Source organism: Medicago sativa, chromosome 5 (genome assembly GCF_051527215.1).
Source record: "Medicago sativa cultivar Bolivia chromosome 5, Bolivia_mono, whole genome shotgun sequence".
NCBI lineage: Eukaryota > Viridiplantae > Streptophyta > Magnoliopsida > Fabales > Fabaceae > Medicago > Medicago sativa.
This window is the reverse complement of record NC_140753.1, coordinates 68,301,769-68,373,857: the sequence shown is the minus strand read 5'-3', so window position 1 is coordinate 68,373,857 and position 72,089 is coordinate 68,301,769. Positions and strand designations below refer to the sequence as shown.

The 72,089-nt window shown below is 33.3% G+C and overlaps 3 protein-coding genes, 1 long non-coding RNA gene and 1 pseudogene across 5 annotated transcripts; 2 read left to right on the top strand and 3 right to left on the bottom strand.

Moving 5' to 3' along the window:
* Nucleotides 1-15,143: 15,143 nt before the first annotated feature.
* On the bottom strand, nucleotides 15,144-18,592 carry LOC146924351 (small ribosomal subunit protein uS19m pseudogene; annotated as a pseudogene). The gene is made up of 2 exons (XR_015010103.1): nucleotides 18,454-18,592; nucleotides 15,144-15,753 (listed from the first exon to the last, which is right to left on the bottom strand). The product of XR_015010103.1 is annotated as a small ribosomal subunit protein uS19m pseudogene (transcript).
* Nucleotides 18,593-29,940: 11,348 nt separating this feature from the next.
* On the top strand, nucleotides 29,941-33,139 carry LOC146924350 (uncharacterized). Its single transcript, XR_015010102.1, has 2 exons — nucleotides 29,941-32,588; nucleotides 32,824-33,139. It is a non-coding gene; the product is annotated as an uncharacterized LOC146924350 (long non-coding RNA).
* Nucleotides 33,140-36,007: 2,868 nt separating this feature from the next.
* On the bottom strand, nucleotides 36,008-47,632 carry COP1 (Transducin/WD40 repeat-like superfamily protein). Its single transcript, XM_085709385.1, has 13 exons — nucleotides 47,291-47,632; nucleotides 46,298-46,375; nucleotides 43,757-43,912; nucleotides 43,058-43,414; nucleotides 41,881-42,038; nucleotides 40,838-40,903; nucleotides 40,046-40,124; nucleotides 38,673-38,828; nucleotides 38,435-38,533; nucleotides 38,086-38,190; nucleotides 37,439-37,618; nucleotides 36,899-37,009; nucleotides 36,008-36,818 (listed from the first exon to the last, which is right to left on the bottom strand). Exons 1-13 carry the CDS (start codon nucleotides 47,606-47,608, stop codon nucleotides 36,648-36,650), a joined length of 2,034 nt encoding a protein of 677 aa, XP_085565511.1. The 5' UTR covers nucleotides 47,609-47,632; the 3' UTR covers nucleotides 36,008-36,647.
* Nucleotides 47,633-64,395: 16,763 nt separating this feature from the next.
* Nucleotides 64,396-68,948, top strand: LOC146924348 (Zinc finger C-x8-C-x5-C-x3-H type family protein). The gene is made up of 8 exons (XM_085709383.1): nucleotides 64,396-64,609; nucleotides 64,720-64,783; nucleotides 65,396-65,565; nucleotides 65,749-65,802; nucleotides 66,798-66,914; nucleotides 67,027-67,317; nucleotides 67,751-68,008; nucleotides 68,297-68,948. Exons 2-8 carry the CDS (start codon nucleotides 64,720-64,722, stop codon nucleotides 68,609-68,611), a joined length of 1,269 nt encoding a protein of 422 aa, XP_085565509.1. The 5' UTR covers nucleotides 64,396-64,609; the 3' UTR covers nucleotides 68,612-68,948.
* A 237-nt stretch (nucleotides 68,949-69,185) lies between these two features.
* LOC146924347 (uncharacterized) lies at nucleotides 69,186-70,052 on the bottom strand. The gene has a single exon (XM_085709384.1). The coding sequence runs from the start codon at nucleotides 69,944-69,946 to the stop codon at nucleotides 69,326-69,328; it is 621 nt and encodes a 206-aa protein (XP_085565510.1). The 5' UTR covers nucleotides 69,947-70,052; the 3' UTR covers nucleotides 69,186-69,325.
* Between the last annotated feature and the right edge of the window lie 2,037 nt (nucleotides 70,053-72,089).

Genomic DNA, 72,089 nt, shown 5'->3' with positions numbered 1-72,089 from the left:
TTCGAATTGAAATTGAATTGAAATTGGAAATTGATTTGAAATTGAAATTGAGATTGAGTTGAAACTGAAATTGAGATTGGATTGAATTGAAATTGAGGTTTGAGAGTTGAGATTGCATCGAATTTGAGATTTGAAATGATTTGAAATTGAGATTGGAGAGTTGAGATTGCATCGAATTTGACGGTTGAAATTGAATTGAATTTGAAATTGAATTAAGTTGGAAATGGAAATTGGGTTGAATTGAAAGGGGAGATTGGAAATGCAGCATGTATGTATAGTATAACAAGATTATTGAATGTATGGGCACATAAAATGCATGATTATGCATGTATGAATGCTTGAAATGCATGATTGGTTTGTAATTTGATAAGAAAGTTTCACAAAGGCAGACAAAACATTGGAAGATTGGGCACGTAGTGGCTCGTGCTGCAACATATTCACAGGAGAAAACCTCTTTTGGAGAGACCGTCGTTGAGAGACGTATCGAAACCATGGCTGAGGGCAATAAAACTTGTAGAGGAGGGAACCTTGGAAAGTTCTTGGGTACAGGTCGCCGTTGCTAGGCGTGTCAGTGCTGGGTAAACATTGGATGTTCGCATCTGTGGTCAATGCTTTTCAATTTTTCATTCTTTCATTTTTCATTTTCAAACCCCATTTTTGCCTGAACCGCCCTTTCGGGTTTTCGATTCACCGGGGAATAGATTCTTTTCATTGCCCCATTTTTGCCTGAATTGCCTCCATAGGTTGTCAATCAGCGGGGTGCTCATTTTTGCCTAAGCCGCCCTTTCGGGTTTTCAACTTAGCGAGCTTTTCATTTGTATTTTTCATTTTTCATTTTCATTCTGTTTTTTCATTCTTGCCATTGACCACAGATCACCCTGGGGAGTAACCTGCTTGTAACATGTATTGAAATAGACATTGACACTCATTCATTCATGCATGTTTCATTGAAATGTACCCTATTGCTCAGGTTTGTTTTCAAAATAGACAGGAAAAGATGTTTCAATTTTCAAAAATGTTTGTTTCAGACATTGACTTTATCAAGTAGAAAGAAAATGTTTTGTATATGGCATTGAAAATGGAAAGAAAAAGAAAATAGAGTTTCAAACAATAGCACAGGCTCAAATTGATGTAGAAGAGTGAGAGTCAGCCAAAGGCATGACTTCACGGATTTACAAAGCTTGGAAAATGGTAATTTTATTGGTTGGTGATACATTGAACACGATGACCGCTACATTTCATAGAAATTTTGAATTCACAAGCACAGAAGCCTCTGATGAAGACGATCATTGACAGTTGTAGGTGCCCCAAGGGGTGATGGTGATTTGCCAGATATAGTTACTTGTCTTTTATCAACCTCATTTTTGCATGAACCGCCCTTTCGGGTTTTTGGCTCATCGAGGCGCTCATTCTTGCCTGAGCTGCGTACAATCTCAGCGAGCTTTTTCATATTCATCATTTTTTTTTTGTCCCTAACTTTTGCCTGGATCGCCCTTTCGGGTTTTCGATCCACCGGGAAGCGCATTTTTGCCTAGGCCGCCCTTTCGGGTTTTCGACCTACCACGCTGTTCTTTTCTTTTTAGACAAAGTATTTCTTGACTATATCGGCATTAACAGGATTTGGAAGCTCAACACCATCCATGTGTGTAAGAATCAAAGCACCACCAGAGAAAGCCTTCTTGACAACATAAGGACCTTCATAGTTAGGTGTCCACTTGCCCCTTGGGACGGGTTGCTGACTTATCCTTCTTTTCAATACAAATTCGCCTTCCTTGAATTCTCGAGGTCGGACTTTCCTGTCAAAAGCATTCTTCATTCGCACTTGGCACAACTGTCCATGAGCCATAGCATCCATACGTTTCTCTTCAATCAGATTCAATTGATCGTACCGACTTTGACACCATTCAGCCTAAGTTAATTTTGCTTCCATGATTACTCGAAGAGATGGAATCTCCACTTCCAGAGGGAGAACCGCTTCCATACCATATACCAGAGAGAAGGGAGTTGTCCCGGTTGAACTGCGCACTGTAGTACGGTAACCATGCATGGCAAACGGTAGCATTTCATGCCAGTCTTTGTAAGTAGTGACCATCTTCTGAACAATCTTCTTGATGTTCTTGTTAGCGGCCTCAACTGCACCATTCATCTGAGGTCTATAAGGGGAAGAGTTGTGATGTTCAATTTTGAATTCTTCACATAAAGTTTGCATCATACTATTGTTCAGATTGGAACCATTGTCAGTGATGATTTTGTTGGGAACACCATATCGACAGATGATGTTATTCTTGATAAACTTGACAACCACTTGCTTGGTCACATTTGCATAGGAAGCAGCCTCAACCCACTTGGTGAAATAATCAATTGCCACTAGAATGAAACGATGTCCATTGGAAGCCTTCGGTTCAATTCTTCCGATCATGTCAATGCCCCACATAGAGAAAGGCCATGGGGAAGAGATAACATTGAGGGCATGTGGAGGCACATGAATCTTGTCAGCATAAATTTGACACTTGTGGCATCTTTTAGCATGTTTGTGGCAGTCACGCTCCATAGTTATCCCGTAATAGCCGGCTCTTAACAGTTTTCTTGACATGGTGTGACCCGAAGCATGGGTCCCAAAGGTACCGTCATGTACATCATGCATCAATTTCTCAGCTTCTTGTTTGTCAACACATCTCAACAAGACCATGTCATAGTTCCTCTTGTATAGGATTTCTCCGTCCAGGAGGAATTTGCTAGCCCATCGTCTCAAGGTCTTTTTATCCCTGTTGGAAGCACCAGGTGGATATTCATGATTCCGCAAGAATTGTTTGATGTTGTAATACCAAGGCTTTTTATCATTCACATCTTCATTAGCTTGATCTGGCATATTTTCAATGGTAAACACATGAGCGGGTCTATCAAGACGCTGCACTTTGATTACGGGCACATCATTCCAGTGATTGACACGAAACACGGAAGACAAAGTAGCGAGAGCATCAGCCATCTGATTTTCATCCCGAGGGATATGGTGCAGCTCGACCTTGGTAAAGTATGTCAACAGACGTCTTGCATAGTCACGGTATGGGATCAGCTTCTCATGATGAGTCTCCCATTCACCCTTTATCTGATTAATAACAAGTGCAGAATCTCCATAGATGTCAAGGTGCTTAATTCTCAGATCAAGGGCTTCTTCAATGCCCAAGATGCATGCCTCATATTCAGCTATGTTGTTTGTGCATTCAAAGGTTATTCGAGCAGTGAAGGGAATGTGGTGCCCCTGCGGAGTTACAATGATGGCTCCAATTCCTTTACCATAAGCGTTGACAGCACCATCGAACACTAGTCCCCATCTGCTATTGGGATCAGGTCCTTCATTGATCAGTGGTTCTTCACAGTCATTCGCTTTCAAATACATGATCTCTTCATCAGGGAAATCAAACTTAATTGGCTGGTAATCATCAAGAGGTTGACAAGCAAGATGCTCAGCAAGGACACTTCCTTTGATTGCTTTCTGAGCTTTGTACACAATATCATATTCAGACAACAACATTTGCCAACGTGCAATCTTTCCAGTAACAGCAGGTTTCTCGAAGATGTACTTGATTGGATCCATTCGGGATATCAACCAAATTGTATGATTCACCATATAATGACGCAGGCGTTTGGCAGCCCAAGCTAAAGCACAACAAGTCTTTTCAAGCATCGTATACCGAGTCTCACAGTCGGTGAACTTCTTGCTCAGATAGTAGATAGCATGCTCTTTCTTACCAGTCTCGTCTTGTTGACCGAGAACACAACCAACAGAATCATCTAACACTGACAGATACATAATCAAAGGCCTTCCTTCCACTGGTGGGACAAGGATAGATGGTTCTAACAGGTATTCTTTAATGCTATCAAAAGCTTCCTGACATTCATCATTCCATACAACAGGCTGGTTCTTTCTGAGCAATTTGAAAATTGGACCACAAGTAGTAGTCATATGAGATATGAATCTTGAAATATAATTCAGCCGTCCGAGGAAATCTCTGACTTGTTTCTCAGTTTGCGGGGCTGACATCTCTCTGATGGCTCGGACTTTGTCAGGGTCAACTTCAATGCCTCTCTGGCTGACAATGAAACCTAGCAACTTTCCAGATCGTACACCGAATGTGCACTTGTTAGGATTCAAACGCAGCTTGTACTTTCTCAGTCTTTCAAACATCTTTTTCAAATACACCACATGCTGCTCTTCATCACTTGACTTCACAATCATATCATCAACATATACTTCAATCTCTTTGTGAATCATATCATGAAACAGAGTGGTCATACCCCTTTGATAGGTAGCACCAGCATTTATCAAGCCAAACGGCATCACCTTATAACAGAAAGTTCCCCACGGAGTGATGAATGACGTCTTTTCCCTATCTTCAGGAGACATTCGTATCTGGTTATAGCCAGAGAAACCATCCATGAAAGAGAACACTTTAGATTGAGCAGTACTGTCAACAAGCACATCAATATGAGGCAATGGGAAGTTATCTTTTGGACTGGCTTTGTTCAGATATCTGTAATCAACACACATTCGAACTTTCCCATCTTTCTTCGGTACTGGTACGATGTTGGCAATCCACTAGGATATTCAGCTGTCATGAGGAAACCCGCATCAATTTGCTTCTGCACCTCAGCCTTGATCTTAAGAGCCATGTCTGGACGAGACCTTCTCAATTTCTGTTTGACAGGAGGACATTCAGGTCTTGTCGGTATTCGATGTTCCATAATTTTGGGATCTAGACCCGGCATATCTTCATAGGACCATGCAAAGACATCTGGATAATCATGGAGAAGCTGAGTGATCTTCTTTTTCACTTCTGGCTCAAGTGCAGCACCGATCTTGATCTCTCGCTTGTTCTCTTCAGTACCCAGGTTGATGAGTTCAATCTCTTCCTGGTGAGGCTGAATGGCTCTTCTTTCTTGTTCAAGCAGTCGAGTGATCTCATACGGTATCTCTTCATCATCTTCCTCATCTTCAGCTTCATATACAGGGAATTCAAAATTTGGAGGAACCATAGGGTCACTGTGTTCAACGGGTTTATTATGGTTCAATCTGCATAATATGATTGGGATGATTTTAGAAAAATGTTTTCTATGCAGACTTTTGAAATTAATAAGAAAATACAGATGTTTTGGTTTTTTCTGGCATTACCATTATTTCCAAGAAAAAGGCACTAAAAAGTAAAAAAACAAAGAGTAGCGAGAAAGACGACAACTTTCATTGATAACGGCAATGCCGAAACAAACACGCCCTTACAATGATATCACTTTCGCCTTGGGCAGAGCGAGAGGATTGTTATTTTGAAAACAAAAAAACATGAGCAACAAGACACATTACATGGAAGCGTGCATGACTAAAGGAACATCAATGGCCTCCCAATTTCTCACAGTGCCTCCTGGTATAACAAATGTAGGCACATAACTACTCTCAGCAGCTTCTTCAGCAATAGCATTGATGAACCCAGCACTGTAGAAAGTTCCTGTTGAAACACCAGAGGTTGGGGAGAATCCAAGGCCCTCCTTACGCTTGTTTTCCAAAATCTGAATTACTCTGCCCCAGCCGGCAGCCTGCCCTTCTTGAACAGCCTTCTGGGCGTCTTTCAGTGAAGCCATAGCAGTACCAGCTCTTCGAGGCTCCGCACCTTCAACAGTCAAGCCTTGAAATGACGTCCCTTCAGCGGACCCTGCTTCAACACAAGAGAAAGATGACATTTGGCTAACTAGATATGCTTCTTCACCATGTACAGTGACAATCTTACCGTTCCTCATGAACTTGAGCTTTTGATGCAAAGTAGAAGTGACTGCCCCAGCGTCATGAATCCATGGTCTTCCGAGGAGACAACTATAAGAAGCATTGATGTCCATGACTTGGAAAGTGATCCGGAATGTCTCAGGACCAATGGTGATTGGCAAGTCTACTTCCCCAAGAACATCTTTGCGGGATCCATCGAAAGCCTTAACCAGATAGCTACTTCCCCTTAAGGAGATTCCATGATGACTCAACTGCCTTAGTGTAGATTCAGGCATTACATTCAAGGATGATCCAGTGTCCACCAGCACATTGGATATCATGTCAGACTTGCAATGTACCGAGATATGTAGAGCCAAGTTGTGGTGTTTCCCTGCTTCGGGGGAGCTCATCATCACCAAACCCCAAGTTATTGCAAGCAGTAATGTTACCCACTATTCCATCAAACTGATCCACAGAGACTTCATGGTCAACATAGGCCTGTTCCAGTACTTTTATCAACACTTTTCTATGGGCTTATGAGCTCATGAGCAGAGACAAGATGGATATCTTCGACGGAGTTTGCAGCAGCTGGTCAACAATCTTATAGTCACTCTTTTTGATAAGCCTCAGAATTTCGTCCAGATTAGAATCTTCAATGGGCTGGCCCGAGGGGCTGGCATTCTCTTCCTCAAGGTTAGCCATGTTTCTTCTCTTGTACAATCTTGTTTGATGAATTCTAGCCGGTTGGTAAACCTTACGAGCACGAGCCACCTTTCAGACTACGGCGGAAAAACCAGGAGACAATGAGCATGGGAAGCCATTTGTGACCGATGAATGATGCATATGATGCATGATATGCAAATGCGAAAAGACTCTTTTTTGTCAGAGGATTTTGTCAAAGTGGTTGTGAACATCACGGAGAAACACGGTTTTATTTGAAAATCTTGAGCAAAACTAAAAGTTTAGTTGAGATGGTATCACTTGGTGTTCACATCCGTGATGTTCAAAAGATGACTTGTCTAAGTCCTCCGATAAATGCATGGAAAAAAGTTTATGCATGTATGCATGAATGCATGATTATGTTCAAGTTCGGAGAAAACATGGTGGGTTTGAAGTTCAAAGTCGAGGAGTCATGGGTGGACACGGTGTCCGGTGAATCTAGGGCTTTAAGAAATAGTAACCGGGTTCTAAAAAGGTTCCCAAGTTGCAACCTCTCCGACGTATATCACGGTGTCACGAGACAACACTCGCTCCATGATTATCCGTAAGAAGGTCTAACTTGAGTGTAGTATCGCGTGACGACTAAAACTCGAGACAACACTCGGTTTAGCCTCCGCACTACGTCCTAGAAAATGGCCATGGATGGGTTTGGTTATCTACGGTTCATAGCGTCATAGAACAATTAGAAGTAAAGTGCCTAAACAAGACAACACGCGCCGACAACATCACTCCCAAAATGTCTCGGCTATGTGGGATTGATCGCATAATCCAAAACACGAGGCAACCCCCGGAATGAATTGTCGACTATATCCCTCCTAAATCCTAAGTTCACTCAGCCCGGGTGCAGGACTTTTGATATTCTCACCCCACACGTTTGCAAGAATTTAAACATTTATTCACATAGGAAAGCAAGTAAAAGAAGCAAGTAAAAACAAAGCCCAAGCGTGGAAGTAAAGACTAGGCGTAACTCTCGAATCTCCCCAGTGAAGTCGCCAGCTATTTTATCTTGGTTTTCGGGTGTCAAACATTGATTACATTTGAACCTTTTAAACCGGTGATATCTTATTTTTTCCTGGGAAGGGAAAAAGTAAGCAAAACCCTTGAGAATCGAGGTCCGGGAGTTGTTTTCGCTACGGGAAGGTGTTAGGCACCCATAACGACTATAGTATCCTATAGGAACCGTCTTTAATTTCTACGCGCGCGCTTTATTTTTAAATGCTATTTGAAAGTATTTATTTAAACCTAAAGGTATTCTAAGTGAAGAATTGGAGGGAGAAGAATGTTTGAATTTTTATTTTATTTGAATTGAAGGAATTTTGTTCCTTGCCTACGTACCCGTTTAAGGGATCAAATCCACCGTAGTTCTCTTCCAAAAATGTTTTTGTTTTTGTTGGTTGATTTTAAATTTGAAAATGGGATTTTGAAGAATAGAAAGAGGCCTCAAGGGCATGAGATTTAGAAAAGGTGAGGTGGAATTAGTTATTTGCAAAATATGGTCCAAGTATGATTAAAGTTCATTGAAATTTGATTAAGAAAATAAAAGGGAAAATTACAATGGGATTTTGATCCCAAGGTTTATTAGAAAATGGCTTGAGTGATATTGTTCATATTTTTTTTGGAAATTGATTTTTCTAAGTATGAAGCCTAAACATTCATCTAAACATACAATCCTAGACATACATCTAAACATGCATATTCTAGCTATATACCTAAAGTGGTGTGTGTGCATGTGTCGGTGCTTGTGTCGGTGTACATCATTAGAGTCCATTGTCCTTTACATCATTGGCCTAGATACATTCTATGGTCTTGCAAGAATTTAAATTGCATGAAAGTAAAGTACAAAAATTCCTAAGCTTTACATACTAATTTTTGGTGAAACTTAAAGTGCAAGAAAAGAGGTGAGAAAGGGGGATAGAATATGATATAGAATGCTATGGAGGTAAGACATGAAATGAAAATGGGTTAGTAATACCAATGATATAGAAACAAAATGATAAATGCATAGTGAAACAAATATAATTTGCAAGTAAAGTAAACTAACAATTTTAGTAAAACAAGTGACAAAGGGACTTGAAATTCAACATACTTCTAAAGCAAGCTTGAGACCTAAATCCTCACAACATTGGAAATTTTAGGTGACTTATTTCAAGGAAGGAAATATGAGAATCAAGGAAAATTGACATGCCAAAGATTATATGATTTTCAAGTCCTTTATGCACTTTATTTCACAAGAGCATTTCACATTATCTACAACACAAAGTCCACGAAAATCTAACTCAAAACAGCGAGCACATACCACATTTAATAGGCAAATTCACTCCAAGAAATTACATGTTCAAAGCCACGATTATGTAACAAAATTTCAAGTTCAAAACCACATTAAAACTTCACAAAAATGTTAACAAAAAGTGGCAAAAATGGCAAAAACAAGCACACATTATTTTGAAGTAGGTTTTAACATGTAATTACATTTCAAGGAACTAGTGTCAAGTGCTAAAAATTGATCACCTCAACATTCACAAAACACTTAGAAATTTTTATTAAGATTCGAGTAAAAATGAATACAAAGTATTAATCAAGAATCAATATAATTTTCATATGTTGTGATCAAGATTTAGCATGCAAGATACACCAAAATTCATCAAAAGATACAAGAAAATTATTAGAATTTTTGTGGAATTTTCAAGAGACTTTGAACATGAGCAGAGGTGTGAAAATCATTTTGCAGTGTACGAATAGCAGGAAAATTCACCAAAACTGAAATCAGTAACATACAAGGGCCCAAGCCCATATCCAAGGGACAAAACCGGGTTAGGAATATGGGTATGGATCAGTCCAAAGAAGCTGGAGCGGGTCAATGGTTTATGGACACATATATAAAGGATTTTTATTGGTTTTTTTTTCATTTTTCTACACATCCACACCGAAAACTCCCTTTCCTCTACACTTTCTGGGAACTCAACAAAGATGAAGACCTTCATCTTCTTCAAATATCCGACGCGGTGGCCAGCCACCCTAGAGTGGCGGCGCCGCCGTCGGAAATCCACATAACCAAAACAAAAACGGATTCCTAACCTCTTTCGTTCAACAGCATGCTTTCAAGACCAAATTTTACAAAACAACAAGCAGATCCGATAACGAAGTTCGGAAGAAAAGGATTACCTGATCTCGTCCTCCTTCTTGATTCTGGATTCGAATTCGCTGCTGCTATAACTGAAAAGAATTGTGGTTTGAATCAGACCTGTTGCTGGATTCTGATTTGAAAGTGTTGTTACGGTTTCAAGCTTCTCGTCGGATCCGTCTTTCTTCTTTGGATTGAGTTAGCTTCGATTTGTTCCTGTTCTTGCTACAGCTTGCGTTTCAATCGGAGAACGGACATTTGTTCATTGGAGAGGATGAAGATGATTGTGCCGCCATGTCCATGGTGATGAGCTTGTCGAAGAAGATGAACCAAGGGAATTTGTATACGGTTGTTGTTGTTAGAAAACGAAATGAAGATGAGAAGAGGGTGGTGGTTATGGAGGTGACGGTGGTTATGGAGGTATGAAGTGGATTGTGGTGGTGAATTGAAGGTTGAAGATGATGAGTGTTGGTGGAGTTGTGGTGGTTAGAGTTGGAGGAAAAGTTGTTATGGTGGTGGAGATGGTTTGTTATGGTGGTGGAAGTGGTGGAGGGAAGTGGTTAAAAGTTGGTTATGGTGGAGAAAGAAATGGACACGTGAGAGAAGAAAAGAGGGAGAAGTGAAATTGATTTTTTATGATTTTTGTGTAAATGATTAGTTATGACCCTTTGACCTTGACTTGGACCCATTTATAGGTGATGTGGTAAGCCTTGGACCAATTGGAATGGGACATGTGGCACTGGACTCTAACAAACTTTTGTGGACTAATAGCATTTAGACACGTGGCACTTGGACTTAACACACCTAAAAAGGATTAAAATGCAAATAACAAAACCAAAATGAAAATTAAACTAAAATTGAACTGAAAAAGTAAATTGAAAATTAACGTAAAGCGAGACGATTAAAAAGCAACAAAGCAGATTAAAATGAATCAGAGATTTTATGTGAACTGACCAAAATGCCCCTAGGGACTAAAACGACTCGAAACGACTTAAATGCAATTTTGAAATGATTTTTTAACAAGGGATTAAAGCAAGAACTTATACAAACAACATTAAAAGACTCAGAGACAATTTTAAGAGTTTACACAGAGTTTTGACACATGAAAAGACTAAAATGCCCCTAGGGGCAAAATGGACTCAAAATGACTTCCAATGCAATTTTTAAAAGGGATTTTGACATAGAATTGAAATGAGGACTTATTCAAACCAATTGAAGAGACTCAAACAATTTTTCAAAGATTGAAAGAAATTTTAACATAGGAAATGACTAAAATGCCCCTAGGGGCTAAACTGACTAGAAAATGACTCAACCGATATTTTTTGAAATGAATCTTGACATGAGATTGAAACAAGGACTTATACAAACCAATTTAAAAGACTCAAACAATTTTCAAGGATTAAAATGAGTTGAATGCAGGAAATGACTAAAATACCCTTTTTCATGAATTTTGCAAATAACATTGAAATAAAATGCAGAGAAAGATGCAATTGATCCGAGACAGTTCAAATGACTTATAATGCAAGAAAAGAAGAATTGAATAAGTATTTTTAGGTCCAAAATTAGGGTATAACAAGTTAAAAGTAACAGTTTATGTTTCCAAGACAATTTTTCTATTTTTGGATTCCTTAACCAGTGCCCCGGAGGCACTGGTTAACAAGACCCTAAAACTTAATATATGGGAGAAACGGTGCAGGAAAGGCCGGTTAGTTTGACTTGAATTGTGAAGAGCGCATGCTTTCTAAATTATTCTGCATAAAACGTACCATTCAAGGCATCACAATGATTTGAGGATATGGATAGGTTTCTGATTAATATTTGTACTTTATGAGTTGGAATGCCCTTTTTTGTCAAAGCTCCAACTCACCAACAATAATGGTGGTGAAATTTATAGGATTATGATTTGAGGAAGTAGAACAGTGATAGCAATTGGTAGAGAAGGAAAGATGTAAAATATTTTAAAAATTGATGATGGTGATCATTAGACATTATACATCCAAATCATCGAGATGTCAATTCAATTTAAAAAATATAGAGAATCTCTTCTTGTTAGCAACACTCATTTTATTATGTTCTTTGGTGGCGTTTCACATGGGAAAGGGCAATCCTTTCCTACCATGGGAAAGCCAATTTGATCCATTAGATCAACTAAGGAACACAGTCTTATCATACATTGTCAACACTATAATTTATTGTCACTATCTTTCACCATCACTCTTCTTCATTCCCACCAACCCACCACCGGCAACACCATCATAACCAGTCCCAGCAACATCAGACTTTGGTGGCAAGAAGCTTTCACTGTACCTGGTAACTTTAGAACTTGGACGATTGATGTCTTGCCACACTCAAACTCTTTCCTTCAAAACATACTTGCAATCAACTAAAAAGCTTCTGAAAACCACCCACCGTCCTTCAACCTGTCGTCGACCTTCAACCATCTTCAAAGAACCACCGACCTTCAACCTGTCGTCGACCGCCACACACCCACCGTCCTGTACGCCGAGCGCCACCCCTTTCACCATCTTCATCTTTTTTTGATATGATTCTTGTCACTTTAATCACACAATAAAAGAAGGTAAATCTGCAAAACAAAATCATTAGCTGCAACATCGATGGAAATGTGTTGTAGTTTCATGGAGGTTGAAGATAGTAAGTTGAAGACAATGAGGTTAAAGTAATAGGTGGTGGTAGGTGAATTGCAGATTGGGAGGTTTGCTAGTTGGCCATGTTTCTAGACCAGATTCCAATATTCATTAATTCATTCATTTAAAAGAAAGAACAACACCTTGTGTGTTTGATGTTGTTGTTGTGTGTTCCATGATTTTATTTTAATTAATTAATTAATCTGATTTCATTATTGGGATGAATCCTCTTGCGTTTTGATGTTGCTGGTGGTGGGGGAAGAGAGAAGAGTGGTGGAAGATGTAAAAGAAGACCAGATGGAGAGATGAAGGAATATGGTGGTGGTGGTGGTGAGTGTAGGAGAGAGAATGGTGGTGGATGATATAGTGTGAGCAGACCATCATAAAATCTATGCTCCTCTTTAATCTAACCACAAAAATAAACTTTCCCATGGTGGGAAGGGATTGTCCCTTCCCATGTGATCCTTCACCATGTTCTTTTTATCATTCTATCTCGTATTGGATAAAAATCGTGTGGATCATGTTACTTTGTGTGAAATCAATTTTAGAGTGATAGAATGAATATAATTTTTATTACTTAATAAAAGAATGAGTGTTAGAAACAAATTGATGTCGGCACTTTTACATAACATGGTTTTGATGAAAAAATTGCTTATTGTGTGTTTACTTTCACCGGGCCAAAAACACACTCGAATCCTCTTCTAAAGAAATAATTTGGCATTTTAGTAAAAAAAAATAAAAAAAAAAGGTGATAGTGATCACAAGTAGAAATCCTACATGTGGTCACATGATCACCATTATTTTGGTAACTTTAGTAAAAAAAAAATATGGTGATTGTGACACGTAGAAGTTGATCATTTTGGTCATATAAAAAAGAGATGATTTGCCTTAAAAATCGAGATGATTTAGCAAAATAACATATTTTATTAAATATCAATTTAAAACTAAAAAAAATAATTAAATATCTATTTAAATCTACGAAAATGAGAAGGATGAAATTTGTATTAATTAAAATAATATTAATAGTTTTACAAAGGCCTTCAAGAAGATTTAAATTACGTACCTTAAACTTGTCAAAAAATAATAATTACGTACCTTTAAATTATAAGGTTGCACTTTAGCCACTGAATTGGCATCTTAAGTGTGATGTCAGTTTAAAATAGATTATTCTCAATATCTATCTATATATCTCTTAAATCTTGAAAAGAAACTAAAAACATCTTAATTTTTCAAAAGGAATAAATATTTATTTTGTAAAAAGTCTAATGACAAGAATCATAGAATATCCTTCCAAAAAAAAAGAATCATAGAATATATACTTCAAAAATATTTTAACTCATTTTTTTGAAAGAACGATATTTTAACTCTTGATATGTCCATGTTCACTTTCGAATAATCTTTTAATGTCTAGGTTGTCAATTTATTTATTAATAAATTAATTGTTTTTAATGAAAACTATGTGATAGGAGAAGAAATTTAGAATCGTCTTTTCCAAAAAGAGAAGTAGAATCGTTCTTTTTGTAGTCAAAGTGTAGAATCGTTATAGGGTCAAAAAGTTTGAAGACTTAGAAAAAAGTTTAATGACCCGTACAAAATCTCTGTATGATTTTTGAGCTTGTAGACTTGGGATATTGTTGATTTCACGTGGTTGTTCAATAGACGTCTTAAATTGCTCACATTTTTTGAAAAATTTGATTGGAAGCTATGTTCTAATCGGTTAAGGGGCATGTGAACAATCCAAATGGTTTATTGAGTAATCGTCTTAATTTTCAAGTTCAATTGAGTTAGAAACCAGTGAATTTTTTTGTCGTCCACTTGAGCTATGTTTGGATACGATTTTTTTTTTTTTTGGTTGTAGAGATAGATGTGATAAGCTTAGGATAATTAGGGTTTTCTTAGTACTTAGTACAGCTTGATGTCATCATTCAAGCCATAATTTAAACTTTAATTGTAAAATTTTATCTAGAGCTAGTAATGTTGAAATATAGGTAATCATACCGATTTTAGCTAGCTAGTATATAAGGTAGAAGGTGGATTTATTTATAACCAACTTGTTCACTTCATACGAGTTTCTATCCTATGGTGGCTAAACATGTTTGCTCGATGGTTAAAGCTTTGTGCCTTAATTGGCTATGTTGATGTTAGATTTTGCCCTATGGCGGTTAAGCATTGGATTGTTGTTTCCTTCAAGTGGTAAAACCTTGAGTTGTGATTTCTTCTTGATGGTTCAACTTTTGTTGCTTATTTGACCATTTGGTTGGTTACTCCTGGGATTGGAGTATCTTAATTCTTTTGGAGTGAATATTGTGGAGATGCTCGAAGAAGCTTTAAGGGGTTCAAAAGTTGGTCAAAGACTTCTAGTTGCTATGCACCTCAATTGCTACCAATTTAAAGATTGTTTTCTTTTTTTACCTTGATTATTTTTTTGTATTGTTCGTCCCAAGCTAGAAGTGTTGTGAACACCTTCAAGCTTGTGAGAGACTACTGAAATATAGGTAGTTATACGGATTTATTTATAACTAACTTGTTCACTTGTATCATTCTCATTGTTTTCAATATAACATTTCTTAAGCTTTTATAGTCTCTATTTGAGAAAGAAAGACGACTGAAATATCCACAATGTTATATGGTGCATATGTCAATTATTCAAAAAGTGAGTTTTTTTTTTTTTGTGTCCGGGGTCCGAACCCTGAACCTTGCATATGTTAATTATGCATTGTCCTTATCAACTGAGCTAAGCTCACGCGGACATTCAAAAAGTGAGCTAGTGCACCATAAAGTTTTTTATTGAAATATCCAATTAACTATAATTTTCATTTTGATCAAAAAATTTGTTCCAGTCAAAATTCACATCCTCATAACCATAAATCGATAAATCAGTCCATGAGTTAAACTAGAACAACAAAAATGAAGAGATCAAATAGTTAATAAACCCAACTGATTCATCCACATTGATGTAAATACACAAAAAAGAAATCAACATCAAGAAGAGATCAACAATCCTTGTTGTCAATACTCAAAGTTAAATAAATCAGATGGAAAGAAGTCATACTCTTAATCCACATTGATGTAAATAAGTAAACTTCTTTTTCAGAATATAAACTATTCAGAAAATCAACTTCCTAAAAAAAATCACTTCTTTTTCTTGAGTTGTTTGACTTTGGCATTAGGTTGGTCTTTGGATTTGCGTTTCCTGGTGAGAGCGAACTCACCAAACTTATGACCCACTTTTCCCTCGGTGATCTTACAACGAATGAAGGTTTTCCCGTTGTAAATCTTGACATGGGAATCAACAAATTCCGGCAAGATAGTAGATCTCCGTGACCAAATGGATTTGTTCTTCAGAAGTTCTGGATTCGTTTTCATCTTGTACAGGAATGCATCTATAAAAGCCGGTTTGCGCGACACAAGAGGAGGTGATGATGTCAGCTTCTTAGCAACAGCATTTACAGTGTCACCGGCGATTCCAATAAACTGCTTGTTCAGAACCCTAAGCATATCTGTAGGCCTCATTCTTCCTATTCAAACACAATTCAATCAAATTAAAAGTTGTAAAACTAAACTTCGGAAAATCAAACCAAAATGAGGTTACTATATGGAGCATATGGGACAAGGAGATTGCAGCATTTCATTTATGAATTACTACTTAGTGGCATAACTAAAACACACACACACAGAAACACTTCACTCATACCAAAACAACAGTACAAAATTATAATCCTTGCATCTTGAAAGAGTCAAACACAAATTGGCAGCTACAGGTATGAACACCATCTCTGAAACCATATGAACATTCATGCTAATTTTGATTCAAAATATAGACTAAAACATCCCTTACAACAGGCAAAACTATGATGTGAATCGCGGCGATTTAGCGCGCAGTTGCCGAATCATGGTGTTGAGTGGAGCTGTGCTCTGCTGCGGCGTTGCCTTTTGCAGGGACGGCTATCGTGGCCGCAAATTGTGCTGGAATCGCATTATGCAGCAAATCGTGCTGAAACTATACAACTTGAAGTAATGTCGGAAAAGAAAACTATGCAACTTGAAGTATATTTTAAAAGCAAAATACTTTAACAATCTAACTATAATTCATAACTAAATGCTAAAGGCAGGCTATTGATTACGAGACAATCAGCTAATAACTCAAGTACATATATTCCCCTTTCGTTCAACCCACCCTGATAGCCTTCCAATTCACAAATACCTAGCACGCACATAAATGTAAATCACTAAAAACAATTGCACTACGTCAAGTTGAAATTATTCAATTGGGTGGTGAGTACATACTTAATTTAAATACAACAATCTTTCTAAACTGGGTATTAACCGATATTTGAAATGCAATAGAAATACAAATTGAAATGATAATTTCTTAAATATATAAAATAATACACATATGCATCCAATAAATATACTTTTTACATGTTGAAGTATGATACATTAACATGTTGAAGTATGATACATTAACACCAAATCAAGTAAATACATATTCAATTATGTATACACGAGAATATATTTTTAAATTTGATACAAAACATGATTTAAAGATAGCTATTTAGATTAATTGATAAGCCAGCAAAAAGGAATATGATATTGGCAGGCAATAATATCTTATATATGTAACAGTTCTACTCTTCTCACCAACCACAATGCAAAAAATAGTAACATGAAATGAAATTGTTTAAACCCAGTCTCTTTTCTTAGATTAATAAAGAGCAAATGAATCCAGCAAGGTTAAAATCTGGAAGGAACAAGTGATACCAACCATTCAAAGATCCGAATAACCTAATTGATTTACAAGATAGAATGCCACCCCATGCTTCGACCATAACAGTGTAACACTGCAAGCCCTTTTCCTCCAACACAACCTCTACTTATAAGCAAAAGCATTCACCAATATACTTCACTAGCTGCGTAATGCAGCACCACCCCAACAGAAACAAAGGGAAAAAGGAAGTATGAGACAGAAAACAACCAACACTAATACTAACTAGCACCCCGAGGCTACAACCTTATGATAGAGCTTATGACGAATAGCATCCCTGCATCCTTTTGTGCTAAAGCAATTGCAGAATGTACACTTGCATTGTCAATTAAATATACTTCTTTCTTGATCTACATTACCGCAAAAAAAAAAACATGCCACTAAGACCGTCAATAAAGCACACAAAAACTAAAACTGTACCTCACCGAACCCACGGACCCACAGCCAACAACACAGAGGAAACCCAAATTCCACTCTCAGCAAGAACACCTATCACAAACGCTGCTATAATCGAAAAAGATTCTAAGTCACTCCATTTAGACCTACGTACACTTCTGCAGAATCACACTTCAAATGCAGCAAGCCCGAAACAAGCAAGAGGGTTTGCAAACCATTGCCCTAAAGAAGCTATTTTTTATTGAAAGAACAAGTGACATGAATGACACTGTTTAAACCGGTCCTCTCCTTTTGGTCAAGGAGATAAGGACTACTATAATGAAAGTTTTTGAAATTGTTTTGTCCATTGTTTAACATGCATGTTTCTTTCACCAAATACGCTAACATGTACGAAATATGTGCAGGGGACCTTCAAAAAATCCCATCATATCATAGTTCCGGACTGGACCAAGCCCAACCCACTTAGGCAATGGGTTTCCAACCAGAAAGCAACCCACTACAGATCATGTCATGGGGACACCCTATAGGTGCAACCAAGTAGGTCCGAGGACACAATCATAGCATGATATTTCAACTTCTGGCTCCAAGGACATCGTTCCAATTAGGATTTCTACCTTATAAAACCCAAATTCCTCTCTTTATAAGCTAACTCAAGACTCAAGTCCAAATACACATTCTCTACACCCTAAAGCCTCACACTCACACCCATCACTTGCTCAATCGTCGAAGTGTTTGCAGGTACATCACTCCTATGTCTCTAACAACTTAACAGTCTCTCAGGCAGGCAGCTGACCTAGGTCCACTCGGGATCAAATTATATATACTATCATTCCCAAAACCTACTAGTTAATTAATACAATGAAGCCAAACCCAATGTTAAAGCCTAACACTGATTTTAAAAAACCAAATCAAGTAAATACGTATATGCAGAACATAAACATAAGTGCACTAAAACAGAAACATATGGTAATAAAAACAATGGTAAAAAAAATCACAACAATAGAAAGGGCGTGAATCTATCTAATTGAGGAAGCAGTGATGTGAAGAAATCGCTTACCTTTGTGGGCCTGCGCGAGTGATAAGGAGAACGGCGAGACCAAGATTATGGAGAGGACCAAACCTTTATGAGTTTCATTGTTTTAAGAGGATCAAGTAATTTAATAATATATTCAACAATTAAATTCAATATCAATGATAGTACAAATTATAAAAGCTATTAATATTAAATAATTCGAATAGAAATATTGTTCCTCACATTGCAACAATTCCGGAAGAAAAAAAAAATCCTAAATTGGCAGAGATATTGCATAATACATGTAACAAGGGTTTTAACCTCGAACACTTCACTTATTCATCTTGAAAATGTAAATTTCTAGACACTAGACTACTTAAAAAAAAATCGATATGAGGACAAAAAATGACTAATAAAATAATTTTTTAAGGGTAATAAAAGAAATATTTCTTTGTAAAAAAAAAAAAGAAATATTTGTTTGATGTGTTTTTAATTTTAATATATTCAATGATCAATGTGACAAAGAGTTACCCTTGTGAGGATCAATATGGTGGTATGTCGGTTAAAAAAAATGGTGGCGTGTCAAAATATCATAAATAATTTCAAAAATATACGTATAAACTTTGAACATTCCTAATTAATTACACAACACATTTTATATTATTGCTAGCGGAAAGACGAACACATCGTTGTTTTGTTTTAGTGCTTAATTGTGTATATAGAGATATTATTTGTCCATATACTATGATAAAATATTTTTGAAAAATAAGATTAAAATAAGCTTCAATATTGTTTCTATTATAGTGGGGTTCGTATTGTAATAGAATTTGACTATTTTTTATTAATAATTTAATAATGTTATAAAAAAGATAAAGTAGTAAATAAAATAGTTCAAATGAAGGGTAAAAAGCAAACAAATAAAAGTCAATCCAAGTTGATGTATATTCTTTACGTATTATTCTAAATAATATAGAAAAAATGTCAGTATTGGTTTACTTTGTAAGTAATTAACCGACATTCTACGTAGACATAGGTTCATCTTTCACTGCCGTTGTGACTGCTTTCTTTGTAGAAGTACATTTGTCAATTTGTCTTGAAGTTTGTCCTAACACCTAATGAGTCTCATAATCCAACTCATCTAAATATTTTATATCGCTTAGCACACATTGTTTACATATATAAAGAGATATCAATTTTAACATATATTATGATAAAAAAAATTGACATATAAGATGAAAATAAGCTTTAATGGTGTTCATATTATAGTGGGGGTTCATGTTTTGATGGGATTTGACTATTTTTTTAATTAATAAGTTAAATAGTATTATAAAAAAGATAAAGTAGTAAATAAAATAGTTTAAATTGAGTGTAAAAACAAAACGAATAAACGCCAACCTAAATTGATATATATCATCTTTTTTTTTTTGGGTACAATATATCAATGTTGGTTTACTATTGTTATAAATAATATAGAAAAATATCAATGTTGGTTTACTATGTAAGGAATTAACGCATATTCTCCATATATGTGGGTTCATCTTCCGTTGTCCCGTGACTATCATTTTAGTGGATGATTTGTAAATATATATGTAAAGAATTAGCTCATATTCTACATATACATAGGTTCATCTTCCGTTGTCCCCGTGACCATCATTTTAGTGGATGATTTGTAAATATACATGTCAATGTTCCTTGAGTTTACCCTAATGCTTAATGAGTCCCATAATCCAATTCATCTAAACTTTTATATATTGAAAATATTATAATATATTTTTATTTTTTTGAATGGCAAAATATTATAATATATAAAATTAAGATAATTGTATATCTTCAAGCAAATCTAAGAAAGGGGTAGGAAATATTAAGCAGTCTAACAATTTCATTGCCCAAAAAGAAGTGATATTTTACCCTTTTGTCAAAAAAAAAAAAGTGTATTGCACCAAAAAAAACAGAAGAGTTGGTTTAAAAAAAAAATACAAAAGATTGCAAAAACAATTCCACAGCCGGGAATCGAACCCGGAATTCATAAACTTTGAATTTGCCTGATGTGCTACTGTGGAGGCTGTGATATGCTTTCGCCAATAACCAACATATACAATGTTTGGTCAGTTAATTTTTTTCTTCTAGCCATTATTGTTTACTTTTTTAATTTATAGATAGATATATAACCACTGTTTTTTATTTTTGCTTATTTAAAGTAGATTCTTGTTAACGATTGTCTTCGAGACACTCTTTAAACATTCCAAAAAGAGAAATTATTTCATAAAAAAGTCAAATGTTTCCATTTACAATGTATTGATTACATAAATTTTCAAAAAAATTTACATTTTAAAGGTCTTAAAGAGTGCCCCGGAAACACTCGTTAACATTTCCCTGTAGGGTAAACAACTTCCTCTTTTTTTATAAGAAACAAAGAAAAATCTACAAAGTAACTTACGATTCTAAGACCATCCATAATGGTGGGTGTTTCACCTATTTAGCACCACATTAAATAGGCACCCCCATTCTGGAGTATATAATACATGGGTGGCTATGAAGAAGGGTGGCTATGGAAGCAACCCTCTCTCTCTTTCTTCATTTTTCATGGGTGCCATTTAATAAATCTTAATGAAATAAATACATTTTTGTTGAAATGTAATGATATAAAATTATTTGTGGGACCTATTTAATAATTTTTTTAAGGTGCTAGGTTGGGAAAAATTGATGCTTATTAAGTATTACGGTAAAATGAGTGATGTGGTCATATGAATTCAATTTAAGCACCCAATTTAGGATGCTCTCTTGTGGATGATCTAAGTTTGCTGTTAGTTAGACTTACTAGTGGGATTCATTTATTAAAATAGATCCCGTTAATTAATCATTTGTCCCTCCTAAGTATATAATGAATTGAGGTAAAAAAATGAAGTAATTCATAACCTACACTTAAGTTAGAAGGAACAAAATCCAAAATAAACAATCAAAAGAAGGGGAAGTATGGCCCATATATGCTAAAAGACCAGCACATTAATAAATCAATGCATGTGTATCATTTGAAATTTTGAAGTTTTTTTCACAATTATATTTAGAATATTGTAATAATCTCTTCCAAAAAAATAAATTTTTTAACGAAACATAATTAAATATAAATTTTTAAGTTTTTAGCACGTAAAAATTAATATTTAATTTATGGTTTGTCAACAAAAAAATTAATTTTTTTATAATATTCTAAATATTCCTGCAAAAAATTGAAGGGAACACATGATTTGACTTTAAAGCAGAGAGCAAAAGTGGCGATTGAAAACTTTTAGTGATTAAAAATCAAAGAAAATTTTTAGAGGGATTAAAACCAATAGTTGAAATAGTTATGGAGACCAAAAACACATTTAACCCAAAATTAAATTGGAGAGATGGCTTCAAAAATAAATTCTAGTTGGCTTACATTTTTTTTTAGTGATCCACCGATTTGGTAGTATGAACTTTTTTAGTGAGGAGGGATACATCGAACCCATGAGTAACTTTGCATATAGTTACTCCGTTTAATAATTCATTATCAACATTATATTTCTCCAATCCGACAGTTGAATTAAAAGTTCTCATTGAGAAGATCAATTATACAAATGTTTATAGAATTTTAAAACTGTTTGATTCTTTATCTTATAACTTCAATTGAACGTACGACAAACTTTAAAAAAAAACTATTGAATTTCAATGGTCTGTCTAATTGCATAACTACAATTGTCGAATTTTTTTCTAAAAAAATTGTGGTGTTGATCTACTAAATGAGAACTTCTAATTTAACAATTGGATCGAGTATAATGTCGATAACAAATTATTAAAGGAACCCATTTGAGTTGGCCTAATGGTATTCGCTTCAGACATGAGAGTGTGCTCCTTTTCAAACTAATTTAGCTTTTTTTTTAAAAAAAAAACTATTAAGAGTTTTATTTTCTCTCTTAGAAAAAACAATATAAATTCTAAATAAATCTAATTCTTGTGATTTAGTCCATAGAATTTTATGTTTAGCGAAGGAGGTAGCAACGGTATGAATATTTCAATTTGGTCGTTCAATATTTTTAAATGTTTTCCATATTTATCCTTTAGTCAATATATGTCAAACACAAATCAAAATTGTCATTGACACTATATGGCCCTCTTCGTGACTCTATAAAATGTCTTTTAAAATCATCTTTCTGGAAGAAAAAAACACTTTTATTAAATATCATGGATGAAAAACTCTATATCATAGATGGCGAAGATGTGTTCATTATAAAGAGATGACAATTATGCGTCTTAGCCATACTAGTGCATTGTGCAAAAATGTTATTCTTCTTCTCACAAATACCTCTAAAAAAAAGAGATTTCGTTAGTAAACAACACTAGAGATCTCGTTATTGTCTTCACAAAAGTAGGAGACGTTTTGGTATACAGTGATCAAACTAGATTAAAGCACTAAACACCTTAATTTTTTTTTACAAAAATCTTCAACGAAAGAGTGACCACCATATCAATCAAACATGTTTTTTTTGGTAGTGACCGGGGTTTGAACCCCGGACCTTTGTATATTTCTTTATGCATTGTCTCAACCAACTGAGCTAAACTCACGAGGACAATCAAACATGTTTAAATACGAATGATGAGCATTGGTATTTAAAAATATATTTTCAGTAAAATATAATGGAAGATGAAAAACGAACATGTACATTTTCACCACTTCAAAGTGTGTCGCGGTGCACAACTTTGTTGAAGAGAAGATAAAGTGTCAACAGGAAATGGAAAGACACACAAAGAAGAAACATAAGATAAAGTCTCCTCTATATTTTATATTTTGAATAAACCATCAATTTGGTACCTAAATTATAATTTTCTTACCAATTTAGTTAATAAACTATTAAAATGTAGTAATAGTTTCTAAAATATTATTAATCCGTCAAGTTAGTTCGTCATTTCCTTTTAAAATAAAAGAGAGAATGATAATTCAAGGACTATCTTGATAGGATCAAAAATAGTCTAGGGACTACTAATATAGTTTATGGACTAAATTAGTGAGAGTGACCCATATGATGAGTCAATAATTGAGAGTTTTGTTTTTCATCTCAATACTTGAGGGTTAAGGGACCCTCATAAGGCCACCAGAAAAGCATCGTTATTGAAACTTTTAAGCATTTCACACGGCTTATGGCCATCAATAATGTCAATTTTCTCGTTGAATGCATATTTAAACCTAATTCTTATATATATATATATATATATATATATATATATATATATTTTTAAATTATAATATTGATGAATAAAATAGAGAGAGTGGAAACTAATTTTGTTTCGAGATACACACTTTCTTTGACCAAAAAGAGAGATACTAGATCAAAGTAAAAAAAATATAGTCTTAACATATAAAAAATGAGTACTGCTCTTCTTCCATCTATTTTTGCTCATTCCCATCAAAATAGCTGAGTGTGAGTTAACTCACGCAAGTGTATTCTCAGCGCGAGTTAACACACGCAAGTGTATTTCTCGACGGGAATGAACAAAAACAGATGGGATAAGAACAATTCTAAAAAAAAAAGATATAGGGCCAAAGCCCTTGCCTTATGGACTTGGGCCTTTTATACCAATCCTATTTTAATCATAAGAGAATTGCTTTTTCCACTCTATCGGCTTCTCGCACGCCCTCCGCTATGAATCAAAGGAAAACGTATATAAATCGAGTAAGGAATGTTTTATAGTCAAACATTATCTTTGTATTCAAATGGAAAATCTTGTGTATGAACTTCTTTGATGCTTGAATTGTGCTTTGAAATCACGTTTTCGCCAAAAATGTGGTGTTTTTGGAGGTGTATAGAATGGAAGGTGAGAAAGGTGGTGAGTTCCTATCAGGTTTTGAGAACACACACACACACACACACACACACACACACACACACACACACACACACACACACACACACAAGTTTTGGATTATATAATCCGAAGGCGGAAAAACACGATTTGTATTATATAATCTGAACTGCGATATTTGCAAAATAAATGGGCTGTCATTGCCTGATTAGATGTTCAAAATGGATAGCTACCCATTTCTGGATTCATAATCAAAAAATCTTTCAGATTTTAAAATCTAAACGAGGTATTTTAGTCAAAACAGAGGGCACGCAAGAAGTCTGAAGTGTGGAAAAATAAATTCGTTAAACATAATGATTTTTTTTTAGTTAGATGAAAATAATCATTGAAACTTACACACATAAATTGTAACGTCCCAGACTGCTTTTAGGATTGCCGACTAACCCCACAAACCAGCACGAGTCTTTTCAGCGTGTTTTGTCCTCACTCGCACGCTTACCGGGAAAATTCCCGGTAGGTCACCCATCCCAAAATTTCTCCAAGTCAAGCACGCTTAACTGTGGAGTTCTTATGGAATGAGCTACCGAAAAGAAGATGCATCTTGTTGATATGGGTAGTACCTAACAATTCTTATAAGCCTTTCTTCAACCATGTAGTCTCATACCTACACGGCCTCTGGATCCCTCTCATTCCGATGTGATTTGGTTCCTCTTATTAACGTGGGGTCATCCTTACGGATAGTGCCCGTTCCAACTGGCGGGAACCTTTCGTATCCAACTGGCGGGATATCGAAAGCCACGTCGTGGGTGTTACATGCCCACCAGCTTCCGCCTGGTTCGTCCCCGAACCACACCGTACTGGGAGAGGTCTACTCTGATACCATTTTGTAACGTCCCAGACTGCTTTTAGGATTGCCGACTAACCCCACAAACCAACACGAGTCTTTTCAGCGTGTTTTGTCCTCACTCGCACGCTTACCGGGAAAATTCCCGGTAGGTCACCCATCCCAAAATTTCTCCAAGTCAAGCACGCTTAACTGTGGAGTTCTTATGGAATGAGCTACCGAAAAGAAGATGCATCTTGTTGATATGGGTAGTACCTAACAATTCTTATAAGCCTTCCTTCAACCATGTAGTCCCATACCTACACGGCCTCTGGATCCCTCTCATTCCGATGTGATTTCGTTCTTCTTATTAACGTGGGGTCATCCTTACGGATAGTGCCCGTTCCAACTGGCGGGAACCTTTCGTATCCAACTGGCGGGATATCGAAACGTCGTGGGTGTTACATAAATGGAGAGATCAGAGTTCAAACTCTGGTCATGACGTCCGACTTGAACAACTAATCATAGTCATCATAATGATTCTAATAAAGAAAACTTAGACTAAAAATAAGTAATTTCTTATCCCACGCAAGATAGAAAAGATGAATCACGTCTTTTACAATATGATAGGTATCATTTTCCTATTTTCCTATTGAACACGCCACACATCTAGTGATCCAAATGTACCTTCTCATGCATTTCGCATTTGTTTTATCTTGGTGATATTGAGCAGATTTTTTTTGAAAGAAAACAAAGATTACTATGAATATATACTATATTATATTAATATAACATGCCTGTTTTAATGAATTATTTTTGTGTGTGTTGGAAACACGTAAGAAAGGTCTCATTAAGAGAAGAAGTCCACTCAGTCTCATTGTGCATGTCCAAGACAAGTCTAACAATGTTCACTACTATTTTTCGTACACAAATAAACACATCTAAAACGTGAACGAGTGTCGGTGACAAAATTTAAAGACGTATATGTGAGCTTAAAGATGTTTAGGATTCAAAATCCGACTCTTGTATATATATATTATGCAACGTCCTTATCAATTGAATTAAATTTATGAGGACAATTGGTCGTCCTTTAACTTAATTTAATATAATAGTTTCATCATTTTATTTTCTTATGTCATTTTTGTCCTTTTGGTCTATTTACATATCAATTTTCAAGCATCAAATATAAAATTCATACGAAAACATGAAAGAAATACCGTAGATTTGAACACTAAACGTTCACATCGAACACTAGTAGATTTTGAAAATTTATATCCAAAGTGATCAAAAGGAATACCAACTTTGTCACGACCCACCTTTGAGTCATGACCGGCGAACAGGCTAACACTAACTCATGATAACATACTTAAATGTTGGTAATGACTCACAAACTTCCAGGACATAATGGATGAGTGAAGTTTTCACCGGTCTTTATCCAAACAATTTCTAAACTAAAAATTTCATATTTTAAAAGCTCATTCATGCTAAAAAAAAATACTTGCAATATCCAAGTCAATACTATTTGACAAAAATCCTTAGCATGAACCAACGGTTAGTTATACATAAAGTTCTACAACCCCATGTTCAAATAAAAAATAAAAATAACCATTTCAACACAACTAATATCATTTATCTCTTTTCACTATTTGTACATAAACCACATTATCTCTTCGTTGTGGTGAACGGAGATATACCACATTATATCTCCAGGAAAAAAAGGTGAAATTGTATTTGAATATATTTTATACTTGAATATTGCACAATCAAATAAAGATTTGACTTATATTGTTTATATTGTAGTGGAATTGTTTCTATCATGATGATATTTAACTAATTTTTTTAATTAATTTTTTTAATAATATTATAAAAAAAATACAAAATTATTATTTCAATAGCTTAAATGTAACCAAAAAAAAAAAGGCTTAAATAAAAGGGTGTAATTGAAAGAAAATTATGACACCAACATCACGTATCCCTTTATATATAGGTATAATTGTTATTAAGGTGATTTGATAATTTTGGATACTAGTTTAGTGAATTTAATGTGATTATGCAAATGATTTGATAACGAAGTGCAAATTAGTTGGTAAGACGTTTCACCAGCACCTAAAGAGCTGTGAGTTTGAGCCATGAAGGAAGGAAGTGAAGAAACAATTGATCCCCTTTAAAATTGAGAAACCCTTAATTAAAACGAGACCGTCAACAATGATGATCCGGAAGTTTTCATAGTGGGGGTAAGAGCCCCATAGTAAATTGTAGGTAAACCCCCCATTATTGAATAATTCTTAGTTGGTCACGAGCACAAATTTAAATTACTTACACACACGAAAAATATAAGTCATTTACTTATTTTAATAAAAAGAACAAATTATTTTCCTTACCAACATAACCTCCCAGTACAGATTCCATTATGTAATTCTAATACAACATGATTCAAATTATTGGTTGAATTGTACACACAACAGGGCAAAATAAAGTGAACAGAATTGCAATACAAAACCTTGGAGAGATTGAACTCCACACACATAGACACTGAACATGATATTGACACGTCGACATCTATAATATTTTGAGAAAATAATATAATTAAATATAATCATAAGTATTTGTGTCGTGTTGATGTCGAACACGAGACAGATCAGACACATCTTTCATTAGAAGTGTTGATGCGACTTTCTAATATATGTACGAAAGTTTTTTTTTTCTTCTAAAGAACACACTAGAAAGTTATGTTCTAAAGTATGCTTCAGGTCATTTTTATAATTTGAAAATGAATAGTGAATCTATTTCACTCATTAATATTTTTTATAAACTAAACAAAATGAAAATACAAGGAAAACTGAAATGACAACATTAAATATAGCATAGCATTCAAAATCAATGAACACCAATTGCTTCTAGTATGCACAATTTGCAAAGGGAATTAAATGCAAAGACCAATGTATCTACGAGTCCACACACAACTCATGAAATTGTGAAAAGTAGGTCACAACTTAAAAAACAAAAGGGAAACAAAGTTTTTTTTTTTTTTGAATGGCAAAAATATATATATATATATATATTGCCATTACGGTATCCGTAAAAATTTCTTGGTAACAACAGCAAGTACTTCTGTTTTCAGTAAAAATATAGTGACAGAGGAAACTTTCAAAATCATTCTAATTGGAAAAAATGGAGAGTAAAATTTATATAAGAAAATGAGAGTAATTTTTGCATGCATATTGCAACTTTTTTTTAATGGTTTACAAGAAGCCTTAATAAGGACTAATTCTCTGGTTGCAAGTAAATAATGAAAAGTCTTAATAAGCATATATATTCTGTTCTACTGGTCCTGCATGTTCTGCCATATAATACGGGTCTGATATTTTAACCTATTGTTTTATGGCTTTTTTGCTTTTGGTTTGGACTATTGCAATGTGCCATTCTTATGCTCATGTTCATGTCATGTGTATACTAACTACTTTCTCCACTTTCTATTTTTTTTTTTTGTCTCAATTTAATAAGTTTTTCAATTTTAATCTTCTCTCTTTTTGTTCATCTTAAATAATGTAGCATATATTGCATATAATCAATCATGCATGTTATTGTACATTGCATACTATCATCTAAAAAAACACAATCTAGTGAAACATTGCATCTAAAAGAAATTTCTTTAAGCTACTCATTGAAATCTTTAGGTCGGCAAGTGATTGAACTCATTAATGTTCATCTTTTGGTAGTAGCAATGCATACCCACCAAAATAATTTGTTGTTTAGACAAAAAAAAATTATCAACAATAGAAAAAGCACCAATGTCCTATTGACAAGAAGTTTTCTGTTCATATTTATATAAAATTTGAAACTAATCAGAAAATGATTAAGGTTAAAAAGTGAAGATTATTCACAAAAGAAAAAACACTCAATTTTTTTTTAAAAAAAGAAAAAGAGCATAAATTCAAGTTCATAGCAAAAATATATTAGGGTTGACCTAGCATGACGTTAAAATTTCATGATGATCACTTCACGAGGATATGGAATCAGACATTAAAAGGTTGTCAGTTACAGCACTCAATTTGGGAAGTATAAATTGCAATTGCCCTCACCCCACCATACACTGTCCACAAATCCAAAATTGGTCAGTGTTTCAGTGTTACAGCCATGGTAAATATTTGATTTGCTCATGGTCCCAAGCACCAAACAATACACTACTTTTATAATTTTATTTACTTCTTCAGTGTATATATTTTTGTAAAAAAAAAAAATTTATTTTCTTACAGTTCAAACCTATACTTTTTACCTTGACTTACTTTTTATGTTATAGTTTCCATTTTTGGTCATGTGTCTTTGTAAGTTAATTTCTATTAAAAAAAATGTATTAGCACTTTATTAGTTACTATGTCATGTGTGACATTAAATAAGATACCCCATCTGAGATTGACCTTACACTGCAATGCAGACCACAATTAATTAAAAGAGGATATTATTATTACATAAGACATGAGAATTAGGGCTTTGGGTTTTGCTTTGTGTGAATTTGGGATGTTACAGGCAAAGTGACAAAAACAACATTCAGTAAAGTAGGACTGGTGGGGAAGATCCCTTTGTAGCTAAGTTTATAGGGCTTTGTTTATGTTATTTCTTTTTCAAATCAGAATAATTTGTATGTACAATAAAGTTGTGGATTTTCTTTTTTTTTTTTGGTCAGGTAGCCTAGTGGCTAGAATTCACCTTATAAGGTGAATAAGTGGGGTGTCCGGGGTTCGAACCCCGGCCCCTGCATATAATAATGCATTGTCCTACCAATTGAGCTAAGTTCACGGGACAAGTTGTGGATTTTCTATTGTTGTAACATGTAATTAATGGCTATGCTTTTCAATTGGATGGGAATGACCAATTACATGAACGGTTCATAGTGAGAATAAAAAAATTACCCTTGTTGTGGTCCTATTCAAATTCTTAAAGTGAGTGTTTGTATTTGAAGGATCTTGAGGATAAAAATGATGAACACAATAAACCTAGAAATGAAAATATATATGAACAAAAATTCTCTAATTTCTTTTTGAGGTAGATGTTATATTTTTTCTATCTAAAGTTTGAAAATGATGAAAACAATAAAAATTAACAATAAAAATGAGATGTTGAATAAATGTTGATAAATATTGGATGTCTAAATATCGTTGTTGTTATGGAAATGCTGTTTAATAAAATTTAACAAATACTAATACTTTCTCTTGTTTGTTCAAGTGTATGTTTGGTTCCAAACACTAATAGTTTCTCTTGTTTGTTTAAGTGTATGTTTGGTTCAACGGTTAACAACCACTATTGTGAATTTAAAGCTCTCCCAAAACTATTTTTAGAAGTTTCAATGTAGTGTCTTGTCTATTGTGATTTTCCACCGTAATTTTGGCATTTTACATACACACATAAAAGATTTTAGAATTTTGTTTCCCATTGATCAAGCCTATATTACATTAGTAATATAGACTTTATCTACCATCACAAATAAAATGGTCTTGAAACATTCACAAATATCTTTTACTCCATTAAATTGATAATTCACATCATATTTCATTTGATCAAATTGTAAAATTTATTCATTCAATGCTGAAAATTAATTTATGTATAATACAAAACTTATCTCATTTGTGCATAATAGAATTGATATGGAATATGTATTATAACATAAATAATCAAGTTAGTTATTGCACCAAAATCATAAAAGAAAGAAAAACAAAGGTAAATACTAGTAAATCATAATAGGTGAAAGTAAAGTAAAAGGCTATAGCTGTGTTTTCCAAGCAGGGAAAAAATCAGCAAATGGTAGAACATAGCATAAAAAGTGAATGGATTTTGGGTTGATCAGCAAAAGTCTGGTGAAACATGAGTGGGTGAAAACATTGCAGAGCAGAAATAAATTCAATATGGTCAAACGTCAAAAGTACCTTAATTACTTCAATAATTAATTATAGTTTTTTGTCACTATACCTAGCTAAAACCCTTGCAGTGGGGTGGCTATGACCTCAAAGCATATTTATAGGTAGCATGTTTGAAACTGCCTCTCATATCAAAACCATGTTTTTAAGACTTAATGGTAGTGACTTTGAAAGATGTTTCATTGTTTCTAAACATACTTATTTTTATTTTTTAGAAGTGATCTAAGAGATGAAAAATTGAAATAACAGTTTTAGTAGAAGCATCTCCATTTAATTTTTACATTTAACTTCAAATATACTTGTAACTAAATCAATTTTATAAAATAAAGCTATAATTTAAATCTTATCTTACCTAAGCACATACTTTGGTTATTAGATGAACTTCTTGCTTATGATATCATAATTTTTTTTATAGCTATAGAAAACAAATGTATTAACAGGACTAGCAAAACAGAATCACAAGATGTGGTATAGAGGTTAGTTTGTTTATGGCAAAAATATCATGAGCAATTTAATGCACCATGTGCACTTTTTTTTTTGGTAGAGCCCATGTGCATGCAATAACATTACAAATTTACAATGTCATATATGAGTATATGAATATATAATATTATTTAATATTGCATATTTTCATCTTCATTTTGTTTGTGATCTCTGGAATATATATTAATTAAAGTACTTTTCTTTAGAGTGAAAATGTACTAATTGAAGTTCTATCAAATTTGTACACTGGAAACAAAAGATGCTAGCCTTATTGATCATAGGTTTCCAAACCCCATGCATGAATGTCATGTAGAATCTTCAAAGATTATCATCAGATCAATGTCACCAAGAATTTTTTATCATGAGAACAAATGTAAGCACTTTCAATTAGCCTAAAATTAAACTGAGTGCAGTTTAATAATGACATCAACAAATTACCATGCCTACCAGGTAGACACATAAATTGTAATAGTATATAGTAGGATATTAGTACATGATGATTAAAGAGGATGAGAATATGCACAAAATTGTAGCAAGAGGAATATGGTACAATGCACTGAACCTGAGAGTACATAGTTAATGAATCAAATAAACAATTCACCATTGGAAATTAAACGAGTTTTACTTTATCATCTCACAATAATAACTGTTGTATTTGACTATTTCATCTCACAATAGTAAATGAAAGAAAAACACCGATAAAATAGTATTCAAACATAAAATTTTTGTTTAACTTATATTTATACGAACATATTCAAATATAAATCATTTTATCTTTAAATTACTTTTAGTCGTAATCAATATTAGATAATCAATTTACTCAAAATCAATTTTTTTATCATTGTGAAGTCAAACTAAGTTGAAAATTTGAAAGTAACACTCTTTTTTTTTGTAGAATTCATTATTTTTTTGTAAAAGTTATTAGTATTTTATTTTCTGTAGCTTGGTAGCAAGAATGTCAGCATGAGTAGGCCAAGAGCCTGACATCAAAATTTATGACATAAAAATTGAAGAGGGTATGCAGAGGGTCCTAGCAGGAATAAAGGGATACTCATTTTTTGAATCCCAAGAAAAACAAACTCTCATTATCCTTTCTGTCTTACCCTAGCTAGAAAGCGACACATCAACCCTAATTTTATGTGCAGGTAATCATCACCTATATTCACTGCCTCTGTCTTTCATGTCATTTTTTCCATTTTTATTTCCACCTTCCCTCTCATTTTTTACATCTCTCATAAGGCTCACAAGAGTTCCTCACACTCTTGAGTTTTCATTATATATATAGTTCCAATATTCCATTCACTCCCACACATCTCATTCATTCATGCAACTATAACCCTCCCCCCCACCCTCACTTAAACTTCTTCAACCTGTTTCTAGGTTTTCACCATGCAGTACTGTTTCATACAAGAAATGGCCACAATGTTCTTCTTTATCATGGCTCCTCAAGATGATGGTTACAATATTCAAGAACAAAGGGAAGTGTGGTGATTGTCATGGCGATATCTCTCCTGAGCTTATTCTTCTTATATCTTTTTTTTATTTTTTTCAACTTTATAAATAATTTTCAAATTTTCTTGACCTTGCAAGTCCAAAAAATTAGAAAGTCTTGGTCAAGATTATTTGTAATAAATTTAGGAAAGTATACTATGTGATAATCTTATATATTAGTGTTTTTCAATGCCTTATTCTCTCATTTAAGTTCCATAGCTTATTTAGGTGCTTTTAATTATATAGGCTTTCTTAATATTTAATATTTAATGTCTCTTATACATCAAATGTATTTTTTGTATTGCTCCTATGTTTGAAGGAGTTATTGTAAGGAATTCGTCATAATAAAAAAGTTGTTGATTAAGGATTGGTTATGTGTTATGTAATTGTTTCGTTTTGTAGCTTTGACCTTTATCCCCTTATTTTGTTAACTAGTGTGTGTGTGTGTGTGTGTATATATATATATATATATATATATATATATATATATATATATATATATATATATATATATATATGCTATATAGAACCTATGTAAAATTGTAAACTTCCTGAATTTTGTTGTTCTCTTTGGTTTTTATTCTACGTTGCAAGTTTCAACACCAAAGGACATTTGGAAGAAGAACAAAATAAAAAGTAGGGAAGAAGATTAAGTTTCAAGATTCAGAGATAGATTGTAAAAAACATCCATGCAGATCGGATCTAGTGTCCATGAATGAGTTAAATAACTTGACAGGATTAAAATTATCTTTGGAGGTGCTTGTGTATAGTGGAACTCCTATGCCCAACCATTTGAAAATTCTAATTATGTCACTGTTTGTTGAAGTACGATGTTCATAGTTCATACCATCCTTTTATTATTATGGGAAATAAATAATTGTATATTTTCTCCATATTCACTAGTATATTGATTGAGCGGCTAGTCTTTGAATATTGAGTTTTAATGGTTGTGTGTGGTGGCTCTGTGTAGATCAAATAGCTTTTTCCAAAGTTTAATAGGTATTTTTTTTAATTGAAAAAAGGCTTAAAAGGTATTGAATCCTTCAAAAAGAAAAAGTGTAAAAAGTATTGAATTTAAGTTACATATAGTTTGACATGTAAACCCTACTATATCTGATCTATTTTTATCAAAATGGGTAAGAAAGCAAAAGCGTTAATTTGACTTGCCATTACTCGGAGTATATGGAACATGACATGACAAATGCTATTATCATTAAGGGTGGAGATATATTGAGACATTCAAAAGGTTATGAATTGCATCAAAACTATCTCATGGTCTTGGTATATTTGTAAGGAGAAAAGAAACTCTAGCATTATTTTTGCAAATTGATGATGTGTTTATAAAGTGGTGAACTTTCTTGTACTATAATGAGTTTGAAGTACCCTTTGTACTTTTCTTAATAGCATTTTGCTTATTATAAAAACCTAGCTATAATCACGAAACAAAAACTTAACTTTACGATAGGGTGTAGAGCGGGATGCTTAGAAGGTATTAATACCTTTTCCAAAGTTTAAAATTTAGTATTAATTTTGATTTTGATTAGGGTTTCTTCTCCTATGGTGCGTTTCCCCCTCTTCTATGGAAGTATTCTCCATTTCGTCGGGGTTTTGACCCAAGATTCCCACAAGCCATCCTCTCGCCAACTCTTTGTCACGAGCTTCTATCAATACCCACTGTGTGCATTCAACCAGCCACTGCCGAGAATCTCTACAAACAGTGCAAATCTGGTGTCTTTCCACTGTTTTCTCTCCCTTCCTCTCACAGGGTGGAGTGTCCACTCCCGAAACCACAGCCTCTATTCTTTACCTCCATGGCCGCACACCCCCACCCCCCATTTCTATGACCAAATCGTCCTCCCCCTAGCCAAAGTAACATGATTGTGGTTTGATCCTTTCAGATTGCCTCTATTTCCTCTGTTTTGTTACTCATTTGGTGCATTTTTGTTAAATCTAGTTCTAGCCAAGCTTGTACCTACATTACTTGGTGGTATGTCCCGAAATTGTTTGTCATTTGGAATTGAAAATGGTGTACAAGGCTAATATGATGATCAAAATTATGTGATTTGGTTGGTCAAAACTGAGACCACCTATAGTCAATTTGTACCTACATAAGTCAATTATTGTAACCATGATTTAAGAAGACACCCGTTGCTCATTTCTCCTTAACCACCAACCAAGTGTGGAGACGTTAACTTGGCTGCTTGGATTTAGATTTTGGCTTGGTATGGCCATAGTGATTTATGAACTCTGCATACTTTTGCTTAGGATTTAGTTGGCTTAGCTAACTGTTGTGGTTGGGGAATCCCCGACACATCTTGTGTTTGTAGCAACCTTTATTTTATCTTCTATTGAATAAAGTTTTTTTTTTTGAAGGATTCTATTGAATAAAGTTGTTTAGCATAACAAAAAATACCAAATAAAAATCAGGACCCCCTTGCTCTCAATAACTAGCATGCGCCCTGCCACTATCTCCCCACCAAGTTAGAGAATCAAACCCAACTTTTAGGGAAAATAAAAACAAATTATCCTTTTTTGATGTTTTGCTAATTCAATCTACTCCAATAAAAAATTAGGGCTACTTCAAATCTTGGTGTGTGGGCTAAGAGGGAGAGAAAAGGCAAATATTTAATGCATATTTTATTCTGTATCCAAGACAAAAATTCTTTATTTTGTACCCAAGACAGAAATTCAGATGACCTTTTTTGTACTCTTTAACTTACCCTCATGAGTAACAATATCAAGGGGGGAAAATGCATTACACAAACAATAAAATATCCCAACCAACAGTGGAGATGCGCAAGACCTAGATAAAAAATTACGCTGGTTGCCAAAGATTCTGTGCAGGTTTGACGGTTTGTTGTTAAGTGTTGATGTATTGTATGATGATGGTACATGACTATGAGAGGAGAAGATCAGGGAAATATTTTCCGGTGATCGGGCCTAAGGCTCCACTCAAGCAAGCTTGAGAAATAGAAATATAGAAGGGAGAATTAATTCAATACAGAAGGCGTATCTAAATATCGCCGTAATAGAGATTAATATAATGATTATATTAATAGTATAAAATAGTATATAATATGTAATAAATTTTTTTTGAGAAAATATAATATGTAATACATGGAAATCACCTTAATGAAAATTTAAATAAAATTCCTCGGATACATGGAAATCACCTTAATGAAAATTTAAATAAAACTCTTCTGAAGAGAACAAATGAGGGCAGAGTTTCCTATGACAACCTTATCTTATCATAATAGACACACTTACAAGAAAATTACTTGTTACAAGTTAGTCCACCACCTATTCCACCTTCTTTCCTCTCTTCCTTGTCTCTCTCTTCGAGTTCCACCACCGCTTCCTTTCCTTTCTCGCTCCACCTCTCCAACTCCACTTCATCCCCACTTTCCAACCTTTTGTTCCTTTTGGCTTTGCTTAATCCTAAACTAATTATTTTAACAAATTTGAGGTCCTTAATTGGCAAAAGTTCAGTTTCTTAATTGGTTTATCATCATACAGTGTCCTCAGCTAATACCTCAATAAGATCCCTAAAATCTACCACAACAACAACAACAGCCAAGCTTTATCCCACTAAGTGGGGTGTTCCCTAAAACCTACCATATACACTTAAATACTATGTACAATTTTAGTGGTACAACAATTGTAACATAGGAATAAACAATACCGATTCAGCATTCTGTTCATTTTCCTTGTATTTAAGCAGCAAGCACCAGCACTTTGATGGTGCCTTGACTATTTGCAGTTAGTATGGTGGGGCGATCACTCTTCCAGCAAACAGCACTGATGAAGTAAGATCCAGCCTCATCCTCCGCATCATCCATGTCAGGGGAACTAAATCTATGCCAAGTCAGAGGCTTGGAGATTTCCTGCAAAGGGTGATTCAGCTCTTTAGTCATTTACAGGACAAATGTGAGGGAAACACTTCGAAAAATTAAACATCACAAACCTTGTGGTAGACAAATACTTCATTTGTTTCACTGCCACATGCAATGTATTCACTACTTACTGTAAGGCCAACAAAGTTTTTCTCATTAGCGTGGCCTCTGAAAGTGCGGACCTGTACACATTTGAATGAAAAGAAAATATTACAATTAACCAAGTACAAAAATATTAGACATTCTTCAGTCAAATTTACACAATTCAAAACAAAAAAAATTTAGTCAACTTTTATTGTTTAAAAACATTTTTGACAAGTTTCAGCCAAAAATTGAATAATAAAGTGATACCAACAATAGTATCAATAATCATACACAAATACACGGATATGAGTGCAACAAGAAACTAGAGAATTGGACTTATAAAAATAAACTAGAGAATTGGTCATATTTAGATTGTCACAATAGACTATTGGTAGGCACATAACTTCCAGCAAGCAAACTGTTATTAGAGTAAGCAACAAAAGCCAACAGAAATCTACAAATTATGAAGGATAAATTGGACAATAATCAAAACTAAGCAATAAACTATTTTGGTTAAGATTACTCACTGGTACGTTTTGCTTCACATCCCATAACCGCAGTGTACTATCTGTTGATGCTGATGCAAGTTCATCGTTGGACAAAAATTTCACGTATGAAACAGCCTTCTTGTGCCCACTGAAAACATGGACTGGACGGCTAATATTTCTCAAATCATAATAATGGATGTGATGGTCTGCTGACCCAACCTGTAAAAAAAATTAACTGTATAAGACAAGCTAAAATCAAAACGGATAAGGAAGATAAAAACACACAGCACTATTACGGACAAGGAGCTATAATTTCGTTGCTGGTAGATTTTCTACATGCAGCCACTAGCCTAATGGTCTCTAGAGGTGTATCTTTAAACAAACTATCCAGAATACATATACGAGCAGCATATATGAGCAGGCAAGAAAGCCAATCTCTAGAGGATATATACGACCATTCGTATTAACTATTAACTACAATTACACGAGCAATTACAGAAGAACCATTTTTTGAGAAAATGTTCATAATAATGTAATATAAAGCATATTGCTTTGAAATGCCTGCAAAGCCACGAGTTGGCAGATGACTGATAAATTACAAGATAATAAACAAATGGGATCAAATTTTAAGAGAACCAAGTCAAGATATTCTCTACTAAGTACCAACTGAAGGAAAAGGAACATACTGCAATGTAATTCCCCGATCCAGGATTATACTTCACACAACATATGTTAGCTTTCATGTCTATATTTAAAACACTGGCCTCCTGATTCGTGCACCAAACTTTGACCTGCTCAAAGAATAGAAAGAAATACCGTTAGTTTAGTCACTTTCAATAATACAAATCAAAACAAAATTAGAAAAGGTTACTATTTCATCACTTATCTACCATTAATTCCATGTTGCAGGAAATGCTAAATTGTCATTTTTAAACAAAAAAGACATTACATATATTCGTGGCAAAAATATCAGAAAGTACAGACGCATTCCAGTGAAATTGACGAAAAAACTTTTAAATAAATGTTATAGAATACCTTACAATCATCACTACCGGATACAAGCATAGAGGGATCCGTTCTTGAAAAATCAACACTCCATGCACGCTTTTCATGCTCTTCATATTCCATTAAACTCTGCCAAAGGAAAGTGATAGTCATAAGCAAAAAAACTCTGAACAACATAGCAAGTATATAACAGTCAAAATAATTTCAGTGAAATAAGATACGCGAACAGATGATACAAGAAAAACTGTCTATTTGAGTTCACAATTACCTTTCGAGTGGTCACATCCCAAACAGTCACAATTCCTTCATAATCACTACTAGCTATTTGATTCTTTGCATATTTGTTCCAACTCAAGCAACTAAGTTTTGAACGTGTGGTCATCTCCACAACAGGACAATGAGCATCTGTGGGTTCATTCACAACCTGAAAAGCAATAACATAGGGAATTGTCGTTTTATTTTTATTTCCAGCAACATTACAAGAGTGAACCTGGTAGGGAACTAAATGGCCAAAAATAAAATCAAAAACAGAATTCCAAAACAATAAACTAGAAGAACACCAGTCGGCATATTATTGAATACCCAAGGAATATTTCAGTCATTTGCAGAGCTTGGAGCTTCTAGAGAGAGGATTTTCCCCCTGTTCGCGCAACCACATATTGACCAAAATCCGCTCATAGGTCTGTTAGTTATGAAACTTAGTTAGTTATGTTGAGATAGTTAGAAAAAACATGGCATGTTACCTATAAACAAGAAGAGGGGGTTGAGAAGGAGGTCAGTCAATTGGTGAGAATTAGGACGGGAACTAGGGAGAGACTTGGATCTCTTGATTACTTAAGCAATACAACAATTGCATCCACTTAAGTACTACTCTCCATTATCTTCTTTTGATCTTTCAACCACTAACCCAGCATTACATATTTTTCTACATTAGACTCCATCAGACACCCTTATGACTAGCTTGAGGTATTACAACCGTTCAACCAATATTATGTAGTGATACAGATTGCTCCCTGTGCTTATATAGGTGCAGTAAATAATTCCAAGGAGATGGAAGTAAATAATCTAGTATATGCTTCATTTTAAAGCAAGTGAATCTTTCTAACTCTTCACTTTTATCCCGTAGTTCATTGCCTCTTGAAGGATTACTACTGTTCAGTCATATGTTGAGAATCCAATTTTGGTAGCTTAATTAAAGATGATATATATTGGTGAAGTTAGGATGAAAGTAAGCACTTGTAAAAAAAAATTGAATTCATAATTCATAAAAGTGATATATTTTATGTAAGTGATAAGAACGACCCATATTGCCACCACAGGAAAGTTGAAGCACGGAATGGATTCTCTTATATTAAGATTTCTCTTAATGTAAAAATTGTGCATCTATCTCTATTCATAAACTTCCACATATGTTGATAAGATCACATCTATTTAATGTCTAAAATTAAAGAGAAACACAGAAATTTTATGTTTCAAATGACAAGGTGATGTAGTATTTTAACATAAGTGGATCTATCTCACTGAAGCATTTATCAACATAATGTATATACAAGGACAGTTCTACAAATGTTACATATCCATCAAAAGAAAATAAAATAAAAATGATATTTAAATTAAAAAAGTAAATGTCATCCATCTTACCGCAGAAAAATCAAAAACTTTAATGCGTCGGGAAACTCCAGCTGTAGCAAACAAATCGTCATCACGGTCAAACTCTATGCTGCAATACACAAGGTGAATCCATGTATTCAGTGAAAATAGTATTAATTAACAATTTAAATACTAACAATCTAGCACTCATCCAGACACAACAGTTCACCAATACATTCAAATTACTAGCACACAGGTAAGTCACAGTAGGAATATCGGTGCCCTTATCTACAAGAGTGTCTTAATTACAATAATGTTGGTTCTACAGCACTTTTAAGATGTCCTGTTATATCTATGTACATAATGATGTAAAATCATTATCCATCCACAAATATATAAGTGTGTGTGAACTCAATGGTATACAGAAAAAAGAAATTGCTAACTAAGAGATCTGATGATGAAGATTGATGACTCTTCAAGTTAAATGCATGTTCAGAGCAGTGCTGATGAAGAACATAGTATGAAAACCTTACCAACATTCAATGAAAGGGAAAACAGCAAAAGAAAGAGAAAACCTTTTGTCTCAGCAATCAGAAAGAATCAAATGTATCTCAGATCATACACATTATTACAAAATAGTGAAGAAATAGAATATTAGCGACTAAATTAAGAACACAGCCATTGTTGGCCCATAGCATGACTTTGAGGCCAACCATAATGCAGTAACCGACAATATGTTGCAATAAAAACATTGATTACTTTATTTCTGTAAAGTCATGACTGCAGAGGTAAATACCAGATGAATACCAAAAATTCAATGGGCAATTTCATATAATAACTCACCTTGAAACGATGTTGGCTGAATGAAATATATCTCCGTGTCTTATTTCTGCAATGACTCTCAATCGACTGTTTCAATAAAGCAAAAAGGATTAAGAGAACTCTATATTACTAACTCAAGAAAATACTAATTTGTAGGAATCTCAAATGGAAATTGAGAAAGGAAAAAAATATTATGTTGACAGATTGAAATTGAACATAATAAGAACTATCCTCCAATGGTTTTCCCTTCATAAAGCATGTTGAATTTATAGCTTTTATTTTTAAGATAAAGAAGGAATAGAAATAATGAAGACTTTGAAATATGAATATGGTTTGAAATTATCAACGACTATGATTTGATAAAAAAAGAACAGTGATTTGATATTATCTTAAAATATCTTAGATTATTTCATAGTTTAGTTTCTTATCTTTGACTATCACTTGAGATTGGTTTCCAGTTTTCTTTATCAGGATTTGCTTCCCTATTTAATGAAGAATGGATGTCTTGTGTATTAGACATTAAACATTATAGTACAAATAAGGGTCAGTATTTATTGTATTTTGTGTCAAGCCATTATAACAACTAACCAGGTGGGGTTACCTATCAATCTTCACATTTCCTTGTTATTATCATGATTTGCATCCCTATTTAATTCAGATTTGGAGTCTTGTATTAGAATAAATAAGGGTTAGTATTTAGTCTTTTTATATCAAATCATTATATCTATATCAAATCATTATATCAAACGATATTAAAAATTTGAAGTCTTTTGTTCATTCTATTCCCTTCTTAATTACCTAAAACTCGATAACTTCAACAGACGGTTTTCCCTTATATAGTAGAGCATTTGCTCAACTCACACAAAATGCAAATTTTATAATACATTCTTTATATGCCTATTTCTCACATTTATCAAATTGATGCGCCTCTAACTAACTAAATGCTCAAACTATTCCTAACAACTTTCACTCCCTATATTCTTCCACAAAAATGACCCTTTTCCCTTCTATCCCAACAATATATGAATTGATATTTCAAATAACACAAAGACAGATAGTAATACCTGTAGCGTGTGAAAGTTGTCAAGACTGACTGAAAATCATCAAGACCACCACTGTAACCTTCTCGACTTATGAAATTCGTATCTCTTTCTTGTTGGCCATGTGGCTTATCTGCAGCCTGCCGTCGTTTTTGTAGATAACATTCTTGTAGGTCATTGAACTGGACCAAGGGAGGGAAATCAGATGGGATTCATAGAGGGAGAGAATAAACCAAGTATATAGATGTAAATCCAGTAAGAAGCAAAGAAACTCAAAAACAGAACAGGATTTTGAATTTGAAGTTGATACAAGTCCTTGCTCTTCATAAGCAGTATGGTGTCTGCTACTCAGCTATGCAAGTTACATTTAAATGCATTTTTGTTTCATGGTTATTTTAGCAGTTCCAAACTAGAGCAATATTGTGCTGAGCTTCATTTGTGACTTCAAATCTCAAGAAGTTTTATGTTAAGAGTATCTTTTAGAATCACACTGTTATGTTAGAGTATCTTTTAGAATAGGCTTTCATATTTCTGGTTTTCATTATTTTTTTCCTTATTTAATTAGGATTAAGAACATTGTATTGGTAATAAAGGATGAGTACTAGCTCTTATGTAATGACATCAGAAATATTATTCATATGATCAATGTTACTTTATTATTCTAAGAATTCCTTCTCCTCTATACATGAAAGACTGCACATAACTTCAAGAAAAGGCTATAATAAACTTGAAAAAACCAATATTTTCTACCTATTTTAATGACTTCTAACTTATTTAAACCTTCACACGTCCTAAATTTGTTACCGCCTTCCTAAGCTCTGTAAGTAAAACCAAACAGTTATGGAGTTAAATCTAAGGCTCTCCTAAGATGTGCTACAGCTACATCTATCATCAAGCTTGTGGCAACATAAAAATAGAATTGACCACAACAAAATGTTTAGGTAACTATTAATATTGTAGGTAGCAGAAGTGCACATTTGAACATTTCAACAAGATCATTCAAACCTCAAATTGCTGCCAAATTTTTTTTCAGATAAAATCAAAAGCTAAAATCTTATATTTCCCCAGAAATGCTAAGTATGTCCTGTCATGAAACACTTCTTTGCTGGCACAAAGCTTTTCTAAACATCCATTAAAATTTCAAAAACCAATGCACATAAAAATAAAAAATTCCAAGCACAGAAAATTAAACAAGAAATACCTGTGTATGCACCCTCTTCTTTCTAACTAGAGCAAGACCCGATTGATTTATATACTGTGAATCTGATCCACTGATGGGATCTCTTCTCTGGATTCCATGTCCATGAGAGCTGATTTGAGACTTTCCATCATTTTTCTTAGTATGGCTCCCTGAAGACAACCCTCCTCGAATATTTAAAGGGCTAGATGCAAGGCCACTGCTATTCTTGTCCATTGATGAATGCCATGATTTTCTTCCACCAGAATCATCAAGCATCCGCAACTTCACAGAGTACCGATCCCGAGCACGATATAAGTCCATTCTATGTTTCTCCACGACCCCAATGTCCTCCTTTATGAACTGGAGATCAGTTTGCACCTATGTATGAAACACCAATTGATTGCAATAAGTAGCAATGTATGTAACAAAGAAACATGCCTAGTACAATAAAGACCACCTCATACAGACAGCGGAAAGAAAAAATGGAAACGCATGGAGTAAGGACTTATTTGGTTTGAGAAAATGTGTTATGTTTTCGTCCTGATTCTATTAATGATTACAAAAACATTTACATATTTTTCAAAAACCAAATAGACTTAGTTACTGAATAGTAATTTAGTCAAAAATTATATATATATATATATATATATATATATATATATATATATATATATATATATATATAGAGAGAGAGAGAGAGAGAGATTGCATCCAGCGCACCTCCTTCAACTCATCAACTTTTTGCTTGCGTAAGCAATGCAAGAAATCTAACAATATTTGCATATTTCTCTCAGCTTCTTCTTGTTCCATTTTTCTTTTCTTCTCAGCAAGGAGTGACAAAAGGGTGTCGAGCTCCTTCATTGTCACTTCACAACCCTGTTTCAAGATTCAAAAAATTTTAAAAATATATATATATCACAGACCAACTGAAGCATCAACAAGGATCAATAGATTATGTGATACAGAAATATGTAAGTGTAAAAATAGAGTAATATTCAGTACAAAGGTTGTCTGAATTCAACAAAGCTAATAAACAGGTAAATCTACAATATAATTAAAACCCTTTCATAAAATAAATTAGACAATGAAATATGACAAGATTTAAAACTAGTACTTTTGTTCCTTGATCTAGTAGCATATACACAATAAATTTGCGAGAATCAAGAGGATTGTGTTATTGTGAGAGATTAAGGGAATGGGCAATAGCCATTGGATTCTGATAGATTTTCGTTCAGAAAACTACACGGAGTTGTCAGAATGGTGAATCTTGCACTGGTGTTCTACTTATTGTGGTTAAGTGAAGGTGTGTCTGGATACATTCAAAAATCAAGGCTATAGTAGACCACGACTCTACTCCAATAACCCAGCCAGATTCACAATCACGAGCACAGCCACCAAGAACTCACCACTCGCAATTCAGGAGAACACCCCGTAACAAAACCCACTACGCACGGTTTTTTTTGTTTTGTTTTAAATTTTTTCCTTTGGGTTTGGTTCTGTACTGTCTCTGTCAAACATGAAAGAGGGTAAAGGAAAAATGATGCAAATTGTGGCATTATTGTTTATGAGATGCACTTTTCCATTGGAACAGAAAATGATGGACCTTGTTCTCCACTCACATTAGGCTTCAAAATAAATTGTTTTCCAATTATTGATATGGACGGTCGGTGTGTGTAATAATAATAAACTCTAAAAGCCAGTCGGTCGAGAGAAAAGGCAGGACAGGAGGAGAAAAAAGTCGCATGGGAAATAGTGACTTGCAATTTAAAATAGTATTATTCTTAACCATATACTTTGATCTAACACCTACTGTTTTATATAATCCTCTCGACAAATGAATTGACGTAAATTAAAGAATCAGATTATATTTCCTCTTACAAGAAACTGGCACTGCAGGCAATACAGCATTCCTCCCCTAAACTTTAGATTAGAGGCTGAGAACAGGGGAACTATTAGTATCATTCTCTTTCGTTATCTTTTCTGGAAGGACAAAACTTACATACAGTACCATAGGTACTGTTTTACTGTTCTCCAATTAGAAATAGACACGTGTACTACTTAATATTTAAGTTTAACGCTGTTAACACTGGTTAAGTTGAATCATATCGCTGAAACCCACATCGCAAGGCTTGCTCTAGATTGAAGGAAGAATGATTTCCTATGAGATGCATTCTTCGTGATTCACAGTTCCAATTAACAAAACAAAAAATTCGATTTTTTTAATTGCAGAAAAATCAATGTGTCACTTTCCAGAAGGAAACTACTCTTAAAAAGACCAAAACTATGGTAATGTTATCAGTGCACTTGGAACATGGTGGAATCGGAATCCGAACTCACTGCCATGGGAGTAAAAAACAGCCAGATCTACTTCACAATAACTCTGAATCTCGTCCCTGTAATCCTCCATCATGTCATGATTCAAGACAAACCCCTCTGAATTGTATTCCTGCCGGCATGACAATAAACCTCCGGTGATGTTTCAAATATTATCATCAATCCACAAGAAGGAAAGGATCTCGACTATGTTTTGTGTTTTGTCTTAGACAGAGAATGAAGAAGGGCAAGGGAACTCGAAGCAGAGAGAGAATAGAGAAGTGGGTCAAACAAAAAAAAAAGGGATATTATTGAGAACGGTGTTAAAATGGGTGTCGAACGAGTACACGTGTCTAGTTCTAACTGGCTATGGTACTGTATGTAAGTTTTGTCCTTCCTGGTACTTCAAAATTTCTTGTAGAATTATATTAATGATTTAGTGGAACACAACGGCCTACTATTGCTTCATCAAAAAACAGAAGAAGAAAAAAGGCCTACAATTGCAATAAATACCTCTCACTGTTGTACAATTAGCATGGTAAACAAAGGAATCACGACAGTTAAAAGTTAATCCAGTTTTGTTTAACCACCCCTGTTAAACCCATACATATCGTGCCAAGTACAATGAAGCACTAACACGGACACCGGATACGACAATTATACTGACACATAGACGCTGGTAATAATTTGAAAAATGGAACTGATTCAATGTAACCACATACATGTTGTGTCAGTATCGGATACAGACGTGTCATACACCGGACTCCGAAATGCAGATGTTACATAGGTCATGTATTCCACATTGTACTCAAAACTAAATATTCGTTGTTTGAAATAAAACTAGAAGCAAAAATGAATTATTAAGTAAAACAAGATCAACAACAACAAAGGTATAAGTCACCACAAAACAAACTGCAAACCAAAACAAGAAACAAGAGTGCAACCAACCTTTTGTATCGCCTGCCGGAAATGCTCCACGGGGGAAGCGGTCTTCGATATTTGACGATCCGACGTCTTTTTTAGTAGCTACAAATTGGTACAGAACCGTTAACAATGAGCTAGAAACCGAATTCATTCATAAAACAAGCAATTTCCTGAGCGTTAGGCTCTGTTTGGGTAAACAGTTTATTTGCAACTTATAGCACAAGCACTTATCATGATAAGTGCTTATGTATAAGCTTACATAAGCTATTTATATAGCAAAAGATAAAATAAAGTTAAATTGTTTTTGTATATGCTATTTCCATAAGCTATATGGAGAGCTTATTAAAATAAGCCGGAAAAAAAAACTTATGAAAATTGTTGTAAGTTGTTTTCATAAGTTCTCCCAAACATACTTACAAAACTTATACCAGTATGTAAGCTCAGATAAGCCAATCCAAACAGGCATAAATCTAATCTCAAAGACAATTCCAAAACCAAAATATCACAATTCAAAATGCAAAATATCAATTAATCTATAGCAATTAAACAACAAGCATTGTGAAGCCGAATTCATTCATATGTATGGATAAACAACTTAACTTGTAGCTCATAGTATAAGTGCTTATTATGATAAGTGTTTATGTATAAGTTATTTCTATAACAAAAGATAAAATAAATTTAAATTGTTTTCGCATAAGCTATGAGCTGTTTTCATTTGCTATATTGGAAAACTTACAAAAATAAACTGAAAACAGCTTATGAACATGTCGTAAGCTGTTTTCATAAGTTTTTCCAAGCAATCTCACAAGTGCTTATGTCATTAGATAAGCTCAAATAAGTCAATCCAAACAGACCTCAAGTAGTTTCTTAAATCTTAATCTAATCTCAAACGCAGTTCCAAAACCGAAATATCACAATTCAAAACGCAAATTATCAATTAAACACTAGCAGTTACTAAATCCATAGCGAAAGCACACATGAACACGAATTGCGATTGCGATAACGATTACGACGAACCTTATCGAGTAAGAAATTCGGAAACAAATTACTATTGGTAAGGTAATGACCACAGCAAGGACAATCACTTTTATTCCGAAGATGAGTAATAATACACATATAACAGAAGCTATGACCACAAGCTGTAAGAAACGCGTCTTTGATAATCTGCATACAAATCGGACATAGAAAGTCTTTATCTAACTCCGTCATAGTTGCGATCGGGAAATTGTCACCGCCGGCGATGTCTCCGGTGACGGTTACAGTGGTTGAGAGGTTTTTGGATGGTTCGGGTTTGACGACGGCGGGAACGAGTGGTCCGACGGAGTGTTCTTCCATGGTGTGATGTGAGGTTTTTGAGATGAAATGGTTTTGATGCGTGTGGTGGTGATTTGAAGAGAAGCGGGTTTAGAGTGGAAGAAAGTGGGTCCAAGAATGTGATGTTTGTGAGGGTGGTATATTTCCACGTGATTGATGTGATGCTATAAGCGACATCACAAAATGCTGGCCTCTTATGAATTATTGTTAATTAATGATGGAGAAAAAAAATCTTGTTTTACATGTATTTTTTTTCTTTTCAAGTAGACCGGGAGAATTCACCTTTTTTAAGGTAAACAAGTGGGGTGTCTGGGGTTCGAGCTCCGGCCTCTAAATATAACGATGCATGTTTCAGCCAACTGAGTTATACTCACGGGAACATTAATGTATACGAGAAATGGATTAATAATATGGTAAACTAAAATTTGAATTTTAAATGGAATACATGTTCGTATTTAATGTTCGACTGAATTGTCTCTTAACATAATTACTTATGTAAGAATGTAGTTATTTTTTCTTTTCGATGAATTTGTATAGTTGATATATAATCATATGCATTTGGTAATATTATATGATTGTAGAAGTAGATGAACAATATAGTTAATGATAAAACATTATGACGTGATTTAAGTCATGTAGTGGAATGACGCATTTTTGTCGTTATTGTATAGGAGTAGATGAACATACATAACTTCACAAGTTAGAATGCATGACAATACAATGTTGAGCAAGCACTTTTAGATATATGTATGTGTGGATTGTGGTATGAATCTAACAAAAAAATTTGGTCAATGAGAACATTTTACATCATCAAGATGTGAAGTGCAATACTCTCTAAAATACATGTCTACTCACATTGCATTCTTACTAATCTAAAATTGTTGATTTTCTACTTACATTAATCATGTGTTCATTGAAAGAAATTTTAAGGTTGTTTGATTAGAGAGGAATAAATATGGGAAGCGATGAATGAGGAGTATGGTTCTACCTCTAACTCTTATCCCATCCACCGTTGAAATCTCTCACATGCTTTCATTTAAACAAACACATTCTTAACTTAAGAATTTCCCCACCAAATCACCCTAGTTTATGGCATTGCACTTAACGGCTTCCATGTTGATATCCATTTTTTCATTTCAACCCTGTGTTTTCTCATGCATAACAAATTCATGAATACATTGATGGGTAATGCTTAATGTTACGGGAAAGTTCAAGCATGAAATGCACAAACAGATCATGTCCCTAAATTTAACCAAGGAACGGCCATGATTTCCATATTTCACGGAACTAACATTTTCCAGTTAATCTAAAGCTAAACATATACAGTCATTCTTGCTTTTCTTGCACTTTTATTTCGTACGTAATAGCAGCACTCTTGATTGATACATGTCTCATATACGGATGTTGTTGTACACATACACTAAGTGAGTACCATATGTTCTTTCATCTAGCTAGGTTTCTAAAAAAAAAAAGTATTAGGATCACTCCGTTGAAAAAATGAAACATAACTATCATTAAGTTAATAAATCAAAGAGAAATATTAGCACAAATAAATTGACTCTCAATAAAACAAAAAGTAAAAGGAAAATAGCGATTTTGTTTTTCTATTCTAACTTCAATCTTATATATACATTGTAGACTTGTTGTTTCAATTGTTGCAAACCATAAAATAATCCGAACAAAAGAAACGTGTCTCAAATTTTTTAGTAAAAGTAACAATATAAAATAATTACAACTTCCTCAAAAAAAAAAATTACAACTTTTTTTTTTGGTACAAAAAAAATTACAACTTTAAAATGAATTACAAAATAAAAAGTGTAACCACAAAATATTTACAGCATAAAAACACTTGTGACCACATATTTAAGCGATGCAAGTTGTTTACCTCACTCCGACCATACCAATTTAATATGTCCCCAAAGATGATGTTATCTAAGATTGGAGGGGTATTTCTTCGATAAATGTGATTGGGCTTTTCCTAAAGTTGATGGGCTGTTTGGTTTTTCTTTCATTCTATACGAGAGGAAAACTATGCACCTTAGATTGTTCGCAATCACTTCAAATTTCGAAAATACCTCCACTTAAAGTTGTGAATTGTTCCCCTGTGAACATAGTTAGAAATTGTTTGGAACATGTGCAAAATCCAAATGAAATTGCACCATCTACAATTTTGTTTGCACCTTGACCCAAAGAGGAAGTAAAATCATTGTTTTAATCTCAAACCAAAACCCAAACATCAACCTCCACATTAAACACAAACATTTTTTTTCATGATTAAACAAACCTTATCATAGCAATTATAAAATCATAACGTTGAATTTCAATTTTAATCTTATGATGTTGAATTTGTACGGTGATTATAATCAGAAGATCGATTATGTTTTTAAAGTGGTGCTGATTGGCGATTGTGTTGTTGGGAATGCTTCAAAAGCATATTTCATGAGTTATTTTAAGCCTATCAATAACTTCATGACAGAATCTTGACTTAATCCCTAGCTATTGTTCACAGGTGAACGGTTCGTAACTTCTAGTGATGATATTTTTGAAAGTTTGAGACGTTTGTGAGTAATCTAAAGTGTCTAATAGCAATTTTCATACGAGAGGAGGCTGCATGCAGAAACTGGGCTGCTAAGGAAACACTACCGTGGATAAGAGGGCCCATATATGTTTTTTTTTTTTCATTTATAAATGTAAGATATTTGTGTTAAAAAAATGTTTCTTTTCATTTATATTCTATACTAGACTTAAAAATGACTAATACAAAAACCCTCTCTAATAGATAAAAAAAATATTTTTACAAAAAAAATACATAAAAAGTGATGTAAAATATATAAATTTCAAATGAAAAGGCTTAAAGATTTTCACAGTATAATTTGATTTTCACATTACAGTAAATTTTAAACTGTTTTTAAATATCATTTTCAACACAAAAAAAGAAAAAAAAAATCAGCTTCAGGTCTTCATATTGAGCTTTGTTTTTTTTTTTTTTTTTGAGGGATATTGAGCTTTGTTAAAATCAATTTTAGAAAATTAAATATACCAAAGAGGACTAAAGATTTATGACTTTTAGCTGTTTTGAACTAAAATTGTAGACATGTTTTACTTGTCGGTTGATACCATAAAAATTTATTGAAATCAAAGATGCTTTTTTTTTTTATGACATTTAGAAGTTACATCGAAATGTTTAGCTGCTTTAAAATAAAATTTTAGTTTTGATGTCTAACGTTTTTATAAAAAAAAAAAAAATCACATTCATTAAGAAAAAAAATCATCACTTGATGTTATACTACTATTGTACTCCTATCCAGGGGTGTGCAAGAAGATCAATGGAACCGGGCCTCCCCAAGGTACGAGTCTCAAAAAAAAAAAAATATAGCCTAGTAGTACTACTAATACTACCCTTTAAAAAAAAAACTTTATTCTCCTTCTCTCTAATACCACCACGCGTTTCATGACTTTCCTTTTCTTCTTCCCTCATTTGATTTCCTTTTCCTCTTCTGTTGTCTTGTTTTAGGCCTATTAGAATTGAGTCCTCTTATTTTTGGTGTTAGGAGGTGTTTTTCTGGGAGGGTGGTTTTAGGTTTCTCATGTATACGGCAGTGATTTTCACCTTTGGGTGTATCGCATATATACAGCACCTTGTATATATCTTTTAAAAAATTTAAATAGAACATTGTTCTTTCATAAAAAATGTTTTTATTTTATTACGGACCTCTTTTCACTTACAGAACCGAGCCTCCGGATTCGTAGGAACGACCCTGCTCCTATCTATATATGTTTATTATTAAAGTGAATTTTATAAATAAAAAATTCAAGTGAAATCAAGTTTCTGAAATTTAATCTAAACACATTCTTAACGCACATTCGGACGAGCACCCATTCAAATTAGTTGTGATATAAGATTAAAATGAAGGGTCATGTTAACTAGTGTCTCTTGGGTGTACTAGTTAAAAAGTTAAAATTAGAAAAAATTTCATTAAAAACAACTTTTTAACTATTATAAAGTGAAACATTTAACTTTTCATCACTCCTTAACGTAAAATTTCATCACTTGTTAGCATTTTCCTAAAAATGAATTTTAGCCTGCATGTTGCTTTCATATAGACTTTTTTTTTTTTAGAGAGCTTTCATATAGACTATTGTTTATTACCCTATTGGGTAAAGGGACAAAAAACACATTTTTATTCAAAATTTGTAAAATAGAGATTAAAATTAAATAAAAGTTTAGTAAATCATAAAATTAATACAAAAAATATTATTTGAAAAAATATTTGCAGCAAAAGCAAACAATTTCTATGCCCAAACCCGCCTTTGAACACAAAATCAGGGCAGGGGCCATGAAAAACTTAAAGATTAATCTCTTAAACCCACTATCACATTGCTCATCGATAGCATTTGTTCCAAACAATTTTTGTGGTTTGTCATAACTCCATTGATATGAGTCTTTGAGACCTGAGTGGAGCCACTTTCCATGAAACTGTAGCATTTCCCTTTCACTTTCACTAGGATCAATTAACTAATGCTTTGACTTTGAACAAGTTGTTGATTTCTGCTTTCCACTTAAATGTCAACTTTTTAGTTTGGGACTATTGTAGTTGGAGGAAATCTTATTTGATCACAAGTATAAATATAACTTTTTGAAAAAATATAAATACTCCCTTCGTCCTATAATAATTGAGTCATTTAAAAAATATAAAAGTGTTATAAAACAACTGAGTTATTTTTTTTAATTTTAACCCTTATAACTGCTTTTAACATTAATAGTATAAAATATTTAAACACGCATACAAATAATAAAAATATGATTTAGACACATTATTTATTTATTATTATTTTTTCATTTGTGTATGTCTAAATATTTTTCATTTGAAGTTGTGACGGAATAAGATTTACCTGGTACTATAGAAAAAGGGAAAAAGTGGGAGAAAACTCAAAAGTTTTTGAATGAAAATGATTGATAATAAATTGGAATATGAAGAGACGTACGCACTGTGGGAAATACTTCCATGACATAGTTTTGGTGTCATTGGGGAAATCCTGGTCATTGATGTGTGTGGATGTGTGTGGGGATGTGTGTGTGATGTGTGTGTGTGGTGGAGATGCAAGCTATGGCACCAATGGCACCAAAGCTATGGCACCAAAGTGCTACTCACGCACTGTGGTTGAAAATGAATGGAACACTCAAACAGGGAATCGAGTAAATGCAATGGATGTCCCTAAAAGAAAGTAAATGCAATGGATATGAAATAGGCGGTTAGCTTTGTGAAAAATCTAAGATGACACCGTAAAAATGTGTGTATAATGTGCAATTTCTTTGTATGATGTTTATGCTTAAACTAATGAAAAATCTAGATTGTTTAATTCTTTTTTTTTTTTTTATCTTAAACTAATGTTTTTTTTAAAGCTAAAGAGGAAGAAGTAGAAAAAAGAGGAGGTCGGAGATGCCGGTTGGATGGAAGAGATGGTCTATGAGATCAACGCTAGAAGAAGCTTCTAGCCAAGGAAGACCGCGCAACTATTTTCTTCTTGAAGAATATGAGTGATGCAAACATGTCAATATTGGTGAAGAATATCTTAACATACTTGTGAAACTTTGACATTTGATCATGGAGTATATCAATACAATGAAGAGAATGGTTGAAACAAATAATGTCATGGTAATCCAATTGCTTCACTAACAAAGTCTTTGATGAATACTTGAATAGCATGGAGCTAAGCATGAAGAATATTAAAGGTTCCTAAATAAATCCCGAGAAATTAGAGATCCATATCTCGGAAGGATGATGAAGCAAACTATCAAATCCAACTTTGACACGGTTGCCAAGACAAATGCAATCAACATTAAGAATGGTGCTATAGGGATTGAAGAAATTCCATTTGATCCGTCTATATTCTTGTCCCGTAGAGAGCTAGAAATGCAAGAGATAAAGATGAGAGTTATATTACGTGCTTCAATGATAAGACGGTAATAAGAGATAAAAACATTTGTGAAACAAAGAGAACTGATATTACGCCAAGACCAACAAACGCCCGCAACAAATAAATTAGAGATTAAGGATAATGTGTTTTTTAATCACATGCTTGTGTTATTTAATTTTATAATGTTGAGTGGTTCTTTCCAATTGGAATGCACAAGTTAAAAAAAAAAACAAATAAAATAAAGGATAGTATTGGTACGAAGGAAGAGAATTAAATCCAATCTCACACGTAGAGAGCAACACTAGCCTAAAAAGGAACATAGTTTAAGGTAAATATTCAATTTGATCTTTGAAATTATAGATTTGTATAACTTAGCACCCGTCGTTGAGTTTGTTTTGTTCAAGTAGTCGGTGCCTAAATCCACACACTTTTAAACATGGAGAAGTGAAAAATCCGAAACTTAAACTCTGACTCTTGTAAATAATGTCTCAGAAATTGGTTGCTTCTCTAGTATTTTTCTTAACGCGCCTAAATATCCTCTTGTATTTTCTCCCGTTTTTTTGTCTACTTGAAACAAAGATATACATTTAAAATAACAAGTGGTTTCTTTTCCTCTTCTTCTTTAAGAATAATAATTCTTCGTCAAATAGTAACAAATACTTTCATTTTACTGTTCTTTGTTTATGTTTCTCTTTTATTTCTCCCCACAAAACTAAACATGGTGTGACAATGTGATTATCTTGCGCCAAAGTTAGGCCTAGGGGGGATGCCTCTGGTGCTTTATTCCATGACCCCAGTAATGTAATTAGCTATTTTGGCTGTGAAAGTCAATGACTATTACTCATCATGGTGGCGGTCTTCAATTGTGGGTAGCCAAATTTGGTATTTCATTCAATGTTTATTGCATACAAGCTACCCCTTTTGGGATTATTGCAGAGAAGGGGAATGGGGCCAAGGGGAAAAAATGGTTGTTTCGTATGGCTAGTTTTCATGCAGCTGGTTGCATGTATATTGTGCAACTGTAATTTTCATGATATTATTACTTGTTGTTATTTCCTTTGTAGTGTGAGGTCCACAAACTTTGGATGTGGTTAAATTGTCTCCATGGCATTTCCATTGTGAGAAATTATGTATATAAAAATATTTCAGGAGGTCCAGCTAGAAATGTGTTTTATAAAACTAGTAATTAATTCGAATTAAGTTAACATTAGTAAGTGCTAATATAAATTAGTAGAGTTTGTAAATGACTCTTACTTAAGTATTAAAATAAATTAGTAGTTCGACCATTGAATCAGTAATCCAGTGGTTCGATCATTGACTCAGTAACCCAGTGACCTTGTCGAGTCGATGGCCGGTCCGATTTTGAAAACTATGGTTTTGGTTCGTAACTCCCATATTTAACTAGTAAAAAAAACAACAGAAACAAAATGTAAATGATCCTTGTAAGTTCCACCTTTTATTTGATTACAAAAGAGTGGGGGAATGACCCTATTTCATGGAAGGATTATAATGAAAAACCCCAAAATCGCACAAAAATCACAAAGTTTGAGAGAGGAATGAGGTTGAGTGTAAAAAAAACCCCAATAAATTTTTTGCTTATAAATGTGATCGGAGGAAGTAATTAACTTTAATTTTTTTAGGGAATAATTAAGTTTACCTTTTTTTTAAAAAAATATTGCAAGAAGATCTTGTTAGTCCTCTAAAAAGAAGAAGATCCGTTTAATTTTAAATTTTTGTTATCTTTAAATATTGAAAGAAGTGGACTTTGACCCTCTTTTATACCAAAAAAAAATTGAAAGAAGTAATTTTGTTTCTATGATAAAATAAACTTTATTCAAATGCTAAAATAAGAGTACAAACAAATTGAATACGAATTGAGAGATTCTCTATCTACGTTTTGAAAGTCAAATACATCATATTAATATGGGAAAAAGTCAAATACATCATATACATAGGAATTTCAGAAACAAAAAGTACATTGACAGCCCAAACTTTTAATTTTAACGGTTGCACTAAATTCTTTCACATCTAGCTCGTTTTTTTTTTTGAAGACATAAAAATAGAATATATTAACACTGACGGTGTGTGCTCCTCAGTACAAGGTGTACCGAAAAGACCACCTCAAAAAACAAGCTGTCATACAAAGTATATACACAAAAAACTGGTCAATCGATACCCAAACAAATCAAAGGGTCCGACCACCATCTCTGCAAACCATAAACAAACTTGGCATTATTAGCCTTCAGCCACCATAATGAATGAAATTTTACTTTATCTAGAAGCTTTAGTATAGGAGTTTCAACATTTTTAAATACTCTATTGTTACACCTTTCACATATAGCTCGTGATAAATAATAATGAAAGATCCACTAAATTTTCTTTGAAATGATTAATTAACCACATGTTGACAAGTCTTTTATAGAGCTGAGGGAATGTTGAACACGATGATAGCCACAATAAGTTTCTTACTCAAAATACGGTACCGATAAAAAAGTCACTTTCAAACATTTCAACAAACATGTTGAATACAAATTTAAAACAAATTAAAAATAACAATGAAACATTCGGAAAAAAAAACATAACAAGAAAATCCTAAAAACTAAAGCATAATTATAATTATTAGATTAGACAAACTGAAAGGTAATGGAGTGATCCAAAGACAAAACTGATACTCCCTTCGTCCCGGAATAACTGACCCATTTTCTAAAAAAAAGTGTCCCAAAATAACTGACCCATTTCAATTTTCAATACAACTTTCATCATTCCCAATACAATATAACACTAAATAATACTACTTTTATCATTCCCAATACAATATATTCCACTTTCCCCTTTATTTATACACTTTTCTTAATCTGTGTGAAAAATCAAAGTAGGTCAATTATACCGGGACGGAGGTAGTACGTTCTTTACCACAAATTATGTGTCACTTTAAACAAGAAGGTTTTATTAATTTTAATTAAGATGTTATTATATAATAAATATTAATTGGGAAATGTTAACGAGTGTCTTCGGGACACTCTTTAAACACTAAAAATGGTAAGGTTTTATGAAAATTTATGCATTTATTGCATTGGAAATTAACTTTTAAAGAAGAATTTTTTTATTAGGAATACTTAAAGAGTACCCGGAGCACTCGTTAACAAATTACTTTCTCAAGTTGTTTTTAATAATCATTTTTATTTATAAGGCACTTGTAAATTTTATACTACATAGTACTACTAAATCATATATTTATTGATGATGCAAAAAACACATGCTAGTAAATAAATGTCATAAATAAAATATAGTAAAAACAAATTTGCCGACAATAGAAAGCCATGGCCCACCACAGACTTTTGCAATGAATATGGTTCGTTCTTTACCACGCGTCTTGTATCTAACCCCTATATCCTTCCCTTTAACGGCGACGATTTTTCACAAAACTGATACGTCAATGCTCTATCATGATTTTTTCGTCAGAACTTCTGAGTTTTCTGACACTAATTAAAAGGACATTTTTACCCTCATAACGACCATTCCTTCATAACTTTCTTTCATTTTTTATGTCATAAATATATTTTTTCTACTTTTGGTGTAGGACAGTTATTACTTATTATTTTAATTTGAGTAGGGTTTAGTGGGATGTATTGTAAGGTGGACGTGGTGGTCCATCAAGAGAGAGCATGTCACCTACTCATCGTTAACAGATGGTAGTATAGTATCGAGACTTTGGAGTTTAACCCAACACAATTCTTAAATGGTACCATTGCATTTGCAACAATCATAGTCAAAATTCCACAATAAATGGTTGATAATCTATTCATGTTTATTATTAGCAAGTGGATATAGTATACCTTTCATACCAGGGCCGGCCCATAGCCCGTCGAGGCTGGGCTACGGCACCGGGCCTCAATTTTTTTGGGCCCAAAATACTTTTTTTTTATTTGTTAGGCGCTATATTAATTGTTATATATATTAAAAGCGTCACATTTACAAATGTATCACACTGCTTCAGTGGCGTGGGTGTCTGTGTATGAGGGTGTAGTCATGGGTTCAATTCCCACTAGGTTCTTCTTTTTTCCCACTAGGTTCTTTTTTTTAATAATTTTTTCTTCATGTGTCCTGTGTATTTTTTTTCCCACTAGGTTCTTCTTTTTTCCCACTAGGTTCTTTTTTTTAATAATTTTTTCTTCATGTGTCCTGTGTATTTTTTTTGGGGCCCAAAATTTAATTTTTTTTACATCCCTTAACAGATTAAAACCGGGCCAACAAATTTGTTGAGACGGCCCTGTTTCATACTCCCTCCGGTCCTATTTATAAGAGAAATTTTGGTCAACAAAAGTTAATGTATCTGGTTAAAAAATTGGACCATATACATCCACTTTTATTGACCTAAATGTCTCTTATAAATAGGACCGGAGGGAGTATTATTTTTAGTTAAATTCTTATTGCTCCACCCTATAAATTTTTCACTTTTGTTTCGCTTAGATTTTATAATCTGAAACTTAAAAACATATTTTAAATTATAGAATTCAAATCATGTCAATATATAAAAGACATTCATAACCTCTTTCGCTCATTTCTAAAGTAGTAAAGTCTCACTTTTTTGACCTAAAACCTCCCAAATTTAAATCTTTCTATATTGTGTCATATTTCAAGTTAAGTTGCTCAAATTCATGATAGTTGATACGTTTTCAACCACTAAACAAGAGGTTAATTAGTTCACATTTAATCAAATATTTGGTGTTAGATTTGCGTTTTTTCTTTCGAAATACTGGTTTCGCTCGGATTCTAAAAACCGAAAAGTTTTACTTAGCATTTCGGTCTTTTAAAACCTAAAATACATTCAAGGTTGCAAAAATGTTGATTTCTTTTTGAATTTGTAAACATTTTAGATGTGGAAACACAAATTGGCCGAATTTGAGTTACATGATGAGTATGACTGCTTCGACCAGGCAGGAGCGCACGAGGCAACATAGAGATGTATTGTGATATCATATACAATCTAGATATTAATATGAGTGTCACGATAGCGAAAACCTTATAGTAAGTGACCCAATATATATTAGATAGACTCTGATATCTTTATAAGCTTTGGAGTTCGATCTAACTCAACCTCAACCATTCAAAATGACATGTAAGGTAAGAACTACCTCCACTTATACTTCAATTGTGAAAAATATTAAACTGTTCAATTTTTTAAATAAAACAATTTAGATTCAATTTTTTAAAAATAACGACAACTACCTACTTTGCTATTCTTGAAATCACTTTTAAAGAAATTTTTGTGGTGAAACTTAAATAAAATTGTGACTAATGTAAAGGAATACAAAAAAATTATGCAAAACTTACAAGCGAGTTTCCAAAATTTTTGTAATTAATATTTTAAATACTATTAAATAAACAAGTATGTTTTCAAAAAAGTTAAATTAAAGCATAGACAACTGACTATAACTGAACTCCCTCAAAAAAAAAAAAAAACTGACTATAACTGAATCATAAGTGATTGAATCGTAGTAAGATCCCAAATATATAGTAATGTCATATCACATCCAATACAAAACCATTTAAAAGAAAAATCATATTCAAACAATAAAACTATCTACGTAGGTAAAGAATGGTACAAAATGACATGACTAGAATGTTGTTGTATTAGTAGAAAATATCCAAATGTGGAACTTTAATAAAATTGTGAATAATGTAGAAGAATACATAAAAATTATGCAAAAATTAAAAGTAAGTTTCTAAACAATTTTAATAAATATTTTAAATACTATTTAACTAAATAAGTTTCACAAAAAGTTAACTTAAAACATAGACGACTGACTGTAACCGAACCATAAACAATTGAATTATAGTAAGATCTTAAATATATTTTCATGTCATATCTCACGACTCATCCAATATGAGCCATTTAAAAAATTATATTAATACCATAAAACTATCTATATATGTGGATAAAGAATGGTGCAAATGAATGACATGACAAGAATGTTCTTCTATCCATAGAAAATATCCAAAATATGCAAAACTCAAAACGATATAAAATTACATACTTATGCACGTAAAAAGGTTTAGATGGATATTGAATAGAAAATCAACCTTTGTGTCGTGTGATTATATTATTTCTTAAAATCGGTAAAAAGAAAATATTATAGTTCCTAAAATATAATTTGTATAAATAGAAAATAGTGATATTATGAGATATAGAATATTGATATAACTGTCGATAAATCTTACCTCAACTGATAAAATACCAAATTGTTAGGTCAGACGTTATGATTGGGGTTTAGATCTCAACTTCTCTACTTGTGTATGTGGGTTTCCCATGACTATTGTCATTTGTCTATCTACAATTATTTTTACATAACTTGTGAAAAAAAATATCTCTTTGTGTAAATATTCTTGACACAATTGATTAGGAGTATCTTCGAGATGTAATTGTAGTGACAGACTTTTCACAAAAATGGATTATGCTGTGAAGAGATTGTTGATTATTTAGTTATTATCATTAATGGAGATCTAGTTGGTCCTATTAATCCTCGTAGCGGTCTTCATCAGGGAGACCCATTATCGCCATACACATTTATTCTTTGTTCAGAGGATCTCTCAATACTTATTTATCAGGTTAAGAGAAAATGAGATATTCATGGGACCAAAATTTGTAGGAATGCACCGATTATTTCTCATCTTCTTTGTGTAGATGAATATTTCTTATATTTCAAAGCAGGAGAAAACGAAGCTCTATAACAATGAAAAATATTTTATTCACTTATGAAGCACGTCACGATAAGCATCTATTTTCAAAAATAAAAATATATTGTAGTAGAGATGTTCGATAAGATGTCAAAATCTCCATTATAAATATTTTTGGTGTATAGAAAGTTTTGGGGATTAGAATGTACCTTGATTTTCCTTCTACGATTGGAAGAAGCAGAAAAGCTACTTTTATTAAGGATAAGTCTAGAAAAAAAATCAATTATTGGAGCAACAAAAATCTATCTCAACTAGATACGGAAATTCTTATTAAGTATCTTGCAAGCTATTCCGTCTTATATCATGAATATCTTTCTCATCCCTTCCTCTCTCTTGGCGATGAGAATGGGAAAAATGATGAGCTCATTTTGGTGGACGGGTCATAATAGAACATTACCAAATGGAATACATTGGATCTCTTGGAATAAAATATATATGCACAAGAATTATGATGGTTTGGGTTTAATTAGTAAGCAAGATTGGAGCTGGAAATTAGTGTCAGACCCAAGAAGCTAATTAGTCATGAGAATATTCAAAGCTAAACATTTCCCTAAAAGTGGCTCTCTTGAAGCAAGCATTGGTCACTATCAAAGTTATGTATGGAGGAGTATATAGAGTACAAAATTTGTGGTTCATGAAGGTGCGTTAAATGGAGTATTAGTTCCGGTTATAATATGGCTATTTGGTAGCAAAATTGTCTACATGACGGGTCCATGCATATTTAATTCAGCATCAAATTTGGATATGTCCTTCAATGACATCAGAGCTTCTGACTTCATGATGACTAATAGAGTGTTCAAAATCGAACCAACTCAATAAAAAAACCGCAAACCAAACAAATCCAAACCGCAAAAAACCGCACTTGGTTCGGATGAATTCGGATGACTTTTGCACTGAACCGCGCGGTTCGGTTCGGTTTGCGGTTTGCATCTCAGCAACCGAACCAAACCAAACCAAACCGCAAGAATAATGAATATTATTTAAATATGTACTGGTCCAATTACATAGCTCAAAAATAATCTCTTTTGATTCGGTTTTTCCATGGTTGCACCATCAGGTTCGATTATAATTCCTTTCCATCTCTTTCAATTCATTTCCAGTGATGAATTTGTTTTCTTTACTTCCCAATAATTTGTTTCATGCTTATGTTTCTTCTTAATTTTACCTATTTTGATATAAGTTTTACATAATATTTTATCATATAAACATTAAAATAAAATGTCCTATGTTTATTTTGTAACAAGTTGACAATATTAGAGTTAATGTAATAGTTTTTTATCTCGCGATAAACCGCACAAACCGAACCAATCCAAACCGCATTGGTTTGATTTGGTTTGGTTTGGATGACTTTTTAAAAATCAACCGAACCAAACCAAACCGCATGCTTTTTTATCTCGCGGTTTGGATGACTTTTTTGCTCAAAACCGAACCAAACCGCACCGCGAACACCCCTAATGACTAATATGAAAGCTTGTGATTTTGAAATGGTTCATGATCTACTAAGGGATGAAGCTTCCAAGAAGATTATCCAAAGTCCAAACTATACTCTCTGAATCAGTCTTGAAGATCAAGGTTGTGTGGAAACATGAGCAAAAAAATGGTGTATACTTGGTGTAAAATGTTTATCATTATTGTGTAGATGAAGCCATTGACACGGATTACCTTTGTGATGTTTATAAATGGCGTAACTAAAGTATAATGTGTCAAACCGATAGTAGATGTTGATGTAGGAGAAGATTTGAGTCTCCTTTCTTGCATTAGAAGTTGCAACGGGTTAATGTGGATATTGAACTAGATTCTAAATATGTGGTGGATAAGTTCAAAAGTAGAGAGCTAAACACCTCTAATTTAAGTGCAATTGTAAAAGACTGTAGACTTATTCACACTACTTACTCTAGAAACTCCTATGTTGGGCTTATTAAGAGATAAACTAATGAATTACTCACACTCTCGTAAAAGCAATCACATGCTTAACTAGTTTCCATATTTTCACCAATATATTTACATGTATTCATATTTTTGATTTTCTATTTCAATTGTTTATGACTTTTAATTTCCCTCATTTTAGTGTCAACTTTAATGATGTGTCTAAATCATGATATGACAGAACACATGTGAACATTATATCAATATGTGCTCTGCCCACGTCACCAACAACATAAACATGTCATTAAAATTGACTCTAAAATAAGATAAAAGATTAAGATTAACATTTTAAAAAATTGAAATAAAGGACAAAAAACTAAACTTGTAAAATATGATATCAAAACTTTATAAAGTGAAAATATGCCAAAAATACATTCAGGCATTTTCTTTTAAATCACAGCTATTTAGCAATATCTCATATAATAAAGGACAAAAAACTAAACTTTAAAATATGATATCAAAACTTTATAAAGTGAAAATATGCCAAAAATACATTCAGGCATTTTCTTTTAGATCACAGCTATCTCATATAATACCATCATATCATATCTTTATCTAAAATATATAAACAAATACTATATCACCTAAATGTTACAAAAACAAAGAGTATCTACCTTAATAAGATTTTTTAGCCAAAATAAAACCAGATAAGATTTTGTTTTGATAAAATCTACCTAAAAGAGTATAATTGACTGATTGTATAAGCCTTTAACTTTTATAATCTTTTATTAGGGTGTCATGCCGTACCACCATGTAATTATTTCAAATCTTTTTTGAAGGGGTAATTATTTCAATGTTGAACACAAGTTGAATTGTCAACTCCAAATCTTGTGACAACTATTCACAAAAAATAAAATAAAATCAAAAGTACATAGATCTCATAACCTGAGAATAAAATCTACGGTTGAATTGCTACCTAAGACCATTTACAATGGTTAACCCCATTCAACACCCTTCAACACCCACTTTTTCAATTCCCAACACTCCACATCATTTTCTCTCTCTTAATTCAACACTCATTCAACTTTAATCTCTCCAATGGTTTTTTTCATTCAACACTCTACCCCACCACCTTTTATTTCTTATTCTTATTTAATTTTATATTTTTGTTTTTATAATTACATAAAATTACAATTATCAATTATAATTAAATTAAATAAAGAAAAACTGAAAAATATTTGAAATTTTTTTATTTAAATAATTTATTTTTATTTTCACTAAAAAGAAGGTTAAAACTTCACTTAGTTTACTAATAGAAATATATAATAAGAAGAAGATAGTGAAAAACTTGGTATTTTTTTTTTGTCCAAATGAAATGAACCAAGTCTCTATTTATAGAGAAAAAAAAATCATGAATTTTGATATATATATTTTTTTTTTTAAAATTATTTTTCAACAAAATAATTGATGTACAATTATTAAAATTATAACAATCTGGGCAACCAATCAAGTAGCTACATGTGTCCCTTATAATTCCAAAATTCTTCTTCTCTCTCCATCCTCTGTTTCCAACGCGCGCTGTCTCCTTGTTTGCCACACTCTCCAATTTCGGACCACTTAGAACGTGACACGTGGCATATCGGCAGCTTTCAATTGTGTTGAATGTATTCAACACCTCTCTCATCCATGTCATGCTTGCAGCACATTAAACACTCCCATTGGCCTGGTTTTGCTTGTTGAATGTCAGATTCAACTCCCCCATTGCACATAGTCTAACATCATTGGCATCTACTTTTCAGGCCATTTAAATTTTCATAATCAGTCCAAAACATGCGAAATTAAAAATAATTAAATTAAATTATATTAATGACAAGAAATCTAATATCATAGATAATGAATCTTTTTAACTTAATTAAATCTTCTAAATTTGAATTCAGTTATAAAATGTAACATTTAAATATCTTTTAAGAGAATTGAATTTAACTCTTAAAATACAACAACGCTAAAGTTTTTGATGGAAAATTTTACCGTCTATTATAATCATACTTAATTAATTCGATGAATTATTCTGTACGGTTAAAAAAACAAAAAAAAAAACAAAAAATCAAAGATATAAATATTAGAGATTGCAACCCACGCGCCACATATAACAGTAATAAATCTTGTCTCACGTAAACACACTGATGAGTTGCCACGTGGAGGGTAAAAGCGGTACAAAAAATTTAATGTTCGTACACGCGCGTAAGAACCTTACTTTATTAATGTTTTTTGTTGTTGTTAATGTTATTGTCGGGTTTCACATTCAAAGATCCAAAATGTTGCAAAGTTTGCAGAATTTTCCATCCAATTGGAATATTATTATTATATAATCTTTTTTCCATAGATTTCACATTGAACAACAAAATTCTTCTCAATTTTATCTCTCTGATTCTCTCTCTTTTTTTATTATTTATATTTTAATTTTCATTGGAATTTTTTTTTTACCTTTTTAACATCTAGGTGAGTTAATTTCAGTGTTCTTAACTGATTTCATCTTAAAAGCTTAAAGGGTCATCAGGGTTTGATTGAAAACTAAATTTTTTTTATCTTTCTATTTTAACGCTATTCAGATGCCAGAAAATAGACAAGTTTTCAAGAATGCTGGTTCTAATCCATCTGGTGATAACATTGAAGGTAATTCAATGAATGATTGATTTTTCTTTGAATTTTTTCATGTTTTGTGTTATGATTTGTTGTTTATGTTGTTTTTCTTGTTCTGATCATCATTGTTTTGGTTGGAAATATTTTGTTTTCATTGATGATGATTATGATGATGATGATGATGATGATGTGTTTCTATTTTTGGTAGAATGAATTTGATTTGAATGATTTCTATTTTTGTTTTGTTTATGATTGATTCATGCAATGTTGTTGTATTGTGTGAGGTTTGATGATTTTTTTTGAAACTATGAGTTAACTTGTGTGAGTGAAAAAGGTTGCATCAATAGAAAATTATTATTATATTATGATTCCATGTTTACTTGCATAGAATCAAGTGTTATTATACTTGATCGCACATGGTTTTACAAAATTTGTGTACTTTGCTTTATGATGCAATAAAGGGTCGTAATCGTAATCTGCGTATTTTGATTTCAAATTCTTTATGATAGCTTTGAATTTTTGATCCAGTTTAATTGTATTGGACTGTGAGTGTGGTAATTTGTGTTATTACTGCTTGAATTTGTTGGAATGTTTGTTGAGAGATTGTGCAAGATTTGTCTGATTCCTTTGTGATTCGTATTGCAGAAGCTATTCGGCGTTTGAAAATCAATAGTACTCGAGACAGAGATGCTGTGCCTCAATCAATGCCTTATCCGGATCGACCTGGTGAACCTGACTGCGTATATTATTTGAGGACTGGAATGTGTGGTTACGGGAGTAACTGCCGCTATAATCACCCTGCTAACATTTCACCTGTAATGGACCTCTTTCTTTTGTTTCCTTTTCATGATTTTTCTTCTGAATAGATATGAAACAGTTTTCTAAGTCAAATATTTTATGAACATGTAGTCTGTGGAATTGTAATCTTGTTAAATTTTCTCATTGGTTTTATAATATGTAATTTAGGTAAAAGTTTCTCATACTTTATTAGATTTCAGGTTACTCAATATGGTGAAGAACTTCCTGAGAGAGTTGGGCAACCTGATTGTGAGGTATGTTTATTTTTGGTTGCTAAAAATTGTTATCATTTTTCTTTCCCTCGTTTTGAACGGTGCTTCATGAAATCGAATGTGGATGTGGTTTATGCAAGAACTTTTTAAGAGTGAATTCAAGAATAGGCTTTTTTTTTTTCCTTGAATAAATTCACTTTTTACATATGATATTTACTATTTTCCTCGGACAGAAGTCTTAGTTTCCTTTTGCACTTAATTTTTGTCCTTTTGTGGTCTCTTATTTCCATTCAACCCCTTCAATAATAGGTTTCGCCTGTTTGAAATACTTGCTAATTCTTGCATGAGCACAAAATGTCTGTAGGCACCAAGACTATGCTCATACAAGGCTCTGAAATATTTAGCCTAGGGACATGTTCATTGTTAGAACACCAATAAATGAAAAGGGAAGAAACTGATGTAGGTCGTAGGATACGGAATGAGGACAAAAAAACGAATAAGTTATCCTGCCAATGTGGAAAATCGTCTTTTGCTTCCTTCCAAACATTTATTAGATTTTTGTTTTGATGGACGTTATAGTGTTTGTCCTGTAGAATTTATTTACTAGATCTCTCTATGACAATAATGGCAAAGTTTCATTAGATGCTAGCCATGACATAATTTAAGAAGAAGAGGAAATAATATCAAGTTCAGGAAATGAATAAAATCTGTAGATTTTGTGCATTGTTTGTTAATGTTAAATATTAGATATTTCATCGTTATTCCAGTGCAATGAAACTTGTTGGTGGCATATTACCTATAATTAACTTAATTAAGAGTTTATGGCTTAAGCACTTACGATATAAGTACTTATGAATAAGCCACTTCTATAACAAAAAGATAAAACAAAGTCAAACTGTTTTCATAAGTTATCCTGGAGAGCTTATGGAAATAAGATGAAAAGATCTTCAGGGCATGCCATAAGCCGTTTCCATAAGCTATTCCAAACAGAATTTAATATTAGTAACTTGTGATCTTGTTTGAAATATGTGTTGCAGTATTTTCTTAAGACAGGAACATGTAAGTATGGATCGACATGTAAATATCATCATCCCAAAGACAGGAGAGGTGCTGCACCCGTTGTCTTCAATACTTTAGGTCTTCCCATGCGTCAGGTTTGTACATCCCTTTGAACCAAGTGCTTTATTTTTTCCACAAAGTTTACTCTTCTAATGGAAGATGTTGAAGCAGTTGCGTTTTTCAATAATCTACAATTGTTGCTTTTAGGAAGAAAAATCATGTCCCTATTACATGAGAACTGGGTCTTGCAAGTTTGGAGTTGCATGCAAGTTTCATCATCCACAACAGGCAGCTTCCTTTGGAGGAGCTTATCCAGTGGCGGCGTCCCCTCCCTCCACAACTGTTACTTCATCAGGTTTTCCATATGCTGGTGGGTTTCCTGCATGGTCAATGCCGAGAATGTCATATTTATCTGGACAGGCCATTCAATCTTATGTGCCTCCTTTTTTGCCTTCTTCACAAGGCATTATGCCTGCGCTGAGCTGGAGCAACTACATGGTTAGTTAAAAACTGTTGAATGTCGTGTTTATATTTACAGTTACTGTGTTATTGAATGATCACACACATATACTGATTAACCTGGTATGGTTTAAAAACTGTCAAATATATTAGCTAAACGAATACATGAAGGTTAGAAATTAGAAAATCTTGTTACCATTTTTACTACTAGATGTCGCACACATTGCATGATTGACAATACTTTTGTTTCATTGATTTCCAATCACATTCGGCGCTCAAATACCGATTAACATCCAAAACAGAACCAGTCTTTTCTTGTTTAGGAAATATTCCTAGCCTTTTAGGATGTTTGGCTATGTTTGATTATGTTAGATTTCGTAACTACATGCATTCAGTGGTTACTGGTTACTTACTTTTTGCTGATTCAACTAAGATGTTCTGTTTTTGACTGCTATTTTATTTGTCGAAAAAGGGAAGTATTAACCCTGCAATGCCTACTGGTTTTATTGGATCTAATCTTGTCTACGACTACATGAATCCGGCGGGAGAGACACTTTCTGGTGGACAGGTAATGAATTCATCTCTTCCAGATAGACCTGAGCAACCAGACTGTAAATACTTTATGAGCACCGGAACATGCAAATATGGATCTGATTGCAAGTTCCACCACCCTAAAGAAAGGATAGCACAAACATTATCAATTAATCCACTTGGTCTTCCTATGAGACCTGTAAGTGCATTTTCTTCTTAATGCTTAGGGTCCATTTGTTCCAACTTTTTATTGTGAAAAAAAATCATTTTTTTAAATAAACAATTTTAGAAGTTTTCATGCATTTGTTATTTAAACAAAATGAGAATCTGAAAAAAATCTCCAAAAAATAATCTATAAACTATTGAATATCATTTTTTGTTACTTTGAAATATTTGTAAATATTATCCTCCCTAATATTTTAAGATACTTTTATAATAAGTTATCAAATTAATTTGATTTTCTGATTCCTATGTTGGTTGTCTGCAGGGAAATGCTATATGCTCTTATTACAGAATCTATGGAGTATGCAAGTTTGGTCCAACATGCAAATTTGATCATCCAGTTGTGGCTATCTCTCAGAACTACGGCTTGCCCTCGCCTACTCTATCAGTATTCGATGCATCTCTCCTTACTAATCCAAGAAGGCTTTCAACTGTCCAACCAACCGAGACATCTCCATCGAAACAATCAACTGACAAGCTTCAACAATCTGATACAAAAGCTGCTACCGAAGATTCATCTAAACAAGCTGACAGTACATCAACTTCTCGCACACCTTCGACCGAGTCTTTACAGGAATAAACTGCTTGAAGTTTTATTTTTCTTTTTGGACCTTTTTTTTTTCTTTCTTTTTTCGGAGAAATATATTATACATACCATCTATTCCCCCTTTTGATCTGCAATTCTGCAGGGTTGGATAGTTTGTTCAATGGTTGTTGTGACAATCATGAGCTTGTGGGGGATAGAGGGCATTTTTTTTGTGGTGAATAAAATGCAAGTAGAAAGTTTGTGACTTTCTTTTCCCCTTTTATCTCTTGGGGTCAATTTGGTACATACACCTACAAATACTGAGTGAAATTCTCAAGTATGTAACAATTCTTGCATGAATAGAGTTTCTATTGGCTACAATCAATCAAAATATCAAGATACATTAAAATTAAAAAGGAATCAAAACTTGCATGAGTTTTTTTTAGTATTATCATAAGCTTTTGCATGAATTATTCTTCTATATATATGTGGAAGAAAAGCATAACACTGAATTTTGTACCCTATTATCTTTTCCTTTTTCTTTTCCCTCATTATAATACCTTAGCAAAATATTTTAACTAGAGATAAAGGAGAAAAAACTTAACACTGAGTTTATAGACATAATCCCCATTTACAAAAAGCAAAGGAGTCCCAGAACAAAGCTACTAGAAAACCATGTTAGTTTCAAGAAGAATCCAAAACATAAAGGTTCAAGTTCTGCTACAGAAGTTGATAATGGTCTTGGTAATATTTGTCCATTCAACTTCATCAAGGTTTAAGTTCTGATGCTAAAAGTTGCTTTAACGCCTTATTATAGCCAGCTTTGTACTGCAAAGAAATTTGATCTTTCAATTCTTCAATTTCAGCCTTCAGTTGATTCTTTTCAAAGCATGATTCCTTGAGAGTTTTCTTCAATTTATTCCGTTCATCTTTAAGACGAATCATCAACTTTTTCAACTTAGCAATCTCTCCAACCAAAGCTTTGTATTCCTTTTCAAAATCGCCAAACATTTTCCCAATGATACGAAGAAGCAAAGTCGTGCGAATGCAATCCGCTAGGTTAGTTTGTAGTGCTCTTTGTAATCCCAGCTCCTTAGCTTTTTCATGATGCATTTCCTTACCGAAATGCTTATCAATAAGATCTCCAAGTGGAAAACCGACATCCCAGATTAATGCGTCATCACCATCACCACTACCATTGATCTCAGTAAAAAATGATGTCCACATTTCATCTACATCTACGCCTTTAGAAGAACTAGGCTGGCTCCTATTAGGAAATTGCACAGGAGATGCACTTGAAACCTTCAGTCGAATGCGTTTCTTGAGGGGTTTAATCGGGGAATTATTGGTCGTAGCTTCCTGTGGAGAGTTCCTTATAGGATCATCCATTCTCTTACATTCACAAACACCGTGGTTGTTCTTCAAAAACAAATTGAAAGGCAAGTTAGAAGTGCAAAGCAAAAGACATAAAATTAATTATGTAGGAATATAAGAAGTACAAAGCAAAAACCATCAATGTTCAACAAACAAATTCTAACCATTTCCATGGTACGTTATGCATACCACCAACAAGGAATTAAAAGGGTACACAAAAATTATAGATGACTTTAAATTGAAAGCATATTTCCTCCTTTGACTGAAGCATTCTTCATGATTCATTTGCAATATATAACACACAGGAATTACTCACTACAACTCTACAAGATGATTTTAATTAAATTCCTCAACTGCTTGTTAATAAAGGATTTAAACCTTATTAGAAATATTGAGTTAATTAAAACTTAGTTAGTCAGAGTTTGTTATTAGGTAGTTAGTTAGTTTGATTTCTCACGAGCTATCTATATAGAACTTAAAATTAAATTCTGTTGCTGACAGAAGGCATAGCGATTTCAAGACAGTCCACAAAATGAGACCAATTTAGTCTATACATAATGTTCCTTACTTTGGGATGTTAATTATAAGCAGGTCTGGAAATAGGTCCCGCCGTTTAGTGTATTGGTATGCAATTGACCATGTTTTGACCATATTTTTTTTACACAAGAGGCTGTTTCCAAAACTTGAACCTGTGACCTACAATACCGGTAAACGACGATACAACTATAAAAAATCCTCAACTATAAAAAGTATCAATTAATACTCATATAATAACATAGATTATAATAGAAAGAAAAGAAAAAAGGTAACAATAAAGTAAAGGAAACAAATTCAACAAACATGTGGATCCACTAATATATTATACCGAAAATGTGTGTGCCTTAACGCTATACATTTGGTCTTGTGACCAAACGTGTAGTGTTTAGGCTCTTTGTGAATGTTCTTAAGCACTATACATTTGGTCTTGCGAGCATGCAAGAAAAACTCAACTCACACATTGGTCCATGTCATCTAACTACTCCCACACCTAATTTTACACTCACATATTAAACCTCAATTTATTTAATAAATAAAAACGAGCAAGTCCTTTACTTGAATAATAAATAAACCTCAACTATTCATCTTTCCTTTCTAATAAGCCAGTAAAACGTTTGGTGGAATTGCATGCATTGATCTTTAGAGAATAAATGCATAATTTCATTAGTACACATGCATGCAAGCTATCAACTCCAGAACAAGCACATGCAAGCACATATATAGCTCTAATTTGAGAAGATCTTCTCACATCAAAACTAGAAATCTAAGACACGACTAACCAAACTTGAGGGAGAAGATGATGCTTTCAAAAAACTTCACCTTAGCCTCTTTGGTTTTCTGTTTTTGACTTTTTTCTCTTCTTTTTCTTTTTGCAAAGCTCTCTCTATTTCAAGCTGAGCATTAGGTTGTAGTGTGTATCTTTCTTTATCTTCCAGAGAGACATTGTAGAATGAAAGTGGAATATGTTAGCTGATATTTTTCCCTTTTTACCCTCAAAAGTATAATGCAATACCTACCCAGGCTTCTAGTTCTACTTAAGTCATGGATTCTCTAATCTCTATCACATATGATTGTAGAGTAGTCTAGAATATAATTTATATTTTGGAGTTCAAAATTTCAAATTCAATAATTTATATTACAATCCTCCAAAAAAATAATAATTATATTACATCCAAATGCTTATTGATTGTCTAATTTGTGCATAAAAAGAGTGGAAGTTTGGGCAATAGTTAAAATATTGGCTTAATTCTACTCCAAGCAAAGTCACGTAGTCCAACAGGTGTTCAATTGCAAAACGACCACTTAAATGGTTCACATTAGAACTTATCCGCTGTCAAATTAAATGTTATTTTTGTCTTTTAATTTAACCGTTTATTTAAGAGATGGGAAAAATTTAAATGAATCCATCAAAATTAATAAAATTTATTGATTGTCATGTTATGTATAAAATTTATGGAACAGATGAGTACCAGATAAAAATAATTTAGGAGATGTCAAAAGATATCCAATCAATCTTAAAAAAAAATGATATCCCACCATTCATTTTAAGTAATTACATTATTAATTTATAGAGACTTTTTTTTGGATATTATGTTCGATAGAAAGATAAATAAAGTGTGAC

Excerpts from the sequence above, each read along its gene's own strand:
- COP1 (XM_085709385.1), bottom strand. The coding sequence starts at position 47,608 with ATGGAAGAACACTCCGTCGGACCACTCGTTCCCGCCGTCGTCAAACCC. Across the intron at positions 40,904-41,880 it reads ACAACTTTCACACGCTACAG|TCGATTGAGAGTCATTGCAG; the intron begins GTATTACTATCT and ends TTATTGAAACAG. Across the intron at positions 38,534-38,672 it reads GGGATGTGACCACTCGAAAG|AGTTTAATGGAATATGAAGA; the intron begins GTAATTGTGAAC and ends TTCCTTTGGCAG.
- LOC146924348 (XM_085709383.1), top strand. The coding sequence starts at position 64,720 with ATGCCAGAAAATAGACAAGTTTTCAAGAATGCTGGTTCTAATCCATCT. Across the intron at positions 65,566-65,748 it reads ACCCTGCTAACATTTCACCT|GTTACTCAATATGGTGAAGA; the intron begins GTAATGGACCTC and ends ATTAGATTTCAG. Across the intron at positions 65,803-66,797 it reads TTGGGCAACCTGATTGTGAG|TATTTTCTTAAGACAGGAAC; the intron begins GTATGTTTATTT and ends TATGTGTTGCAG.
- LOC146924347 (XM_085709384.1), bottom strand. The coding sequence starts at position 69,946 with ATGGATGATCCTATAAGGAACTCTCCACAGGAAGCTACGACCAATAAT.